This window comes from Theropithecus gelada, chromosome 14 (genome assembly GCF_003255815.1).
Source record: "Theropithecus gelada isolate Dixy chromosome 14, Tgel_1.0, whole genome shotgun sequence".
Lineage (NCBI taxonomy): Eukaryota > Metazoa > Chordata > Mammalia > Primates > Cercopithecidae > Theropithecus > Theropithecus gelada.
The window spans coordinates 117,125,845-117,196,809 of NC_037682.1; the positions used below are offsets into that span (position 1 = coordinate 117,125,845).

General features: G+C 44.3%; 3 protein-coding genes across 7 annotated transcripts; 2 read left to right on the top strand and 1 right to left on the bottom strand.

Moving 5' to 3' along the window:
* The first annotated feature begins 10,117 nt into the window (after positions 1 to 10,117).
* HYLS1 (HYLS1, centriolar and ciliogenesis associated) lies at positions 10,118 to 24,114 on the top strand. 4 transcript variants are annotated; one of them, XM_025358440.1, is made up of 3 exons: positions 10,118 to 10,513; positions 14,857 to 14,907; positions 22,819 to 24,114. In XM_025358440.1, the coding sequence occupies exon 3, from the start codon at positions 22,844 to 22,846 to the stop codon at positions 23,741 to 23,743; it is 900 nt and encodes a 299-aa protein (XP_025214225.1). In that variant the 5' UTR covers positions 10,118 to 10,513; positions 14,857 to 14,907; positions 22,819 to 22,843; the 3' UTR covers positions 23,744 to 24,114. The 4 variants fall into 4 exon arrangements, with proteins under 4 accessions (XP_025214225.1, XP_025214224.1, XP_025214226.1 ...); XM_025358439.1 differs by lacking the exon at positions 10,118 to 10,513 and adding an exon at positions 12,085 to 12,188; XM_025358441.1 differs by lacking the exons at positions 10,118 to 10,513; positions 14,857 to 14,907 and adding an exon at positions 12,085 to 12,188.
* Positions 16,910 to 26,357, bottom strand: PUS3 (pseudouridylate synthase 3). 2 transcript variants are annotated; one of them, XM_025358437.1, is made up of 4 exons: positions 26,306 to 26,357; positions 19,362 to 19,785; positions 18,679 to 19,244; positions 16,910 to 17,730 (listed from the first exon to the last, which is right to left on the bottom strand). In XM_025358437.1, the coding sequence occupies exons 2-4, from the start codon at positions 19,737 to 19,739 to the stop codon at positions 17,229 to 17,231; spliced, it is 1,446 nt and encodes a 481-aa protein (XP_025214222.1). In that variant the 5' UTR covers positions 19,740 to 19,785; positions 26,306 to 26,357; the 3' UTR covers positions 16,910 to 17,228. The 2 variants fall into 2 exon arrangements, with proteins under 2 accessions (XP_025214222.1, XP_025214223.1); XM_025358438.1 differs by lacking the exon at positions 19,362 to 19,785 and having other exon boundaries at positions 26,306 to 26,351.
* Positions 26,358 to 27,482: 1,125 nt separating this feature from the next.
* On the top strand, positions 27,483 to 43,064 carry DDX25 (DEAD-box helicase 25). Its single transcript, XM_025356329.1, has 12 exons — positions 27,483 to 27,684; positions 28,319 to 28,385; positions 28,662 to 28,706; positions 29,183 to 29,318; positions 31,004 to 31,096; positions 31,209 to 31,311; positions 33,179 to 33,293; positions 34,141 to 34,318; positions 36,968 to 37,205; positions 38,573 to 38,735; positions 41,165 to 41,353; positions 42,772 to 43,064. Exons 1-12 carry the CDS (start codon positions 27,622 to 27,624, stop codon positions 42,831 to 42,833), a joined length of 1,452 nt encoding a protein of 483 aa, XP_025212114.1. The 5' UTR covers positions 27,483 to 27,621; the 3' UTR covers positions 42,834 to 43,064.
* The last annotated feature ends 27,901 nt before the right edge of the window (positions 43,065 to 70,965 follow it).

The following is a 70,965-nucleotide window of genomic DNA, read 5'->3' on the forward strand; positions in this document are numbered from 1 at the left end:
ACATAATGGTAAAGGGATCAATTCAACAGGAAGAGCTAACTATCCTAAATATATATGTATCCAACACAGGAGCACCCAGATTCATAAAGCAAGTCCTTAGAGACCCACAAAGAGGCTTAGACTCCCACACAATAATAATGGGAGACTTTAACACCCCACTGTCAACATTAGACAGATCAATGAGATAGAAAGTTAACAAGGATATCCAGGAATTGAACTCATCTCTGCACCAAGCAGACTTAATAGACATCTACTGAACTCTCTACCTTAAATCAACAGAATATACATTCTTCTCAGCACCACATGGCACTTATTCCAAAATTGATCACATAGTTGGAAGTAAAGCACTCCTCAGCAAATGTAAAAGAACAGAAATTATAACAAACTGTCTCTCAGAGAACAGTGCAATCAAACTAGAAGTCGGGATTAAGAAACTCACTCAAAACCACTCAACTATATGGAAACTGAACAACCTGCTCCTGAATGACTACTGGGTACAAATCGAAATGAAGGCAGAAATAAAGATGTTCTTTGAAACCAATGAGAACAAAGACACAACATACCAGAATCTCTGGGACACATTCAAAGCAGTGTGTACAGGGAAATTTATAGCACTAAATGCCCACAAGAGAAAGCAGGAAAGATCTAAAATTGACACCATAACATCACAATTAAAAGAGCTAGAGAAACAAGAGCAAACACATTCAAAAGCTAGCAGAAGGCAAGAAATAACTAAGATCAGAGCAGAACTGAAGGAGATAGAGACACAAAAAACCCTTCAAAAAATCAATGAGTCCAGGAGCTGGTTTTTTGAAATGATCAACAAAATTGATAGACCACTAGCAAGACTAGTAAAGAAGAAAAGAGAGAAGAATCAAATAGATGCAATAAAAAATGATAAAGGGGATATCACCACTGACCCCACAGAAATACAAACTACCATCAGAGAATACTATGAACACCTCTATGCAAATAAACTAGAAAACCTAGAAGAAATGGATAATTTCCTGGACACTTACACTCTCCCAAGACTACACCAGGAAGAAGTTGAATCCCTGAATAGACCAATAACAGGCTCTGAAATTGAGGCAATAATTAATAGCCTACCAACCAAAAAAAGTGCAGGACCTGATGGATTCACAGCCAAATTCTACCAGAGGTACAAAGAGGAGCTGGTACCATTCCTTCTGAAACTATTCCAATCAATAGAAAAAGAGGGAATCCTCCCTAACTCATTTTATGAGGCCAGCATCTTCCTGATACTAAAGCCTGGTAGAGACACAACAAAAAAAGAGAATTTTAGACCAATATCCCTGATGAACATCAATGCAGAATCCTCAATAAAATACTGGCAAACCGAATCCAGCAGCACATCAAAAAGCTTATCCACCACGATCAAGTTGGCTTCATCCCTGGGATGCAAGGCTGGTTCAATATACACAAATCAATAAATGTAATCCATCACATAAACAGCACCAAAGACAAAAACCACATGATTATCTCAATAGATGCAGAAAAGGCCTTTGACAAAATTTTACAGCCCTTCATGCTAAAAACTCTCAATAAACTAGGTATTGATGGGATGTATTTCAAAATAATAAGAGCTATTTGGCCGGGCGCGGTGGCTCAAGCCTGTAATCCCAGCACTTTGGGAGGCCGAGACGGGCGGATCACGAGGTCAGGAGATCGAGACCAACCCGGTGAAACCTCGTCTCTACTAAAAAAAAATACAAAAAACTAGCCGGGCGAGATGGCGGGCGCCTGTAGTCCCAGCTACTCGGGAGGCTGAGGCAGGAGAATGGCGTAAACCCAGGACGCGGAGCTTGCAGTGAGCTGAGATCCGGCCACTGCACTCCAGCCTGGGCCACAGAGCCAGACTCCGTCTCAAAAAAAAAAAAAAAAAAAAAAAAAAGCTATTTATGACAAACCCACAGCCAATACATACTGAATGGGCAAAAACTGGAAGCATTCCCTTTGAAAACAGGGCAGTAGTCCTGTTAGGAAAGATTAGCGAATGCCATAGTAATATATGGGAATATAGCACAAGGGAATGCTGTTTTCTGTCATTTTCTAGGAGCAAAAAGCCTTTCTCAATAATCATTTCTCTACCCTTCCTCTGGGAAACACGTGGTATTTCTAGGTCAATAGCGCCACCTAGTGGAACAGGAAGCCTCTCCATGAGGCACCTTGTCGATCCATTGCTACAACACTCTAGCCTCCCAATTCTCCTCCCTTTTTGCACCCCTATACTAGAGACCAGGCTTTATGCCACTTCTGTGAATGGGAAAACTCCGCCTTCAACAATTAGAAGGAAAATGTCCTCCAAAGCCAAATTTTAGTTCTGATACTGCCCCATCAGTAGGAAAACCGCCATTAGGTCCCTAAGTTGTTTTAAGGCAGCCATTCTGCCCCCAGTTAAAACAGTACTTAATTAGCAAGGAGATTTTAAGTCCAGAAGTTAACCAGAACCATTCTCTAAGGGTAAACCATTCTCTAAATACCTGAGATTGGGTAATTCAGAAAGAAAAGAGGTTTATTTAGCTCAAGGTTCTGCAGGCTTGGAAGTTCAAGGACATGGCCACCCTGGCTTCTGGTGAAGGTGTCATAACATGGCAGAAAAGGTCAAAGGAGAAGAGAACAGGTACAAAGAGAGAAAACCTGAAGAGCGTCCAGGCTTTATAACAACCAACTCTTATGGGAACTAATCCATTCTTGTGAGAACTAATCCAGTGTTGCCAGAGTGAGAATGCAAAGCCATTTCATGAGGGATCCACCCCCAAAACCCAAACACTTCCCACTAGGTCCCACAGTCCAACATCACCACATAGAGGATCAAATTTCAACATGAGTTTTGGTGGAGACAAACAAACCACATCCAAACCATATCCACCTTATACAAAAATTAACTCAGGATGGATCACAGACTTAAATATATAAAATGTAAAACTATATAAAACTTTTAGAAAAAAATGAGAAAATTTTGGGGATTTGCAGCTAAGTAAAGAGTTCTTAGACTTACCACTAAATGTATGATCCATAAAAGGAAAAATTAATTAGTTGGACTTAATAAAATTTAAAAGTTTTGCTTGGTGAAAGGCCCTACTAAGGACATAAAAATACAACCTATAGATCAGGAGAAAGTATTTTCATACCACCTGTTTGGCAAAAGACTAGTATCTAGAACATATAAAGAACTCTCAAAATTCAACACTAAAAACATAAATAAAATTAGAAAATGGGCAAAAGACATGAAACAGTTCACTAAAGAGAATATTCAAATGATGAATGCATGAGATTTTCAACATTATTAGCTACATTTAATTTAATGTAAATTAAAACCACAATGAAATGTTACTACATACCTAGGGGGTGGCTGAAATTAAAAGCTGACAGTATCAAATGCTGGCGAGGATGCACAAAAACTGGATCATTCATACACCACTGATGGGAATGTAAAATGTACATGGAAAATAAATTAGTTTGGCAGTTTCTTTTAAAACTAAACATGCAACTACCATATAGCCAGGCAACTGTACTCTTGGGCATTTATTCGAGAGAGATGAAAACATATTCACACAAAAATCTGTATGTGAATGTTTATAGTGACACTGTTTGCAATTGCAAAAAAAAAAAAGTGGAAATAATCCAGATGTCCCCCAGCGGGTAAATGTTTAAACAAACTGTGATACATCCATGCCATGGAATACTGCTCAACAGTGGAAAAGAACAACCTGGATGAATCTCCAGATAATTTTTTGAGTGAAAAAAAATCCCAAAAGTTCTATACTGTATGATTCCATTTAAATAGGAAGTCAGGGTGGAAAGATACTGGGTGTGGATATAAAATGGCAATATGAGTGAACCTTGTTCTTTATCTTGACCTTATCAATGTTAATATCCTTGTGTGATATTGTAGCATGGTTTTCCAAGATGTTACCAGTGGAGATAATTGGGTAAAGTGTCAGAGGATCTCTTATTTCTAAAAATTTAAGAAGTAAGCCAGATACAAAGAAATAGGATGTAAAGAAAACCTCATTCATGAGTTCATGTCCTTTGCAGAGACATGGATGAGGCTGGAAACCATCATTCTCAGCAAACTAACACAGGGACAGAAAACCAAACACTGCATGTTCTCACTCATAAGTGGTAGTTGAACAATGAGAACACATGGACACAGGGAGGGGAACATCACACACTGGGGCCTGTCAGGGGGCGGGGAGCAAGGGGAAGGAGAGCATTAGGACAAATAACTAATACATGCGGGGCTTAAAACCTAGATGATGGTTGATGGGTTCAGCAAACCACCATGGTACATGTATACCTATGTAACAAACCTGCATGTTCTGCACATGTATCCCAGAACTTAAAGTAAAATTTTAAAAAAAGAAGAAGAAGAAATACAAGAAAACCTCATTCACAGTCTGGCGCATCTAGTCTTCCTTTTATTTAGAATAGTTGATTCTCAATCCTGGATGTTGTTAACTCCCACAGTAGACTTTTGGTGATGTCAGGAGACATTTCCGATGGTCACAATGGAAAGAGTGCTGCTGAATCTAGGGGGTAGAGGCCAGGAATGCTGCCAAACATCCTAAAATGCACAGAACAGCCCCCATAACGAAGAAGTGTCAAGACAAAAATGTCAATAGTGCTGAGGTTGAGAAACCCTGATTTACAACATTAATATCTTTCACTCTGTCCCTCCCAAATGAGGAATCTCATTGATTATTAGTAATTTCAGGACAGGAACTAAGTGAAATAAATTACTAAGTGAAAGGAAGTAACTAAATGTTTTTCTCCTGAGGGATAAAGGCTAAAATTACCAAAAATGAAAATAAATCAAAATTAACTCAACCAAACTTGATTTTCATTGTACATGTAGCAATACTAGATGTTATGAATAACAACAAATATAACACATATGCTGCCCCAAAAAGCTTGATATTCTTGAGAGAATAAGACACATATACTTGGAAAAGTAATAACAGTAAGGCAAAATATAAGTAAAAATGCTTAATATGCAAATAAGAATAATTGAGAATAACAAACTTGAGTTGCCGTTAAACAATAGATTTAAGAAGAAAAGAATTTTAGAATAGAAAGCAATTAACAATATCTCATTTAACTATTGATTTTGTAGGTGAAATAGCTGAAACACAGACTAACTTATCCAAATTATGAAAGCAAATTACTGAGACCAGAACGCTAGTCTCCTGATTCCTGTTCCTTTGTTGCTGCTTCCTGTATAACACACTGCCTTTGTGATTGCTGGAAAGAGACATAAACACAGAAGGCCCTGTATGACTATCAGTGGAAATGTACATCATCTCTTCATCATCATCATCCTGTAGCAATGCTAGACGTTGTGAATACTAGATGTTGATTCTCAATCCTGGATATTGTTGACCCCATGGTGGATTGGACATTTGGTGATGTCTGGAGACAGTTTTGATTGTCCATCATCATCGCAGCTGACATTTGAGTGTTTAGTAAACATACTGGTGAAGGTCTCACATTATGAAATATCAGAAAGTAAGATTGGAAAGGAAAGAGCAGCTCAAGAAGAAAAGACTCAACAGAATAATAACAGTCTCAATCTAAATGTTGTAGGTGTTAAATGACAAAAGCAAGTGCTACAGAAATTTCAACGATGGTCAGATTCCAATGGCTGAAGGGTAGTTAGGCTTGGCAGAAGAGGTGAGTTGGAGCTGAGAATTCAATAGCTCCATGGGATTCGGAAGGAGACAAGAGGACAATCTAGGTAAAGAAGGCAGTATAGGGCACAGAGTTAAATAAGCCAAGTGGCTTTCAGGACAGCGAAGAAACAAAACTAGCTAGAATAGAGGACTTGAGTAGAGGGGAAATAAGACTGAAAAGGCAGGATGGCTCCAGGTTGTGCAGGAACCCAGGGAAACTGAATTTACTCTGGCAAACATAAATCACTGCAAGTGCTTAAGCAAAATAACTTGATTAAAGTTTTAGGAAGATTCATCTGGCAATGATGTAGGATGGATTGAGCCAAAAGAGATATAAGGGAAGGCAGGGAGCTATTCATCTAATAAGAATAAGAATGAAGAATAACACTACTATACAGTATCTATAATGTATTTAGTTATTATTACTTGGCAGACACTGTGCTAACATGCACTTTTTAATTTAATTCTCACCACAACCCCATAAAAGAAATTGAGTTAGTGAAACTTTTTTCCCCTCCACTCTCACATACCACTCAACACAACACTTGCGACACCACATGTATGGGAGTTATTTCCCCACACACCAAGCAATCAACTCTGCAGTGGACATCAGCTGGGTGTCTTCTAGTTCCATTGTGATTCTATCTACTTCGAAATAGGGTCAGAGCTGGAAGAGGTACCTAGGGCAAGCATGTGAGAGGGGGTATGAAGCTTCCATGCCCTCTCTGGGCATGCCACCCTCAAGGAACCTCTATATGTTCAACTATTCGGAAGCTCCCCACAAGCTATCCTTTTAACTTTCTATGGAAACTGTATTGCATAGGCATGATTGATTACATTGGTCATTGGTGATCAACTCAGTCTGTAGCCTGTCTCCCCTCCCTGGTGACCGGGACATAGGGCTGAAAGTTCCAACCAATTCTAATCATGCCTTGGTCTTTCTGGTGACCAGCCCCCATCCTGCAACCAGTCATCTCCCTAGCATTCAAAAGCCACTCTTATCATTTAGGAGATTTCAAAGGTGAGATTTCTAGCCTAGGTGAGATGTCGCCCAGGCTACAGTGCAGTGGTGTGATCATAGCTCACTACAGCCTCTACCTCCCGCGCTCAAGCATATTATCCCCATTTTGTAAGTGAGAAAATTTAGTCAAAGAGAGGCTAAGTAACTTGTCCTTTTCACAAACTAGGGGGTAGAGAAGACAGAATTTGTGCCTAGATAATGTGACACCATAATATGAGCTTATATTCTTAACTATACCATGTAAACAAAGTATGGGAGGCCATTGTTTGGACTAGCCTCCTGCATTAGGTCCCAAGAGACCAAACAAACCAGAATGAAGTCATTCAAATAGGTGCCACATAATCAAACTGACATCTGAAACAGGCCAGTTTTCCAAAAACAGAAGATTCGTAGCAACCAATGAGGAGTACGGTTTACCTAAGCTAGCATGATGAGGATGTTCCCTGTTTTAACACTATAAGGAAAGAAATTTTGAACCGACCAATCTACTTTTTGTTCCATTTCTGCTTTCTTCTACCCTTTTCTGCCTATGAAGCCAAACTCTTCTACTCACTTCATCTGAACACTCATTCTATTTTATAAAATGAGGTGTTGTTTGATTCTGGGATCACAAGTAAGAGCCAATTTGAACTTGAAGCTAAATTTGCTGTAACTGTATCTTTTGATAACCATGTCCTCCCATATTATTAAATGTGTTACTGAAAGAATCCAAGAATGAAATAATTAGGACTGAAATAGTAATCAGTAGCAAAAAGGGAATGGAAAGGAGAGTAATAAAGCTTAATAATGTAATGTTTATTAGAAAAATGAGGATGAGAAAAAGTAAAAAATGATTAAATGTTGGGAGTGATCAATACCACAGATACAAACAGGGGAAATCACACGGTGAATCCAGAGGGGAAAGATTAAGTAATAAAAATTTCAGATATTTGGGAGGCCGAGGCAGGCAGATCATGAGGTCAGGAGATCGAGACCATCCTTGCTAACACAGTGAAACCCTGTCTCTACTAAAAATACAAAAAAATTAGCCAGGCGTGGTGGCAGGCACCTGTAGTACCAGCTACTCAGCAGGCTAAAGCAGGAGAATGGCATGAACCCAGGAGGCGGAGCTTGCAGTGAGCAGAGATCGCGCCACTGCACTCCAGCCTGGGCGACAGAGCGAGACTCTGTCTCAAAAAAAAAAAAAAAAATTCAGACATGTTGCATTCGGGAGGATGAAAAGACATCTATGTAGAGACGCTAGAATACAGCTAAGGTAGATATTAGAAACTCAGGAGAAAGGTAAGGACTAGAAATACAGATTTTGAAATTACTCCATATAAAATGGATAGTGGAAGCAACAAAACCATTAAGCTCTCCAAGATTTAAAAAAACAAAAACAGAAAGGATCAACACTTGGGGTACAGCAATAGTTGAGAGGCAGAAGAGAGCTGGGAGGAGAGCCAGGACAAGGTACCCTGAGTTCCACGAATGAGAGTTTCAGGACAGGGCAGTGAACACACTTGGTACCACACAGGCTGCCTTCTTTCATTCTGTACTTTCTCCCTGGAAGACCTTGTTCTTACCCTTTACTTAAACCACATCCACCTATATGCAAATGAGTCATACACCCACATCACTAGGCCATATGTTTCATCTAAGCTCCAAGCTCAGTCCTCATTCTTTTTTACTTCTTCAAAGTAGGTTAATAACTTGTCCTCATCACAAACAGGGAGTAGAGGAGGCAGATTTTGTGCCTAGATAATATGACACCATAATATGAGCTTATATTCTACCTACTTTTATCTCCACCTGGAGGCCCCCAGGGTATCTCAAATTCTACATGCCCAAAATCTAACTTTGTCTCTCAAAACACGGTTTTCTTCCTGTATTCCCTATCTCAGAAAACAGAATCCAGTTGTGCAAACAGGAATCCTATGAATAATCCATGACCTGCCTCTCTTTCACATCCCAACCCCAGTCAATCCATTTCAAGTCATCATGAGTTTTAGCAACTAACTACCTCTATCGCCTTCTTGAAATCTCTGGCTATTATCCTCCTGGCCTAAGCTACCACAGTCTTCCACCTGGAATAATGTAACTGTCTCCCACTTGGACTTCACATATAATCTTCCCCTCTTCAAATCCATTCTCCTCAGTGCTGCCAACAGATAACTTCAAATGTAAATCTGAATATATAGCCCTTATCTGACTAAGTCAAGCCCCAACCCTGCTTAAAACACTTCAGTTTCTAGAGCTCTTATCAAATCTCTTGCCTTGGCCTGCAGGACCTGCATGATTTGACCCTTGCCTATCTCTCAGTCTCATCTCTACCATTATTTTCTTTGCTGGTCTTTATGTTTCTTGACTCTTCCATTCTCATAGACCTTTGAGTATGCTATTCCCGCTACCTAGCAAACTCCTTTCACCCTCTTCACTTCCCTCCACGTCCTTTCACCTACTTATCCTTCAATTCTTGGTTCAGTGACACTGTGCCAAATCTCCCTATTATTAAATGTTCTCATTGAACCATTTGCCTCTCCTCAGCATTGAACACAACTGTAATTTTGTAATACAGTTGCCCCTTGAACAACACAAGTTTGAACTCACAGGTTCACTTATATGTGAATTTTTTTCAACAAAAGGCAATGGAAAATACAGTATTTGAGAAATGTGAAACCTGGGTATACAGAGGGCCAACTTCTCATATAAGTGGGTCTGTAGGTCTAACTTGAGGACTTAAGTATGCATGGATTTTTGGCATATGCAGGGGCCCTGAAACCAATACCCAGACTATACTGAGGGACAACTGTAATTTGTGATTATTTGATCAGTGTCAATTTCTCCTATCAGACCAAAATCTCCATGAGGGCAGAAATTGTGTCTTTTTATTCACTATCAAATCACCAAGACGTAGCACAGTACTAACCATGGGGGTTCATTAAATACTTGCAGAATTGATTATCAAATACTTTTAAGAAGTAAAAAAGAATGAGGGCTGAGCAAGACAACTGGAGCTGACTATCAAGATCACTGGTGACCTTTGAAAGTACAGTTTGAATATACTGATGAGGGTAGAATCCAGAATGTAGGGACTTAAGGAGCAACTGAGCAAAGAAAATAGGGGAGAGAGGATGGGCAAAAAGGCTGACAGAAGGGAGCAGCAGTGTCAAGGGAAAGCTGGTTATTTTCATGTTGTTATTCTTTATGCCATTATTGTTCTGCCTTCAATACCGAGAAGACTTAAACAGAGAAGAACTGAAAATATTAGAGACAGGATGTAATCAGTCAGATAAGGGAGGACTATAGTTGAAGAAGTTTGTCTGAAAATGTCAACAAAGAGGTGAGGTAAGCAAAGATATCATAAAGGAGTGGTTAACTTGGCCGGGCGCGGTGGCTCACGCCTGTAATCCCCACACTTTGGGAGGCCAAGGCGGGTGGATCACCTGAGGTCAGGAGTCAAGACCAGCCTGGCCAACATGGCAAAACCCCGTCTCTAATAAAAATACCAAAATTAGCTAGGCACGGTGGCACGCGCCTGTAATACCAGCCACTCAGGAGGCTGAGGCAGGAGAATCACTTGAACCCAGGAGGCGGAGGCTGCAGTGGGTCGAGATCGCGCCATTGCACTCTAACCTGGGCGACAAGAACGAGACTCTGTTTCAAAAAAAAAAAAAAAAAATAGGAGCGGTTACCTTAAGCATGATGATATAACCAGTTGAAAGCAATATCTGAGTGCATAAAGAAGTTGATGAGTTGATAAACCAACAACACCTAATTAGGGAAAGCATACGGAAGAGAGCTGTGTTGCAATCAAAAGGTAAGGAAGCCATGTTAAACGACACCGCTTAGATGTAATCAGCAAAATCCAGATTACGGGAGATTGTACAGGACCAATCACCTGGTTCCTTTGACAAATAAATTGCAAGGAAAAAAAAAATGAAGGAGGAATTTAAAGAATAAAAGAAGCTTAAGAACATATGGATTTGACATATCACATGGATTTGACTGGATCCTGACCCAGATAAGCAGACTAAAAAAAAAAAAAGACAAGCAGAAAATTGAACTCTGGATATTTGATGATAGCAAGAAAACATATTAAGTACTTCAGGTGTGATAATAATATTATGGTATGCTTTTAAGACGTCCTTTAATTTTCCAGAGATTATACTGAAATATTTAGATTTCAGATACTTTGTATTTGCTTCAAAACAATACAAGACAAGGTATGTGGTTAGTGATATAGAAGTAACAAGACGGGTCATAAGTTAATCATTGCTGAATCTGATATTGAGTTCACCGGGCTTCATTATGTATGGCTTTTCAAAATTTGTTTGAAATTTTCCATAACAAATTTTTAAGATGAGATTTGGTTTGCAGAGTAAGATTTTCTTCTATATACTGTATTTTAAGTGGTCTTGGTTAAAGTTTCTTGTTTACGGTTTGACCTGGGTTCAGTAGATTTCTGGGAACCACAAGCATTATTAAATCAGATCTAAGAAAAATTGGAGGACTAAATAATCCACAAAAAAACCAGGGTTGGGTAGAACACAAGATACCACTTGAAATATGAAATATGCAGGAGTAGATCCTTCAAGTTGCTATGTATTAAAGGTTTTCAAAGATCAACATTTAATATAAAGGATAACAAGAAACTAATTGGGGCAACGCACGGTGGCTCACGCTGGAAATCCCAGCACTTTGGCAGGTGGAGGCCGGCGGATCGCTTGAGGTCAGGAGTTCAAGACTAGCCTGGCCAATATGGTGAAACCCCGTTCTCTACTAAAAATACAAAAATTAGCTAGCTGTGGTGGCACACACCTGTAGTCCCAGCTATTCAGGAGGAGCTCAGTGCGCCGGGGCTTCATACAGCCGCTCTGTCAGGCCCCAGGGGCACGTCTAGAGCGCCCAGGCAGACGGTTGGAACCGTGCCCTGAGCGCCTTCCCCTCCCGGCACCACTGGCCCCGCAGCAGCCAGCAGTTGAGAAGGGCGGAGGCTGATTCCAATGAGGTGGCAGAACGTTAGGCGGCCTCTCCAAAATCCCAGCTACCTCGCCGTTAGCCAAAGTTTGAGAGTTTTCTCCTTCTCTTCGAGGGCCCAACCTCCCTTCCAGACTTACTACACCGGAGGCATCGCAGCAACAACTGCTGCCTGCACGCCTCAGCTAGGCGGGCTCGGATATCCATTTTTAGGGCAGCATGCGAAACCCCGGGCATGCTCCCGCTTGCGGAGAAGGCCAAGAGAAAATATGCGCCAATCAGGATGCAGACTTGGAGGACGTTTACCCTCAGGACCAATAAGAGGAACGGTGGGCGGGGCTAAGGGTGCCGGTTCGCTCTCGGGATTTAAACCTCAGCGGCCGGCGGTTAACGGCAGGCTCGGCGCGTGGGGGGAAGTGCGCCTGCGCCAGCTACGCGAACGCTAACAGAATCTGCGGTGCTCTGCCGGCGGCTGGCAGGACGCGGTGTAGAGAGAGTGGACTTCGGCGACGCGGGTAAGCCAGGCGAAGGCCGGAAGCGGCGGGACGCGGGGACCTGGTGACTGCCGGCCCACTGCCGCGGGAGCTCTCGCTCCTTTTCCCACCTTCGGGATGGTGCAGAGTGGCAGCTTCCCTCCCTGGTTTCCAGGTCCTGCCTGGCGAGCAGTCCCGAACCTCGGCGTTCCTGAGGAAGGCGGCCCGGGCAGCGTGAGCTACAGGCGCTGTGCGCGGCGGGCCGCGGCCCCTGGAGGTAGCGGTGTGCGCTGGCCGCCGCCGCCGTCTTTGTCCTGGTGGTCTCCCTCAGCTTCTGGGCCGCGCCCCTGGGACCAGGCGGAGGCCGGCCACGGCCCCGGGACTGGAGCTGAGTCCCCGAAGGCCGCTGGCGATCCGGGTCCTAGCCACGCCCGCGGCCAGGCGGGGCGACTGCGAGCTTTGCCATTGAAAGGCGGAGCGTGTCTTGTCGCCTTCTAGCTGCAGCTTTTGTGAATTGCCGCATGGAACCGTCCAAGGTGTTTGCCCACCCCGAAATGGAAGTAAATCTTTTCTATTCTAAACAGTCTACAATCTCACTAAGCATGCAAAGGAAAACATTAAGATATCTTTTTAGATTGGTAAGATTTTTCAGTACCCAATGCTGGTGAGAAAGTGGAGAAATAAAAGCAAGCACTTTTATGCCCTGTGTGTTGGGAATAATCTGTTTTTTCTAGAGGGCAGTTTGGCATTATAAATCAGAATTCAGGACGGCCGCGGTGGCTCACGCCTGTTATCCCAGCACTTTGGGAGGCCGAGGCGGGCGGATCACTTGAGATTGGGAGTTTGAAACCAGCTGGCAAACATGGTGAAACCACGTCTCTACTAAAAATAGAAAAAAAAAAAAATTGGACGGGCGTGGTGGCGGGTGCTTGTGCTCTCAGCTACTTGGGAGGCTGAGGCAGGAGAATCGCTTGAACCTGCGAGACGGAGGTTGCAGTGAGCTGAGATCACTGCCTGGGCGACAGAGACTCGAGTGAAACAATAATAATGCCAAACTGCCTTCTGGATAAAGGGATTATCCCCAACACACAGGGCAGAATAAGGACGCTTGTTTTTATTTCTTCACACACTCGCCAGCACTGGGTATTGAAAAATCTTACCAATCTGAAATGGTGTCTTAATGCTTTTATACACATTGAGATTGAACATGTTTTCTGTTTATTAATTTTTGTTGTTGTTTACAAACAGACTTTGACTTTGTGCCCAGGCTGCAGTGCAGTGGCCAGATCATAGCTCATTGCAGCCTCAAACTCCAGGGTTCAAGCGGTCCTCCTGCTTCAGCCCCCATAGTACTGAGACTACAGGCTTACGCTACCATGCCTAATCTTTTTTTCTTTTTCTTTGAGAGATGGGGGTCTTGCTGTGTTGCACAGGTTGGTCTTTAACTACTTCCCAGCCCCAAGCGATCCTCCCACCTCAGCCTCCAAAGTGCTGGAATTACAGGCATGAACCACTGCGCCCAGCCTGTTTATTAGTTATTATTTCTTTGGTAAAGCATCTGTCTTTTCTCCCTTATCTTACTGATATGTGTACCCTTTAATAGCTTTCTAAGAGGAATTCAAATTACTGATATTTAAACCTGTTACAAGTATTTCTCCCAGTTTGTTGTCTCTTTTGCCTTCATTATGGTATTGTTTGCCTTTGTGGTAGGATGTTTTGTTTTAATACTATGATTCCTTAAGCTGCTTGCTTACCTCCCCAGAGGTAGAGAAATTTGTTATAACTGCAATAGCCTCCCTGTAACAGTCTACTGACCCAGTCCCTTTATCTCAATTTAAAGTCTTCACCCCTTCTCCCCTTGAAATCCTTTTGATTGTAACTAGCTAAACCTAGGATGCTGAGTCACTGAGATTTTTTGAGAGAAGATATCATTAGGTATTTTGGTCAACGTTGTCTGTGTTTACAAAATACAAGTTGCTCTAGCTTTTATGTGAAAGTTTCCCTGTAAAGAGAAAGGATTGTTCTATCTTTTATATTACAAAGAGAAGGAACTGACAGTTACCTATGGACCTTATTAAAGTTTGTATTTTATTTATTGTTTGCAAACACCATCTTCATATGTTCAAGGAAAAAAATAGGATGTGACACAGTTGAAATGCAGAGGAAATAACACATTAATCACTGTATAGTAGGACACATGCCATTAAAACAAAAAAAAAAAACTAGCTCTTGGCTTTACTGCCAAAAGTCTTCCTGGCCCAAACAGAGTCTCACAAATGGTTATTTATGTATAGATATATAAAAAGTGTCATTTAAATTTCACAACCTATTGAAATAATTCCTTTATTCTAACATTTATTTAGTCCCTACCATGGGTCAGAGACTTCGGAATTTGTACAAATGCTGCCTAAGAGAACAAGTAACTTTGCAAAGTTGCATTTGGGGGCTTCCCATTTGTTCCACCTGTGATGACTGTCTTGACTTTTTCTATGGCAACTACCAAAAATGTAGTCACTAAATTCTTACTCTTCTAGATCGGATAGTATAATCTAGCCAAACTTGAAAGGATTTTACTTAAGATCTAAGACCCTGATCTTCTGATTCCTTTGCTTCTACACAGTATCCTAACAATGACTTTTGGTTAGTGCATTTTGTTCCATGTATCACTGCTTCAGAGTTAATTTTTTTAAGCTCTATTCTTCTTTTCTAGGTTTTTTTTTTTAATTGAATGTAAATGCCAATCAAGATACATTGAAATAAGGTAAGAAATTCAGAAAAAAAAAACCAACTTTGGTTTGCACTTACATGTTTTATTCCACCATGATCATTGATTACATGAAAAAGAGGATCTTTAAATCAAAATCAAAGGCCAAATTATATTTTAAGAATACTCAGGGCATGATGAAGTGTTGATAGACTAGGACCCAAAAAGCAGTGATAATGATTCAAATCCAGAAGACTTGGATGATACAATGGGCGATTTTGAATAAATCTTAAGTAATTTTGTACCACTATTTCCCCATCTCTAAAATGGGGATATTTTCTGGTTCCCTCTCTGCTAGGATATAACAGCTATTATAATGTACTTTTCAGTACTACAGGGTCACCCACCGTTTGTATGCTATTTTACTTCCTAAATCTGGAACTCTTTCAGTGAAGTTTTATTTCTGTGGTCCACCCCCTGCTGGGCTTCTGCAGAAATTATGGAGTATTAGTTTATGTTTATATATTAGTATTGTTTTTAATTGTCCCATGTGTTATTTGCACTAGCAGCTGGAGGAATTTGTATACCTGGAGTCTTGAACATGGGTAGGAAATAACTAATTATTGGTTGGTAAGTAAAACTTTGGATCTCATAAACATGGTAGAAGTGTAAATTATAGGATCAGAGTCTTAGATCTTAAGTAAAATCCTTTCAACGTTGACTAGATTGTACTATCCAATCTAGAAGAGTAAGAATTTAGTGACTACATAAGTCAAAACAGTCATCGTAGGTAGAATAAACAAGAAGCCTTCAAATGTAAGTTTGTAAAATTACTCGTTCTCTGAGGTAGCATTTGTAAAAATTCCAAATGTGGATAACACGCTGCAATTATGAAAATTATTTTTGAGGAAGAAGGTCTGAGTTCAAATTTTGATGTTTATTATTTTTATGGCTGCAAAGCATAATGTATTTAAGACAACTTTGAGTTCTTTTGAATAAATACTGGTGTTCACAAGTAATATTTTGAGGGTCACTTATTAACTTTGCTTTGAGAACAAGCAAAGCCCCATCTCATTTTTCCTCTCTCAGTATGCGGTACTACCAGCCACTCATTTTGCTCACATCTGAAACTTAGGAGTTATCTAGAAAGCCTCCCTAGTTTTGAACAGCATATTCACTGAGTTCTGTTGTTTCTACTTTCTTAATCTGAAATTTCTACTTATCTCCCTTCACCTCACTAAAAGTCTCTTCTAGGCCATTTCATCATCCATTGCCTCCATTACTCCAACAGCCCCCTAATTTGTCACAATGCCTCCAATCTTGCCCTCTTCCCATCCACAGAACACTCAGAGCAATATTTTTGCCACACAATTCTGTTGGGCATGTAAATTATTTCAGTGGCCCTGCAAAATCTAAGCTTTTTAAGGAATGCCTTTGCTCTACAAATGTGACCTTTGGTTACCTTTTTAAACTACGTTCTTGTCACTCTCAAGCCATATTAAAGAATTCACAGTTGCCTGAATGCATATCCTGTCATCTCTAACCCTTTATACAACTGTATCTTCTGCCTTCTGACACACTTAAAGTGGTTATCCTCACTTTAACTGGCTCCCACTTGTTCTGTAAGATTTAGCTTTAATATCTCCTCTATAAGAACTTGCGTATAGTCACTAGCCCAAGGCTTGACAAACACCATGGCCCATGAACTATGAGTGCTTTTTACATTTGTAAAGGATTGTAAAAATACGTATGCAATGGACGTCATTTGTGGTTCACAAAGCCTAAAACATTTACTCTTTAATCCTTCACAGAAACATTTACCAACCTTTGCACTAGATTTATATGCTTTGTAAGATAAGGTACTGTGCTTTATTCATTTAGTTAACTTCCAGGTAGGTGCCTGGCATTAAACCAATTTATCCAATCTTTAATTAAATGAATTTAATATTCTTAAATTCTGTCTTAGAAAATAAGACACTCAGGTGAAGCAGTTTATGAAAATTCAGATGAGTAGTGAATAACTTATCTGCTTTGGGGGAGAAAAACACAACAAATTAGATACTTGCAGGATTACGCTTTAATTAATTTGAATACAAGGCACAGGTTTCCAGGTGTACGTAAATACGTCTCCATTTTACGACTGCTTTTTGCTTCTTTAATCTCTTAATCCTTTTGGAACGGGATAAGAGAGTATTTGAAATTTCTTATTAAAGCAATAACTTCCTTAATAGGGCTTCAGTCTTTTTGCTTTTTTTTTTTTTTTTTTTTTTTTTTGAGAGCTGATCATCTGAATTCCTAGTACTTGCAAGTACATTTTTTTTTTCCTTTCTGTCCACCTACCATTAGGTGGTTCCTAGATCCTGGCAAATTGTCTATGGTTAAATGATGCTTTTAATTTCTGTGTCAACACAGACCTTCTTTGTTGGTGTCTCCAAATTAGTATTCTCTTCCTCTGTTATGTCATTACAGTCCCTTTTGGCTTTTGTTTCTTCCTCATGGAATAAATGTGGGTGCTCAATTCGTCCCCTACGTACAAAATGCTGAATCCGGGATTCCAATCCTTGGCATTTAGGACGGTCCATGAGGGGCTTATATGTGCGCATCTTCACTCCTTCTACAAAGGCACTGGTCTGCTTTATGACAGAGGGCTTAACATTTCCCCATTCTGTCATTCTATCCATCTTTGGTCCAATTCCACATGGTACTGCAACAGAGTCCAGTCCTTGTAGCATACTATACAACATGTGAGTTTTGACAGCATGATTAGCCCACAGTTGTTGTAGGTGGGTAATATTGAACTCCTGAGCCTCCTGGTCATAGATCCATTTGACATTTTCAAACTTACAGTCATATAAGACTAGAGGAAATTCTACAGCCATACTAGAGAAAAAGAAAAGAAAGGGTTTGAGAATACATAGCAGCCATCTAACAGTTCTTTAAAATCTAAGGGTTAGTTGCATTAAGGGAGCCGGGTAGGAGGTCACCGTTGATGTTAATATTGACTAATAGCTGAGAAAATATCTCACCATCCCTAACCTTGAACACCTTTATTACAATAATGAAAAATGCAACAAATCATAGACCAACCTGATCTATGTTAGGTAAATGTCAGTGCTAACAAGACATGGCTCCATCATACTGCTATAAAATTTAAAATAGCTGGCATTTTTTCCAAATTTGTTAATAGCATTGCAATTTTGTATAGTATGGGTAAAATTATTTGGTATCTATCTCAGCCTGTTCTCAAAATAAAAATCTTGACTATTCTTTCTTTCCTACCGTTTCAGAAATACGAAATTAGGAAAAATTTAGAAGTACAGTAGGATGACTACTCAGTAATATAAAACAAGCAAGATTTAATATGAATAGTTTGTTCATTTTAATTTTACCACATCCTAACAATAATACCTCAACATAAATTCAGAAACAACAAAGATGTAGAAATTAATGTCCTTTTACTTAAGGAGCCTGGTCAAAACACCTGTCTCTTTACTCATGGGATAGAACAATGAGAGGAAATTAGAATATACTGCTGTCTCTTACATGTTCATAACATTCTACAATTCAGATTAAAGCTTCATGAAGGCAGAATCAGTGACCATTATTTAGATAGTTACGGGGGAGAGGAGGATATGCTATTTTTTGTTTGGTTTTTTGTTTTTGTTTTTGTTTTTGAGACAGTCTCCCTCTGTCACCCAGGCTAGGATGCAGTGGTCCAATCTCAGCTCAGTGCAACCTCCGCCTCCTGGCTTCAAGTTATTCTTTGCCTCAGCCTCCTGAGTAGCTGGGACTACAGCCATGCGCCATTTGTTTTTGTTTTTAACTCACCTATATTGAGGCTTCTGGGGATTTTTCTCTATATTCAGCAGCTCATCAATAATCTCTGGCTTCTCCATTCCTTGGCCAATCAGAAAGAGGATAGCCATCATACATCGGACTTGATGATAAAGGAATGCCTGGCCAGTCACTTCAAACTGACATAACTGGAAAGGTTCTTGCCATCTCCCCTCACCTGGGCTCTGGCCCACTAGCTGTACTTGAGCAGACAGAATAGTCCTCTGAAAATTAATCACACCATTGGCTACATCCATTTTACACAAGTTCCTGAAATCATGGGTGCCAACATACTTCTGAGCTGCATAATCCATGGCTACAATATCTAAATCAGCACGAGGGAAAAAATAGCGGTAAGTCCGCTCAAGACAGCTGAACCTAGCACTGAAGCTTGGTTCTACAGGGGCCCAGGCCAATATACGGATGTCTGGAGGGAGTACCCGATTGAGAATGTGGGTATAACGGATCTCTTCAGCAGTAGCATTTGCTTCTTCTTTTACATTAAAGTCCTCAGAATCCCTGCCCCTTGGAAATTGAGAGCGAAGGTCAAGTGAAATCACCTGTGGAGTTAGACAAAGATACTGGGTTTTAGAGACACAAATAATCTCAGTATTCAGTGTGTATACCTAGAATATCCTAGTATTGCTTGCTTTGAGAAACAGTGTATTGGCCCTTACCTGTCCAAAGGCACTAACTCCTTTGTCTGTTCTCCCACATCGGTGATAATTGGATGTCTGTCTGCTTTCTACTAGTCGAGTCTTAGTTAGAGCCTCAAACAGTTTCTCTTCAATGGTATTATTTGTGTTTTCCTGACTAGCAAAGCCCTGGTATCCCCAGCCCATATAGGCTATTCTTAGGGCTACATGTCTTCGGCCATGAGCACTGAAATCAAATGCACGCTTAGTTTTTCCAGCTCCTGATGAATTTTCTCTAATGTTTGAGTCCTCTTTATTTTTGGCCTGTTCCTTTCTAAGTCTTTGCACCTCTTGCTCCAGTTCTTGTACTCTTTTTAGGAGTTTTTCAGTCTGGTTTCTGTCTGTGTCATTATCAGCCATGATACAACAGCCCCAGGAGTAAAGGAATCATACAGGTCCGCCCTGTCTGAAAAGAGAGCAAAGGGATACAACAGTTTCAGTGCCAGTTCCTTTGATGATGTTCCAATGGTATATAAAATTTAATTTAACGCCCAAAGAATATACTTTTGCTTTTCCAGGGATACAAGCATTAGCTTTATTGTGGGTTGATCATCCATAGATATTCTTTTCAATCCCTTCTGGCCAGTTCACAGAGGGAAAGAACTATTATTCAGCTGTCATTATTAAGGTTTCATTAAAGCAGTCAAAATTTAGGGAGAATGTCTATAGATTTCATTTCTCTATCTTCACTGAATTGATTGAGGACTGATGTTACAAATATTTTTTCTCTAAAACATTTCCATTTGATTTCTCATTGTATTCAATTCTCTAGTCATAAGATTTCTTTATATGGGCTACTTATGTCTGCTCTGGGTTTCTACTGCTTTCCATTATTTCAAATAAATGACTTGTATGTTCCATCATCTAATATTCGTTAGATGAATATTAGGTGGTGCAGTAGAAGCTAGCCTAACTGAAGAAGCTTACTGATGGTTGTATTTCACATTGGAAGTAGAAGCTAGAGACAAGATTTTCTCACTTTAAGCCGTTTTGATGAGAGAAAAAAAGGTAATTAAGCACACTGACCCCTTTTTAAAGCTGAATTAAATGCATATTAGATTTCCGTACCTCTAATAGTTTAAAAAGTCAGTCTGATGTAATGTAGATGTCAGTGTAGAAATTCCTGTTATATTTCAATAATCTGAGGAGAAGTATACTACATCCTTAAAATTGGGATGGTCCTAGACAATCTGTGACTGATGGTTACTTTAGTTAGAGAAGACCATCTCCACATCTGTTCTAAGGCTATATTATCTAAGTGTAGGTAGCTTAGTTTTTTACTCTGAGTTTCTATATCTATAACAGATTAAAAGTTTAAATTGTAAAAAATGAAACTGAAAGTACTAGAAGAAAACATGGAATAACGTTTTTCTTAAATTCTGGAATGGGAAAGGCATTTCTAAGCAAAACAGTCTAGAAACCCAGAAACTGTAGAAAAACAAAAGATGTAACCTAAAAGTAAAAATTTCTCCCAGCAAAAAATAAAGTCAAAAGGCAAAAAACAAACTGAGAAGAAAAAAATAAGTGATGGTGAAGTGCTATCTTCCTTAATATGTAAGTATTTCATGAATATATAAATCAGTTTTAATGAAAAAGAAAAAAAACCAGCAACTTGAGAGATGGACAAAGACCAAGCATTTCAAACAAAAAGAAAAAAGCTTATAAAAATAGTTGTTAAAATTTCTAAATGCTCAATTTTACTCAGCTGAAATAAATGCAAAAGGATATGAACTATTTTTCAAGGAAGTGACTGCAAAGACAAAGTTTGATAGTATACCACTTTGGAGAGGGAACAGAGAAACAAGCTCTGTTAATATATGGTCAGTACAGCTTCTTTGAAGGTAAACATTTTGGCAACAGCTCTCAAAATTGAATATATACATGCCTTTTGGCCCACATCTCCCATGTCTAGAAATTTAACCTATTCATATGCTTGCACAAATAGATAAAAACTTGCAAGATACTCGTTTTAGCATCAGTAAACCTATAAACCTAAATCACAACAGTAAGGGAATGGCTGAATAAATGTATGGTATATTCATACACTGGAATTCCGCACAACATAAAATGAAGAAGGTCGGCCTGTGCTGATATATATAGCTGGATAACCAAGATTATCTTTAAGGTTCAGAAGAGTTGTGTAGTGTTCTCCTTTATGGTATAAAAAAATAAAAGTACATGTGAATATGGAAAATTTCTGGATAATCATAAGAAATTGCCTTTGAGAGTAAAAATTGGTCGGGGAGGGAACGTCCTTGCTTAAAATTATCATGTGCATGTATTAGTTTTTCGGTTTAAAAAGAAAAACAGTGGGGACGCAGGAAATAGTGGACAGTAGATACCTATCTCAGATCCAGTCAGGAAACTAGCATTGGGTATATGGCTGATTGATGTGGGTACTAAGTTATTTCAGACACTAGAATAAACAGATTTAGCTGGCAACTGAAGATGCGTTAAAATTACTAAGACAGCTGGGCGCGGTGGCTCACGCATGTAATCCCAGCACTTTGGGAGGCCAAGGCGGGTGGGGTGCCTGAGGTCAGGCGTTTGAGACCAGCCTGGCTAACATGGTAAAACCCTGTCTCTACTAAAAATTCAAAAATTAGCTGGGCATGGTGGCCCACGCCTGTAATACTCCCAGTTACGCCGGAGTCTTAGGCAGGAAAATCGCTTGAACCCAGGAGTGGAGGTTGCAGTGAGCCAAGATCGTGCCACTGCGCTCCAGCTTAGGCGGCAGCAAGTCTTCATCTCAAAAAAAAATAAAAAATAAAAAAAATTACTAAAGCATAGAAATTATATGTATGCATATATATATATATACACATTATATGTGTGTGTGAGAACACAACACTGCTTTTACGATTTTTTTTTTTTTTTAGATCAAATCACTCTTTTATGGTTAAAAGCGGGAACTCAGTCTGAAGCCAAACTGCTTGAGTTAGAATTTCAGCTCCACTACTTACTAGCTGAGTAACCTTGGGCAAGTTATTTAACTTCTCTGTGCCTCATGTTATTCATCTGTGAAAAGCAGATAATCCCACAGCTGAAAATTACGTGAATTAATAAATGTAAAGCACATAGGACAATGGCAGGCATATAAAATACTCCCTAAGTACCTGTTACACAGTGTACATTAAGCAGTATGCCCCATATCATGTAGTTTCAAGCTTTTCTTATGCCAGAACTATACTGTCCTGTTTTAGGACCTGAAGATGGCAAGACAGTAGAAAGCAGGAGTAAGAGTGGAAATGAAAGCAGGTAATAGATTACCTAGAACTGAGTTAAGGCCCCTCTAAACTGTTCTGATACTACCCTGTATTGAATTTATGATTGCCTTAGCCATTCTTTCTCCACTTGACTGCTATAAAATAGAAGGGAATGAGCAATTTATGAGCTGGGAATTTATTATCAGAAAACTGACCAATGTTATCTCTTGCAGAAGGTCCTACAGTGTAGGGGAAGCAATGGAAGAACTTCTACCTGATAGACAAATATGGGCTACTATGGATCCAGAAGAACGAATGTTGGCAGCTGCTACAGCTTTTACCCACATCTGTGCAGGGCAGGGTGAAGGAGATGTTAGGAGAGAAGCCCAATCTATCCAATATGATCCCTACAGTAAAGCTTCAATAGCCCCAGGAAAGCGACCTACTCTTCCTATGCAACTACAGTACCCACATGTAGAAAGTAATGTCACTTCAGAAACAGTCTCTGAGGCCTCCCAAAGACTCCGAAAGCCAGTGATGAAGAGAAAGGTGCTGCGTAGAAAGCCAGATGGGGAAGTATTAATAACAGATGAGTCGATTATCAGTGAATCAGAATCTGGTACAGAAAACGATCAGGGTCTCTGGGACTTAAGACAAAGGCTGATGAATGTGCAGTTCCAGGAAGACAAGGAATCTTCATTTGATATTTCACAAAAATTTAATCCACCACATGAACACCAAAGAATTTCTCAAGATCAGCTCATTTGCTCTCTACAAAGAGAAGGAATGGGCTCTCCAGCTTACGAACAAGACCTCATTGTTGCCAGCAGACCCAAGTCCTTTATTCTCCCAAAGCTGGACCAGTTAAGCCGAAACCGGGGCAAGACAGACCGGGTAGCCCGGTATTTTGAGTACAAACGGGACTGGGACTCAATACGTTTACCTGGTGAAGATCATAGGAAGGAATTACGCTGGGGTGTCCGAGAGCAGATGCTTTGTCGAGCAGAACCCCAATCCAAACCTCAGCACATATATGTCCCAAACAATTATCTAGTACCAACGGAGAAGAAAAGGTCTGCACTCCGTTGGGGTGTTCGTTGTGACCTTGCAAATGGTGTCATACCCAGGAAGCTTCCCTTCCCTCTTTCTCCTTCTTAAATCTTTTTAAACTTCTTTCACAGGATTGTTTGAGATAACCCAGCTCTTTATATCGTTCCTTTTAAATAGAAACAATTGTCTTGAAAAGCTCTTAGAAACATCTTACGGTAAGGACTTCACCTATCATTGGTCTTTCCTAGCTATATATCACATTGGTATCAGATAATACTTCCAAATTGCCACTCAAATCCAGCAGTTGCAAGATAAATCATCAGAAAGAACAACAGACCTGGTATTTCTATTTTGTCAAATTAGTAAGGGCCCTTTGTGTCCTGTAACCTTTTTTACCTATCATTGTGAGTTGCTGTACTTTAATGTGTGTTTTTTAAGTTGCTGGGCATTACACTTATCAATTAAAGTATTTTGGAAATTCATGAACTTGAACATTATTTAATGAAATACTTGCCTAAGATGATCTTGAACCTGGGCTATGATGAGAGCTCATAAGAAGGAACAAAAACCTGCCTTTTACACAGTCCTCAAGGATGGGAGAGGTTAACAACATAGCCCTCATTACTAAAGGTATACAACAAATCCAAGTAGTTTTATTTAAATAATGCCCCAAAACAGTACCATATAACATACAGGATTCAAACTTGTTTTATTTCAGAATTACTTCAAAAATATTTTGCCTGCCAGCTGTTTTTCTGGAATACCATGCTTTTTATAATTTGCCCGAGATTTTTGTAGGAATTATGCCTCACTTGGAAGACTATTCCTACTCCAGTAGAATTTCAAACTAGTAACATTTGGAATCAGATGCAAAATTAAATACCGGTATGAACCTACTTAGCCTGTGTGGGTGCAGATCAAAATATGAATTCTGTTCACCTTAAATTGTACTTTATCTGTTCCTGATATTTCTAACCCAACGGGGACCATCTAAAATCTAAAAGTTGTCAGTTTTAACACCAGAGGCCAGAAGAATGATGGCACAGTTTGCTTGTTCACAGAGAAAAAGCTCTGACATAAAGGTGAATGACCTTGCCTGTTACTATCTGCGAAAATCACTTTCCCTATAACATTTAAAGCCACATAATTCACATATTCACCCAGTTCTGTCTGTTAGGCATTTGTCAGGAAAAGAAGTAATCAACAACTCAGATGCATGTAGGATATACTCACCGCAAATAAGTAGAAACTGCAAACTGTCCAACAGTGGAATAGTAAATGTTTTTAAAGGTATTAGAATATTCAATAGTCATTGGGAATCTTGGGGAAAGTAATATGGGAAGGTGCAAATTAAGTGAAATATAAACACAGGATGATCTCAGTACACACAGGGAAAGATCAAAACCTAACTCCTGAGTAGTGGGATTAAAGGTAATTTGTATTTACACCTCGGCTTTCTATGAGGTCAAAAATTACATGGTGATTTTAACATGCAAAACACTCCAATTATTTATTTGGATCTCAAAAGTCCATCCAGTATTACCAAAGTCTCCAAAGTTAACTAGTTCATCTCCCCTGCTAATTAAAGAACTAGGCCAGAGAGTGAGTCTAGTTGGTTATAAGGCAGATTTGTGGCAAAAACAGGACTTGGTACACTACAGTGCTTTTTCCAGCACACCTTATCCTTCTTCAGGGTGAAGTGCAGTAGTTCCCAAGCAGATGTTTAAGGTAACACCTTGGCCAGGGCTGCCAAGTGACCACAAAGAGGGAATTCGTGTGTCCCCTAAGTTTTACAAACTAAAACAGCCATCCCCAGATGTTCCATACATTGGGCAGGACGCCGTGGCTCACGCCTGTCATCCTAACATTTTGAGAAGCCAAGACGGAGGATCGCTCGAGGCCGGGAGCTCGAGACCAACCTGGGCAACAGAGCGAGACCATCTCTACAAAAAATTAAAAACTAGCCTGCCAAGATGGCGCGCGCCTGTAGTCCCAGCTAGTCGGAGGCTGAGGTGGAAGGATCGCTTGAGCTCAGGAGGTCGAGGCTGCAGTGAGCAGTGATCACGACACTGCACTCTGCCTGGGGGACAGTCTCAAAAAAAAAAAAAAGAAAGAAAAAAGGTCTAATCTCAGGAACCAGTGGGTTAACACAAATAGCATTCCTCTTGATAAACTTTATATTAATCCAAAGGGAAGAAGAGGGAGTACTGTCCAAAGGATTAGCAGACACGCACTATGATCACTAGAAAGCAATCGTGCTCTGTGTGTAAGGCAATCCCCAAAATAATTTGAAAATTGCTGCCACAGCCTCCCACATAATCCTGGGTTCTCAACTTCTACTGTTTTATGAGCATCCATTTCTAAGTGGGGCAGCAGAGCACTTTTGTACTTCACAGTACAAGGCCCACTGAAGCTCCCGTCACAACGAAATTAAAGACGCCCCGACTGCGGCGAGTTTCCGCCGGGAGCTCCAGAAAGTACCAGGCACAAAAGAAAAATACATGGTCTTAAGCGATGTCTCATTTCCAGACACCAATTCTTTCCTGAAAAGACCAAAGTATGTGAAAGAGGGCAAAAAGAAGACAACAGACAACCGTTCAGCAGTGTGTCCATTTGTCCCTTCCCCTGTGGAACCCAGAAAGTAACCCACCCCAAAAATCCCACACTTACTTTCCGGTAGCCGGCCGCGCAGCGTTTCCCAGACAGGAAGCTGTCGCTGTGCGTCTTCTGCGCAGGCGCCCGAGCCCTCATGGGAAGTGTAGTCCACGTTTGTGGGAAATGTAGTTCTGAGAACCGAGCTTGCTGCTAGAATCTACCTCAAGTTTTCTAGTCCAACTACCGTTTCTCCACCAACAAGGGAGAATCTGGGCCTGTGGCAGGACAGCAATAAAAGGAGGAATTCTAGTGCTACGCTAAACTAATAGAAAAAAAGGTAATTTTTCAAATGTCTGCTATCCTTATACGAAAACTAAAACATTGAAGATGCTGGCTCGATTTTGTACCTAGTTAAATGAGAAGAAAGTTACCATTGAGAGACGAAAACATTTACTATTAGAATTAAAAGCTGAAATGAATATGATAATCTCAAAACAAACGACTAGGTGCCCTGAGAGTGACCGCACAGAGCCGGGAGCGTTGCTTCAGCACCACGGAGAGATCATGACTGCAGTTTCGTGTGTTTTTGTATTTTCGCCCCCGATTCCAGAAATGCTGATCAAAATCTCAAAATTACAATTAGAAAACTGGGGGGCGGGGGGGAGGTGGAATTTGGTTCTTTCTTCCAAATTGAGCAGTCATTAAATCATTAGTACCAGGGATCCAGGGATCTATCCCGTATTATGCAAACGCATGTAGGACGTAGAGATTATACCGAGAGGAAATGTTTTTAACAAGAGACCACATTTCAAATAAAAGGTTTAAAAAGCCTATGTGAAACATCACAGGTATCTAGGGCAAGAACAGCAGTTAGAGCTTGAACAGCTCTGCTTCCTTTCCGCAACTGTGCCCCCGAGGTCATTCGTCATATCAAATTCATCAGATATTGTCTCCACTTTTCTAAGCAATTCGCTAACCTTTCTGACATCTTGTGATGCGAAGGCGGAAATTTCCAGGAAAATGGGCACCGGGCGTAAAGCGCGGCGGGGGGTGCGGAGAGCTCCTGCTTGGAGGGCTGTGTGCGCGGCTGGCCGCCGGGCGGAAGCGGGAACGGAGGCTGCCCCCTCCGCCCCCGGGTCCCTGCCCTCCGTCCCGCTCTCTGCCCTCCGTCCCGCTCTCTGCCCTCCGCCGCGCTCTCTGCCCTCCGCCGCGCTCTCTGCCCTCCGCCCCGCGCCCCACCCCGCCCTCCAGCGCCTGCGCGCCACACCGCGGTGGTCGCGGGCGCGGACGCGTGCCCCCCTGAGCAAGCCCATTGGCCAGCGGATAGAGCCAGCACCGCCTCGCGCCTGTGGTGGAAGCACGTGCTGGGGGCGGGAGCAGCGATCGCAGCCATGGCGTCGTTACTGTGGGGAGGCGACGCAGGGGCGGCGGAGAGCGAGCGGCTGAACAGCCACGTAACCGCCACCGAGTCGGGGGGTGCACAGCCGCGGGGGTGGAGCTCCCACTCGCAGAGGGAGATCGGCCGGGAGGGGAGGGAGAGCCCGCGAGCGTTCGAAGCGGGGCGTCAGATGCTGGAGGGGAGATGCGGGAAGGGTTTGGAAGAGGGCCACAGAGGGAGACCCCGTCCCCACCCCCACGAGAGGCAAGACCTTTGGTTAGAAAGGGCAAAAATGACGACCCCTGGAAATCCAGGGTGGGAACGCAGCTCTGGTAGTCCCAGCTGGACCCCGAGTTTTCTACTCTGCCGGTTTGCTCATTAAGCCTCAGCTTGCTTCCATCCATTTGCCAGCGCACTTTCCTAGCCTTCCTCCCCTTGTTGGTGCCGTGAGCCGCAGGTACTGCCCAACTCTAAACTAGAGGCCTAGGAAAGAGAAACTTCATGTACAGGGAATACAGAAAATCTCCAATTTTAGGATAATTCATACAGGAAACCTAACTTCGAAAGCAATCTGCTGCTACCTAATATTGCAAAGGAAGCAATACCCGGGTGTCCTTCCCTGAATCCCTCCCAGCCCCTGTGGTAGGGAAGCACTGGGCTGCTTGAGGGCTTGCATCTTAATATTGGTTGAAATTTGTGTCTCTCAATAGTTTTCAAACCTCAGCCACCCCCGGAAGAACCTTCGGGGTGTCAAGAGTACTACAGTCCGAAACATAGGTGAGTGCTGTTAGGGCAAAGCAGAGCAACCTTAGTGATTAAAAAGCATTGTTTTGCTTTCATCCCGTGCCTGCCAAGTGAGATACGGCGAGTTCTTCAGTGTGACATTCAACACTCTCCATTACCTTCCCAATCATTTCGTCCACTCCTCCATGAAATGACTCTTCTTGCCAGTAGACAAACTGAAGAGTCAGGAAGAAACAGTTGAATAGTCTGCTTTACATTTCTGCTCAGCATTTGTCTTTACTTGTATTGTTTCTCCTCCATCCTTTCCAGATGGTTCTATTAATAACATCAGAGAAGATGATGAAGATGATGTAGGTAGGAGATGAATTCATTTGCATGTATCTACTAGCATTCTGTTTCCATTTATAACTTTAATAGTGTGAGTGAATAATATAATCTCAATTGGAAAATGCCTGTCTTTGCTCCTGTTTTCTTATAGTGACTATCAGGAGACACACTAAATTAGGAAGAAGGTATATTTATTTATAGGAAGTTGAAATGGAATATGCAGGGATTGGGTTCAGAATTTCCAACTGTCAAGGATTTGGTCTCATGGAGATGGCCATGGGCTACTTTGAAGTTAGAGGATAGTGAAGTAACAGAGCATAAGAAACTGAATCCTCATAAAGAATGGATTCTCAGTGCTATATCATTCTTTCTGGAACCTTCTTTTAGAGGAAAAATGAGCATAGGTGCAATTGCTTGGTATGCAACCACTGAAAGAGAAAGAACAACTTATTTGTTGTCATTCAGGAAGCTTGATGTCCTCTTTTTTATTTTTGCTTTTCTAGTGGATTTGGCAGCTAATTCACTCTTAAACAAGTTAATCCGTCAGTCCTTAGTAGAATCCAGTCACCGTGTGGAAGTTTTACAGAAGGATCCCAGCTCTCCACTTTACTCAGTAAAGACATTTGAAGAGCTGCGGCTGTGAGTATTTTTACTCTTTTAATATGGCAAAAATGCTGAAAAGCACAGAACAAACGAATCTGCTTATAATAAAAACCATCAGGATCTCCTCTTTGTTTTCTGATACTGAATATTTTGTTTTTGTTTTTTGAGACAGAGTCTCACTCTGTCGCCCAGGCTGGAGTGCAGTGACATGATCTCGGCTCACTGCACCTCCGCCTGACAGGTTCAAACGATTCTCCTGCCTCACCCTCCCGAGTAGCTGGGACTCCAGGCATGCACCACCATGCCTGGTTAATTTTTGTTTTAATATTCAGTATTAAAGTGAGATTTGCACATTTCCATGCAATCAAAATATAACTCAGACCGGGTGCAGTGGCTTATGCCTAAAATCCCAACACTTGGGAGGCTGAGGAGGGCGGATCACCCGAGGGTCAGGAGCTTGAGACCAGCCTGGCTGACATGGAGAAACCCCGTGTCTACTAAAAATACAAAAATTAGCCGATCATGGTGGCACGCACCTGTAGTCCCAGCTACTCAGGAAGCTGAGGCAGGAGAATCGCTTGAACCCAGGAGGCTGAGGTTGCAGCAAGCCGAGATCACACCACTGCACTCCAGCCTGGGTAACAGAGCAAGACATTGTCTCAAAAAAAAAAAAAAAAGAAGAAGAAAGGATGTTCTAAAGAAGAACATTAGGATACCCAAGTTGCCTGGCAAATTGAGAACATTTTTGATAGTTAAGATATTTTCATCCTGGGATAGAGAGCTAAGCTAAGCACTGCCAGATTGCCCCTCTCCGTATCAGAACCCAGATTCTAATGACCCAGACATCCTACTTCACCCACTGTAGATAAGTTATAAGCTTTTACTTTCCTGATTATATTTTGTTTCAAATGGTATTAAACTGAATAACTTTCACAAACGGGTTTGCATTCCTTAGGGATTTATCATTTGACGCTAAAAAATGTATTTTAACAGAAAGAAAAGCGCTGAAACCTACTTATGTAAAGGGTAAAAATCCAAAATCCTAGTTCTTAGACGTTTTCTAAGTGGTAGAAAGCCTACCCATGATTTAAGATGGGCTGCCAGCCCTCTACCAATTAAGCACACACAAATGTGCATGTCATTAAAAGTTGAAGTGTTCTAGTTCATTTGATTTATCCTCGTTTTGTCATTTTTCTTAAGACCCTCAGGAAAGCGGCATTTTGAAACATTGCCTCAGAAGGATAAAGTAATATTGTGTTTTCTACTCCTAGAAAGAACTAATCTAAGAATCACCTAAATAAAAATTTATTTTTTCTGAAAATTACTGTCAAAAATGTCAATATCATTCGTGAAAAGGAACTAAACAGTAAATGTCACTTCGTTTTCTGTTTAGGCAGAAAATATAACTCTCTCAGCAAATGGATATATTCTTTTTATCCGATGAGTTTTTCCTTTTTTGCTTCGTTCAAGAGAAGGTTTGGCTTAGGATCTTTACCACTGTCCTTCGCCTAGACTTATGGCATAGCTTATTGTTTTAGTGGTCCAGCTCTACAGGTGTGATTGTTGATGTTTGGAAGTTGAGGTATGAATGATCTATCTCCAAATACTAGTTTTAAAGCTCAGCGGCAAGTGACTTAATTTAGAAATGCACCTTTCAGGTATGTATTTCTGATGCTACTGACCAACTATAAGCTGTGTTTGATATTTTTTTTTTTTCACAGAAAGGAAGAGTTACTAAAAGGAATCTATGCAATGGGATTTAATAGGCCATCCAAAATCCAAGAGATGGCTCTCCCTATGATGCTGGCACATCCGTGAGTTTCCAGGGTAGTGGTATTCTAACTTGGTTATGTTTACTTTCTTATTTTCAGTTTATGTCCACTCTCTTGTGTTCAGTTTAGCCCAGTGGTCTTCTCTTTTCTGCAGACCCCAGAACCTCATAGCACAGAGCCAGTCGGGAACAGGAAAGACAGCGGCATTCGTGTTGGCAATGTTAAGCAGGGTTAATGCCTTGGAATTGTTCCCACAGGTAAGGCAAGGCTGAGAGAACCCTGGGAATGCTTGCACTACCAGTGCTAATTTAGTAATAGGTGATATTCCTGTGCAATAATATGGTTACTACGGTGATAAAATATTTAGAAAAGACATGTTTTTCATAAAATCATAGAGCATTGGGCAGCAGTATGGGACAGTGATGGAGAGGACAGGCTTTAGAGTCTTGAGTAGTTTGAAATCGAACCTCGCACTTACTAACTGAATGTCTTAGGCAAGTTAGTACATCTCAGTCTGTTAATCCTTGTCTGTAAAGATAGCATCTGTAAAGGAATGTATCATAGTTGATCTGTTCAGCCTTAAATCCTAATACCTAGCACAGTGCCTGGCTTGTAGAAACCACTCATTAAACATTGAATAAAGTCATCATGTGGATTTAATGAAGTAATTTACATTTTTAGCACAGTGCCTGGCATAAGTTAAGCATGCAGTAATTACAGCCATCTAGCTGCAGGACCAGAAGGTCATGTAGTCCACCTCACTTTAGCAGAGGAGGACGCTGATGCTTGGAGAGGGAAGTGTCTTTTTTGAGGTCCCCAGAGAGTGGCTGAGTCAAGACTGGCACTGGTACCTGGTTTACCATTTTCCTAGTGTAGTTTCCACTCGTGAAAAGTATCTGGTCGTCTCCCCCTATTTGCTTGACAAGCCGAGTACCCATATGCATTAAGTGCTGTGGGGAACACCAAGGCACTCTCAGTTAGCTTCCACTCTGATCAGCCAGGTCAGCTATAGGTAAGGCAGAGGAAATCTTACGCATTTTAGACAAATTCAGTGAAATTTATGATTAGGGTTTGATATTATCAATAAAAATTATGTAGGGTAAGTTATGCCTGAGCACATTTTGAAAAATGTGTATGAAAGGTGTTTTTAGCACTTTGGCTATGTTTCCCTATCACAGATTCCTAATTGACACATGTAAGTACATTAGATATCACCAGTTTTTTCCATCAGCATCTTTATTCATCAGCAACCATCATTTTTATGGAGTATGGAGTAACAGAGTTTGGGGGACTATTCTGCCCATTATATATTATATTATATTATATATATCATATTATGTGTTATAAAGATATAGATAATATAAACAGATTGGATCAAGCAAGGAGTGTTCCCAAAATAGGCAGTCTTTTTTGTTTTTTTCTTTTTGTTTGTTTTTGACATGGAGTCTCACTCTGTTACCCAAGCTGGAGTGCAGTGGTACAATCTTGGCTCACTGCAACCTCTGCCTCCTGGGTTCAAGTGATTCTCCTGCCTCAGCCTCCCAAGTAGCTGGGATTACAGGCACCCACCATCATGCCTGGCTAATTTTGTTGTATTTTCAGTAGAGATGGGGTTTTGCCATTTTGGCCAGGCTAGTCTCGAACTCCTGACTTCAGGTGATCCACCCACCTCAGCCTCCCAAAGTGCTGGGATTACAGGTGTGAGCCACTGTGCTCAGCCTCAAAAATAGACTTTTAATAGCAAATGAGAGCTATGGGATAGAGCTCAAACTGTAATTTGCCTTGCATTCATTGATTCCCAGCTTCCCTACATCTCATTCTTCCCCCTCCTATGCCTCCCCCACCCCAAAAAGGGTGACTAGTAACTTGTGTTTCTAAATAACCCTTTAGAGAGGAATATGTAAAAGGTAGCTGTTTCTCCATTCCTCAGTCCCTTCCTCTTCTCATACTCAACATTCACCTCAAATCTGTCAACTATTAAACTGTATCCAATTAAAAATATTTCATTCAACGAAAACCTTCAATTTCCTTTCTGTGTCTCTCCCTATACAAATTTTTCTTGTAGTTAACATTTGAAAGATGCTTTTAAGAACCTTTCTCCTCCCTTCTCTCTCTATCCCACAGTGCCTCTGCCTAGCTCCTACTTATGAATTGGCTCTGCAAACTGGCCGTGTGGTTGAGCAGATGGGAAAATTCTGTGTGGATGTTCAAGTGATGTATGCCATTCGAGGGAATCGAAGTATGTACCAGTAAGCCAGTCCTGGCTGATTTTTCAAATCCTGGCTTCACCGCTAATAAGCATTTTATATAACTTCTTGGCATTCTCATCTCTAAATAGGGGAAATAATAGCACTCATGTCGTAGAGTTGTTATCAGAATTGAGATAACGTTGGTAAAGCATTGTACACAATGCCTGGCATGTAGTAAGGACCCACTAAATGTTAGCCACATCATTTCCACATCCTGCAAGGGGATGCCTTTGTATAGTCCTGACTTCAAGACTTGGTTGTTTTGTGCAGGACGGCTTTTATTTTTGGATTTTTCATTAAACTATTATAAGCTTATCATGGGGGAAAAAACTTTAAAAGACAAAAAGATGAAAAGATAGAAGTGAAAATTGTTCTTCATTGCCCTCTGAAAACGTAATCCCACATCACATAGTAAACAGGCAAGCCTTTGTTTTTTGCTTTTTTTTTTTGAGCTCATACAAGCACGTACAAATGCCCATATTTATATTTGTTTTCATTGAGTGTTTACAAAAATGGGAGCACTTTTTTTCATACTGTTTGTTCCTTTGACTAGCTGCCCAATATTTCATGATTTATTTAATGTAACCTATTGATGGACATTTTGGTTGTTTTTTGTTTGGGGAAGTGCCATTTTTCACAGTTAAAGTTAAGATAAAGTCAGAAATTTATCCTAAAAATTCTGCAGAATAAAAAACCACAGTGACCCTCAGGGTTTCCACTTGGAAAATTATTGCAAACTGTGTTTTTGCTTATGAGCTTTATGTTGCACTGCCCTGAACTGTGACCTGTTAGAGTTGTTTGCATCTGAAGGAGTGCTTAAAACCCTTTTCTCCCTAGTTCCCAGAGGCACCGACATCACTAAACAGATTATAATTGGCACTCCTGGGACTGTCCTAGATTGGTGTTTTAAACTAAAATTGATTGATTTGACTAAGATTCGTGTGTTTGTCCTGGATGAAGCAGATGTGATGATTGACACTCAAGGATTCTCAGATCATAGTATTCGTATTCAAAGGTAATCTTCAGAGTCCTCCTCTCTTCCTCAGCCTTCTCTCCAGATGGGGAATTTCATTTGCTTACTCCTCCACATTATCTCTTTATTGCTTAACTCCTCACCACCTTCACCTCTAAAATAAATTTGGGTTTTTACATTATTTTCACCAGTTCAAGAGTCCCTCGGACTGCTATAGTTTTCCAGCTTCTTCAGTTTGCAATCTTGCCTGAGTGCTTTACTTTTGCAACACAGCTTACAGATGGACTCTATTAATATATAGTGCATCTGCACCAAATTAGCCAATATGTTCTATATTTTGGCCAGAATTCTGCAGAGGATCTGTTAAAGCCTGGTGAGAATACAATGGATAATTGAGATAGAGTAGAGGACACAGTAATGTGGGATCAGGAGGCTGGTAATCTAGTCCTGACTTTCCCTCTTAATTTGTAAAAAGCCGTGTCGTTTTCCTAGGCCTCTCTATCAGGATCACCTGAGAGATTTAAAACTACAGATTACCGGACCCAGCCTCAGACTTACTGAATGAGAGTTTCTGTAAGTGGGATTTAGGAATCTGTATCGCATATTTTTTAATGAAGTATTACATACTCAATGTTAAATTCAATTAGTATTGAAAGACTTGTAATGAAAAACAGTAACCCCTTGCTCCAACCTGAAGAGAATACTTCTTTTCTGATATTAACCTTCATACCTTTAAATAATATTTTCATACTGCTGTTTCCTGATGTGTAGTCGTCGTCAACTTATTTCCCATTATAGGAAGTGGGAATTGAGTTCTTTGAAAACACCACCCATTCTACCTTTCCTATCCCCCCATCACCTCTCTGTAATTATGCCATGAATTAGGTCACATTAACTGTCAGTATTGATATCATGTGACAGTGTAAGTATTATTCACTGCTGAACCAAACAGCATATTATTATAATTACGGTTGCCCCTCTGTATCCACAAGGGATTGGTTCCTGGACCCCCTGCACATACCAAAATCTGTGGATGTTCAAGTCCCTGACGTAAAATGTTATAGTATTTACATATAACTTATACACATCTTCTTGTGTACTTTAAATCATTTCTAGATTATTTGTAATGACAAGAAAAAAGTCCGTATACATTCAGTACAAGCACAATTTTTTTCCGAATATTTTTGATCCACAGTTGTTTGAATCCACAGACGTGGAGCCCACAGATACAGATACCACTAATATAAAGGGCTGCTTTTCTTGTAAAGCTTTTTCTTCTAGAAGTAATCATTGCTTTTGCTTTTTTTTGTTCATTTAGTTAGTATCACTGTGTAAGGATCTTTAATTTTCCCATAGCTATTCTGCCGTATGTGTCATATGTCTGGTATCTCCAAATAGTAAAATAAAATTTAAAAATCCATCCATTTCTCGGCTGGGCACGGTGGCTCACACCTGTAATCCCAACACTTTGGGAGGCCGAGGCAGGTGGATCATAAGGCTAGGAGATCGAGACCATCCTGGCTAACACGGTGAAACCCTGTCTCTACTAAAAATACAAAACAATTAGCCGGGCGTGGTGGTGGGCGCCTGTAGTCCCAGCTACTCGGGAGCCTGAGGCAGGAGAATGGCGTGAACCCGGGAGGCGGAGCTTGCACTGAACGGAGATCGCGCCACTGCACTCCAGCCTGGGTGATGGAGTGAGACTCCATCTCAAAAAAAAAAAAAAAAAAAAAAATCCATCTATTTCTCTTTTTTCCTGCCGATATTCCAAGCTCCCTCTGTCCAGCTTCAGTCTGGTGAATCTGCTGTACAGCTGTCATCATGGGGTCTTTCCTTTGCTCACTTAAGTTTTAAATCTCCTATATCTTGGGTCGTTTCTCTTGGAGTACTTCCTCAGTATGCTGCAGTATATTTTCTAATGTCTTCCTGAAAAATAATATAAAAGAGATTTATTTTTCAGCCCTTACATGTCTGAAAATGTCCTTATTATACCGGTAAATTTGATCTTTTGGCTAATAGTTTGCCTGGATAGGAATCCTATGTCATTCTCTCTCTAAATTCAGAGAAATGTTGAAAACAGAAAAGTTTTTAAAAATAATTATATTATATAATTAATATCCTCAGCTTCCGCTGTTGTTACTGAAAAGTTTAATGTCACCCTGATCTCCAAGCTTTTATTTATGACCTTTTTTTTTTTAGTCACTGTATTTTCCCCTGTTGCTCCCCTTTAATTTGTATCTAGTTCTTCCCATTCTGAATCAAGTTAGTTGTGGCTGTTCTTTCCCTCCCAAGATATATAATGCCTGCTGTCAAATGACTGGCTCTGTTTCCTTCGTCTCCATTGACCTTTGTGTGAGATGATAACTATAAAGAGCATCTAGTCTACCCCTCTTGTGACTGTGTGAGTCTGCCTCTCCTAAAGAGGAAATTGGCATGAGAAACCTCAGACCCTCCAGAATATATATCTAAACTTTGCCCTAAGCTCCACATTCTGTTTATATACTTTTCTAAATTCTTGGTGGCAAGGAGGGGCAGGACCTTGGCTATCTGCCTGGAGATACAGCTGGTCGTTGCAGGCAGCACCTCACGTGGAACAGGGGTGCGTGCAGCGGCTGATGGCAGTGGCGTGAAGTGCTTGAAGAAGAGTGACAGGGTGGCAGCTGGGTGACAGCCTTCTCTCCTCTGTCACAGAGCTCTACCCTCCGAATGCCAAATGCTCCTCTTTTCAGCAACCTTTGAGGACTCTGTGTGGCACTTTGCTGAACGAATCATCCCTGACCCTAATGTTATCAAGTTACGCAAAGAGGAGCTTACCCTGAACAACATCCGGCAATATTACGTGTTGTGTGAGCACAGGAAAGACAAATACCAGGCTCTGTGCAACATTTATGGCAGCATCACCATTGGCCAGGCCATCATCTTCTGCCAGGTACACTCTGTGGGTGTGTCTTCATCGTGCCAGATATGTCTACAGGCAGAGGTGGGGGACGATAACAAGTGCCCTATAGCCAGGCACCACGTTCAGCACTTCTTGCGTGTCTCCAGTTTAATCTTCAGAACAGCTCTAAATAGAAATTACCTGTATTTTATGGGTGAAACGTAAAAAGGTTAATGGAATAGGATCTTCAAAGTGATGTTAAACACGGGGCCTTCTTTCAGAGGGACTGCTTCTAACACTTCCCCATTTCAGTTTATGTTTATTGTACCTTGTACAGACACCCTTTATCCGGTGAAGGATGTTATTCATTATTAATAGCACCCCATTTTTATGTTTGCTTTTTGCCTTCTGACATTCTCATGTTCATGTGTTTTATTTTCTCACTACCCTGTAAACACTCTAAGCTTCATGAGAGCAGGGTCTCCTCTCTCTCATTCACTCCCATATCCACTGCACTAGACCAGCACCTGTCTGGCGCGTGGACAGCACCAAAAACATATTTGTAGAATAAAAGAAAGCTCTGCCACTGGCTAACCATGCAACCTTAGGCAAGTTACATAACATTTTTAAGCTTTGAGAGTTTTGTCTGTTTTCATTTTATTTATTTATTTATTTTTTATTTTTTTTGTGATGGAGTCTCACTCTGCTGCCCAGGCTGGAGTGCAATGGCGTGATCTCAGCTCACTGCAGTCTCCGCCCCCTGGGTTCAAACGATTCTCCTGCCTCAACTTCCCGAGTAGCTGAGCTTACAGGTGCCTGCCACCACACCCAGCTAGTTTTTGTATTTTTTTTAGTGTAGACGGGGTTTCACCATGCTGGCCAGGCTGGTCTCGAACTTCCGACCTCAGGTAATCCACCCGCCTCAGCCTCCCAAAGTGCTGAGATTACAGGTGTGAGCCACCGTACCTGGCCTGTTTTTAATTTTTTAAATGAAACTAGGTTGCTACTTCATTAATTTGTTGTGAAAACACATGACCCTCACAGTAATGCACGTAAAGATTTCAGCCAGCTGTCTGGCACATGGGAAACAAGCACTCTTAGAGTGTCTGTTGTTGCCATTGTTACATGATATCATTTTGTCATCATAGCACATGTGAGGTAGATGTAGCACATTTATCTCCGTTTCATGGGTGAGAAAGCCAGAGGTCTGACTGGTGGAGAGGATGTGGCCTTAGAAGCACAGACGGAGGGAGGATGCCATGCCACATTTTAAGGCCCTTGAGGACTGAGGGAGAGGTGAAATTAAACTCCTCTGCAGCCCTCTCCTACCCCCGCCCTGCATGCACGGTGTCACAAGCACAGCTAGGCTGCTCTGCTTAATCTTGGGGTGCTGTGGTGGGTTTTGCTTTTTTACATAGACTCGTCGAAACGCTAAGTGGTTGACCGTGGAGATGATACAGGATGGCCACCAGGTGTCTTTGTTGAGCGGGGAACTGACCGTGGAGCAGCGAGCTTCCATCATTCAGAGGTTTCGGGATGGGAAAGAGAAGGTTCTCATAACAACTAATGTTTGCGCTCGAGGTGTGTGTTTAAAGTCAGGTCTTGAGTTCTAATGTGCATATGATAAAATGCATTCTTTTTAAGTGTACAGTTTTGTGAGTTTTGACAAACATGCAATCATGCAGCTATCACTGTCATCAAAAAATAGAGCATCTCCATCTCCCCAGTTTCCTGACACTCCTTTTCAGCCAGTCTCCCTTCCCATCCCATGGCCCCTGGCAACTACTGATCAGATTTCTGTCTCCATATTTTTGGAGACACAGAATCAAATCATACTGTATATAGCCTTTGTGTAACTTCTTCCACCTGACATAATGCTCATAATAATACTAATGAATTTCATTAGTATTATTACATGCACCAGCAGTTCATTTCCTTTTAATTACTGATAGTATTATATTGATAGTTCATCTGTTCACCAGTTGGTGGACATTTGGATTGCTTTCAGTTTGGGGCTATACTTAACAAGGCAGTAATAAAAATTCATGTGTAGGTCTTTATTTAGAGATATACTTTCATTTCTCTTGGGTAAATATCTAGGAGTGGGATTGTTGGGTCCTGTGATAAGTATACATTTAGCTTTATAAGAAGCTGTAAAACTCTTCCAGTTGCCAGCAATTGCTAACGTCACTCTTAATTTTAACCATTCTAGGAGATGTATACTGGGATCTTATTGTGGTTTTAAGTTGCATTTCTCTGATAACTAATGATGTTGAGCATCTCTGTGGAGTTTCTAATTTTAAAAGTGTTGACTACTGGTGGAAAAAAAATCCTTAGTTTTTTCAAGAGAAGGGTCTTCCTACATTCTTCATCCCTCTTAAATCATTGCTTGGACTCCATACTCAAACCACATTTCCTGGTTAATTCTTAGTTCAGCACACGGAACTGACAACCTGCCGTGCTAGGAGTAGATGCTGAGCTCTGCTCTTGGGAAGAGTATCCTGAAAAAAGGATGAGGTTCCTATCCCTTAGGAGCTCACAGCCGAGGCTCTCACCTCTCTACACTGGTGCTATTCAATAGAGCTTTCTGCGGTGATGGAGATGTTCTATTCTGTGCTCTTCAGTTGGTAGCCACTAGCCATATTGGCTCTTGAGCACTTGAAATGTGGTTTGTGTGATTGAGGAACTGAATTTTTCCACTAACCATATTGGCTCTTGAGCACTTGAAATGTGGCTAGTGTGACTGACAAACGGAATTTTAAATTTTATTTAATTTAAATATAGCCACATGGTGCTAACGTTTACCATATTGGACAGTATAACTCTAGACCCCAGAGGAAGGAAGGCACAGAGAGCTCCAGGCCAAGGCACAGTGCAAGGAGCGCGAGGATCCTGACCTGGACAGCTTGTTAATGTGGAGAAGGCTTCCGAGGCAGCCTTCAATCTGAAAGGTTTTGCAGGACGGGCGCGGTGGCTCACGCCTGTGATCCCAACACTTTGGGAGGCCAAGGCGGGTGGATTGCTTAAGGTCAGGAGTTCAAGACCAGCCTGACCAACATGGTGAAACTGCGTCTCTACTAAAAATACAAAAATTAGCCAGACATAGTGATGGGCACCTGTAATCCCAGCTACTCAGGAGGCTGAGACGGGAGAATCGCTTGAACCTGGGAGGCAGAGGTAGCAGTGAACCAAGATCGTACCACCGCACTCCAACCTGGGTTACAGAAAGAGACTCCATCTCAAAAAGAAAGGAGAAGAGAAAAAGAAAAGTTTTGCAGGAAGGGTAGCAGTTCAGTTGAATGAGAATTTACGTTTGTTCAGGAAATGGCCAGACCTTGACTGGAGTGTTGTATTTGTGAGTCAGGAGAGAAAGAGATGAGACTTTACATGGTTTGAGGTCTTGAATTGCTTGTACTTTTCCTGTACAATTTGGGCAGTGGGTTTTGAACACAGGTGTGCTGGACATTGCTCTGGTGACCATCATAGGAGAGATGAGAGGAGTAGGGGAAGAGAGTGGTGAGAAATCAGTCTGGAAGTTGTTGTAACCACTGAGGTAAGGGCTTGAAAAGACCTGACCAGAACAGTAGCCATGAAATGGAGCAGAGCCAGAGCCCCATGATGGGTAAGCGGGTGTGAGACTACGGGGCCTGCTGGGGACTTGGTACAGCAGGAGTAGAGATGAGAGGGTGGCTCTGTGGGCTTGGCAAGGGCACCTCTCCACCACACACACACACACACACACACACACACACACACACACACACACACACACATGCTTTGTGTATATTTACATTTCTGTAGCATTCTCTATGGACACTCTTATGTAGCATCAAGACATCACAGCATGCAAGCAAACTTCCTAACCAAAGTACTTGTCTCCATTACATAAACCCAGGTTGGATTTCTAAATTTTCTCTATAAATACGAATTCCCTTGGCAAACATGGTACTTGAATGGCCCGTGTCCTGAGGAAAGCCTTGCAGGACCCTGTGGTGTTTTTCCTCTTCTAGGGATTGATGTGAAGCAGGTCACGATTGTTGTGAACTTTGATCTCCCTGTAAAACAAGGAGAGGAGCCAGACTATGAGACCTACCTCCACCGCATAGGGCGGACAGGGCGCTTTGGGAAGAAGGGCCTTGCCTTCAACATGATTGAAGTGGATAAGCTGCCCTCGCTCATGAAAATCCAGGACCACTTTAGTAAGTAGCACCACCCTCACAATATGACCTGTAGACCTGCCGGTCTGACAGCCATGATGTGTGCTGGAGAGCTCATAAGAGTAGTGGCAGCAGAATGCATGAACTGGAAGGCCTCTACTTCACAGGACCAGGGTTCTAATATGAGACAGATGATTAAATAGTGCTTATATGGTAATTAAAAATTATTTTGATCAAGTAGAATTAATATGAGCTCAGGCTGGGTGTGGTGGCTTACACCTGTAATCCCAGCACTTTGGGAGGTCAAGGTGGTCAGATCACGAGGTCAGGAAATCCGGACCATCCTGGCCAACATGGTGAAACCCCATGTCTACTAAAAATACAAAAATTAGCTGGGTGTGGTGGTGGGCACCTGTGGTCCTAGCTGCTGGGGAGGCTGAGGCAGGAGAATCACTTGAACCCGGGAGGCAGAGGTTGTAGTGAGCTGAGGTCGCACAACTGCACTCCATCCTGGCAAAAGACCTAGACTGCATCTCAGAAAAAAAAAAAAAATAGAGCTCAGATTTACATGTTATAACTCATTCTGCAGTCAGAATTTCACATCTTGTGAAGGCAGAGCAGATTGTGGAGCAGATTTTCACATCTTATAAAGAAATCCCCTAAGCAAGTAGTAACATCCTTTAAGATTCTCTTCAGTTCTCTTTTACTTATGCTTTTTCCCTCCTCTTGCCCACCCTCCCAAACGGGAAAGTCCTAAATTCTGAAGTCTGTGACTTCAGCCCCCCATCTAAACAAGGCAGGCTCTGATGACGGCCTGCTGGAACTCTGGACTGGCGGATTTCTCTGATGGAAACTCCAAAGGTCCCATGGCTCAAATTGTCGCATGCCCCAAAGCCCATGGATCTGGCTGGGGAGCAGGGGAGGAGGAACACCTGCCAGGACAGTGGTACTTAACCTTTGTAGAAAGCAATAAGCGCTCTCCCCAGGGAAGTGCACACAGGCACACACATGCCATTTGGAATATAATTTTCATAGGTTGGTAGACTGACTGTGGCACATCCACCGACCTTTCAGGGAAGTAGGTTAAGTGCCCCTGTGTTAGGATAACTGGGGAGGACAGGGTGAGGAAGATGCGTTAAGGCCACTGTTGCTATGGTGAGCTCCTAAGGCCCTGGTCTCAGGAAGTGACTGCAGTAGAAGAGCCTCAGTCCCTCCCAGGCTTTCCTCACTTCCACTCTGGCCTTCTTTGCCCCAGTGTATCTAGATACATACATTCCACGGTCTGTGGCATTTGATGCTGTTTGAGTTAGTATTGGTCAGTGACTTTGACACCCTTCCTTCCTCATGTTCCTAGATCAGGGCTTTCTATACAAGGTATCACTGTCTTCGGAAATCTGGATGGAATGAAGTTCCAGTTAGACCCTGATGTAAGACTGGTTCTGTTCTCTTTGTTCTTTTAGACAGCAGTATTAAACAACTCAACGCTGAAGACATGGATGAAATTGAAAAGATTGACTATTGAAGAAAGAACTTTATTGTTTGTGCAGTATCCTAGTTTATGTGAGAACATCTCAGTGGGTTTTGAAGGTAGTTTTTTTATGTTGAGGCTTTTTCGACATGAAACTGTCACAGATGGCAAAATAAATGTCACTGTACTTAGTGTTAAGACATGAGGTCTTTTTGAAACCAAATTGATGTGAAGCTTGTGATCCTTTTGAATAAAAAAAAAAAGCAAGATTATTTCTTATTCTAATCTTTGTACGGTAATATCTCAATGTGGGCTTCTGTGTGTTTTTGGATTTGGTTTTTACAATCTGAGCAGATCGTGCCTCTTGGGAGCATCTTCCTGTGTCACGAGAGGGCGGTAGAGCTTCGCTGATTTTGGAAGCTGAGCGGGTAGGAAAAAGCCCGGTGTCCTCAGACCTCATTCACAGGCGCCCTTTCCAGCCATTTATGCCTTTCTGCGCTCCTCACCTTAAACTCCCCCATGCATGCACGTGCGTGTTCTTAAGTGAAAGTACAGATTAAAACTTTTTAAAAAGTGAAACCATTAGGAAGAAAGACTATTTTGCTTCTTTAATGTTTCAAGGGACATACAGAATTTCAGAATATTTTTCTATTTTGCTTCTTACTGTCTTCAAATTAGAGAAGATTTCTCCCTCATCATTTATTTCATGGTCTCTAAAAGTGTGGCTTTAATATGGGCATTTCTTTTTTTTTTTCTTTGAGACGGAGTCTCGCTCTGTCGCCCAGTCTGGAGTGCAGTGGCCGGATCTCAGTTCACTGCAAGCTCCGCCTCCCGGGTTTACGCCATTCTCCTGCCTCAGCCTCCCGAGTAGCTGGGACTACAGGCGATGGGCATTTCTTAAAAGCAGTTGGTGGAGGGTAAAAAAAACCCACATACCCTACTAAAGAAGTAACATTTCAGAGAGCAAAATTTTTTTTTGTTTTTAAGCATTTAAAGGTATATCTGAGAATCCTGGACATTTTCCCACAAGTCCCATTGAGATACGTTTTAATTTTTCGTATTTCCTACTCAAAAGTAAAGTGTAGTGAGCTTGAGAAAATGGGGTAAATAGAGAGTCTCCCAGAAAGCTGAAGCAGATCTTGCAGCCAGAGCGCCGATACCAGCTCTGTCACGGCACCAGACTGCACCAGTGGCTGCAGTGAGCGCCCCTGTCACCGGTGGGATGGTGGTTCCTGGCATATCTATTTTGATATTCCTCTTCCATGTTACCCTGCCCGTGTTTTCTCCCAGAAAGCAGGGCTCAGAAATACATAAAAATCATCACGTGGCTGGGTGCAGTGGCTCGCACCTGTAATCCTAGCACTTTGGGAGGTCAAGGCGGGCGGATCACGAGGTCAGGAGTTCAAGACCAGCCTTACCAACATGGTAAAACCCCTTCTCTACTAAAAATACAAAAATTAGCCAGGGGCGGTGGTGCGTGCCTGTAATCCCAGCTACTCAGGAGGCTGAGGCAGGAGAATCACTTGAACCTGGGAGGCCGAGGTTACAGTGAGCTGAGATCATGCCACTGCACTCCAGCTTGGGCGACAGAGTAAGACTCTGTCTCAAAAAAAGAAAAAAGCGCCTGTAGTCCCAGCTACTCGGGAGCCTGAGGCAGGAGAATGGTGGGAACCCGGGAGGCGGAGCTTGCAGTGAGCTGAGATCCGGCCACAGCACTGCAGCCTGGGCGACAGAGCGAGACTCCGTCTCAAAAAAAAAAAAAAAAGAAAGAAAAAAAACGCTGCCTCATTTAGCAACAGATATTTATTGTGTACCCTTTATGCTAAACACCAGGGGAAAGGAGGTGAGTGAGATACAACAGCCATGTTGGAATTCAGAGCCTAATGGCAGAGACCTAGAAGAAGCCAGCATGATAACAGACTGTGCAAAAGCAAGCGGGCCCAGGTCACTAGTGTAGCACAGAGGAGGGACCCTAATACCATCTAGGCCAGCTTCGAGAGGAGAGGACACTCGGGATCTACTACAGGAGAGCAGAGTGTATTCAACTGTGCCTTCTCAGCGTGGACTTCCCAGCAACTTTCTAACCTGAGTCTATGAGAGGAAGTGTTCCAGACACAGCTCATCATAATTACCTGGAGAGCCTGGGGAACAAAATACAGATTTCCTTCCCCATGCAGATGAAACCAGACTCTCCGAGGGCAGAGCTCAGAAGTACCCACTTCCATAAGGGAGCCGCAAGCACAGGTAGAGCAGTGGTACTGATGACGGCCATCTCAGGGGGAGACCCTCAGGCAGAAAGGCCCTCGGGGACAAAACTGGTAAGATGTGGAACGCCTGCTGCTCGGTGTCCATCCTGGTTCTCCTTATCCTACATCTGCCCTCCTCTCTGGACTGGAAGCTGGTGATCACTCTTGTCCACTCAATACCCCTAACACAGTGCCCAGTGCATCCTAGGCGCCCAAGGAACTTTTGTCTTTGTTGAGTAAATTTTTTTTCTTTTGCCACTTCCTCATTCACTAATAATTTTTTTTGAGGTTTTCCATCGTAGTTTTGAACCCCAATTATATGGCACAGGATGAATGAGCATGGTAAGTGTATCCAGATACTTTGTTCTCTTACTATTCGAGAATCGATTTGGACTTTCCACCATGCTCAGCTCAGCCTTGGGGTGTCCTAAATAAAACTTCACCATTTCCCTTTCCAGTTCAAACTCTGGTAAGATCTCCGCCATTTACCCTCACGAGTGTCCTCAGTAATTTCTGTTTGGCAGCTGTTCCCACGGGTCTGCATGCATTGGGCATTTTCCTGCGTTCCCCTTTGCGCCCTCCTCGCATCCCTTTGTCTCGCCACCTAGGAGGCAGCAAAGCCATCCTGTATCACAGCTGCATTAACACGAACTGGCTAGTTTGGTGAGTCAACAATCCAAAGGCTGTTTTCTGCAGGGTGCAGTTCCTTGTCAGAGCTGTAAGCAATTTTCCCGTCTTCCTGCATGGCTTGGCCAAGGTCATCTCTCTCAATGCCTGCCTGAGGACAAAGTAGATAAAGAGGCAAGGAAATACCAGGTGATTTCAGTGCAACTGTGAGCTGGGTTAATCAGCTGTATATTTCTTGGCACCAAAGACTAAACCAAATCCATTAAGTTGATCTTGGCCAGCTTAATACTGTTAGCATAGTGAAATTCATGATTACGTAGAGCAGGACTGTGATTTCCAGTGGGTGAGTGAACACCTCGCCTGGAACACGGCTACTATGATGTTAGGTGCTGGATCTAAGGCAACCATTAATAATAGGAAAGGCAAATGAGTTGGTCATAGTCTGGTAGGATGTGTGACAGCTGCTTCTCAAGAGACATTATTGCTTTTGGTCATGAGAAAGTGTTGATCCTCCTCAGCAAAGCTCGGTCACCATGAAAGCTGCTGGCAGTCTCTGCACATATGACCAACAGTGGAAAATCTTAGAGGAGTGATGGGGGCGGTGGATGATGAGCAGTACCTTTCCAGACACCAGAGAGACAGGCTGGTTTTGTCAAGCCTTGGCTTGGTTCCTGGTCCTCTGAGAGGCTCAGTCTCCATCCCTTTGATTCAAGTCAGGACCTAGATTAGAAAGAGAACCCATGCAGAGCAGTCCAGCTGTTGGGATGGCCCTGCACTTTGCTCTCTGAACCAGGGGGCATTACTCTGTTCTCACCCACATTGTACAGACAGCCCATCATGCTCAGCCTTGCAGGAGGGTCTTCAGGAGCCCAGCCGTCTGGCACATACTGCTTTTCCCAAGGGAGTAACAGAAAGGTCAGATCTGCTTCAATCCTAACCCTCTCACTTCAACTCTCCATTACTTCTGGGGAATAATGATGTATATCCAAGACCCTCATATCATATTAACCCACAAACTATGAAATCATCAGTCTTGTTCTATGCTACAGGGAATCCAACTTTTTGCTCTAGAAAGAATCCAAGAGGCACTCAACCCCAACATTTTCTATACTTTCACTAATCCGTGGCTGAGAGAATTTGACGTTTTTCCCTTCTCTCTCCCTCTTTTTTTTTTTTTTTTTTTTTTTTGAGATGGAGTCTCACTGTGTTGCCCAGGCTGGAGTGTGGTGGCATGATCTCGGCACCGCAACCTCTGCCTCCCCGATTCAAGCAATTCTCCTGTCTCAGCCTCCAGAGTAGCTGGGGCTACAGGCACATGCCACTACGCCTGGCTTATTTTTGTATGTTTTTTAGTAGAGATGGGGTTTCACCGTATTGGTCAGGCTGGTCTCAAACTCCTGACCTCAGGTGATCCACACGCCTTGGCTTCCCAAAGTGCTGAGATTACAGGCGTACGTCACTGCGCCCAGCCTCTCCTCATTTCTGTCTGCTGACTCCTCTTCCTGTTCTGCTGCTCACATCCCCAGGTTGATGTTTTCACTCTTGGCGTTCTGCCTTATCCCTTGCCACCTTCCTGTGCCACCTGGGTCCCTCAGAAGGATGGGCCTGGACTTCCCACACCCTCCTTCGCTGCCCCTCACTGTGTTGCCTGGTGTCTGCCAGGAGAGATGCTGTTTGAGCCATTGGCTGATTTCTCTTACTGCTTTGAAACTATCAGTTTTAAATGTGGGTGGGGCTGAAGCACCATTCTCCATTTTTAATGTGGATTTTCCATCTCCCTTTAAACATTAAACTTTTAGATTCTTCTAGCGAAATACAGAAAACACACCTGAACTGGGATGATTCTTGCCTAAGAGATGTCCCACTGTGTTTGGCAAACCCACAGCGGGTCCCACGAGCCCATGTCTGGAACTGCCTGGCCCTCCTTTACCAGTTTATCAGACTTCCACTTCTGCTGAGGTTAGAAAGAGCCAGAGGCTCTGATACAATAAAAATGAGCTCTGAAGAGGGGCTCTCTCCCTCTTGTATTCAGAAGAACTGAAAGTTTTAATAAGTCTCTAGAGAAGCATGACAACTATCTGTAGCGTTTTTCTTTGGGAATTAACCTTTGCCCGTAATTATTTATATTCAGTAGAAAAACCATGGGTTTCTCTATTCCAGTTTCTAGAATGTAATTTTCATAAATGAGGGTGGTCTCCTATTTTGAGCTTAATATTTTTCTGTTGCTAGAAAGAATGGTACTGCCTCACTCCAGTTCCTTAGTTTGTGATCATGGCTTGAAATCTCTGCTTTCGGTTACATTCCTCTGAATATAGTCATGTATAATGGCCTCAGGCATGATTTAGAAGGCACAGACTGAGCAGGCCGCTTTGTGAGGTGGTGAACTCCCCATTCCTGAAGGCATTCAATCAATCAAGATGAATAGTTACTTGTAACAGATGCTGTAGTTCTGGTTCTTGAATTACCAGGAGTTGGAATAAAATGATCTCAGAGACTCTGTCCATTCTAAGATACCATGTTTCCATGACCCTACACAGAATAGCTACACAGGTGGAGGAACATGAGTCAGAGAAGCTTTGCACAAAAGAAGATTGTTTTCCACAAATGAAAATGGGGTGATTAACTTCTAATTGCACCCTGTCTTAGTTTTCAGATGCATTGGTTCCTTCCCCATGTGACCATCTCTTTATATCAAGCTTATGCTGAATGTGGATTATTTTTAATGTAATGTTCACATGGTAAAAGCAATGAAACAGCAAACAAAGTAGAGCAAAATATCAAAAATCTAATGACTTTATCATAAAAATTATCAGCTTGATACAGTCCTGTTCACTTTAATATAAACATTTGTGGTTAATTATAGTGTTATATCTTTTTAGTTGAAACATTCAAGTGTTTTTTTTCATGTTGCCACACAGTCTTTGGGATTAATATGCATGTAGCTGTCTTTGTCGAACATTTATGGGATGTCCATTTTTCCAAAGCTTAAATTATAAATCATACTGCAGCAAATACCTTCTCGCCCAATATTCCGAATTATTTCTTAAGATTGGAGACATTAAGTGCAAGTACCAGGTCAAAAACTAGAAGCATTTTAACAGATTCTGTTAGGGCTACATTGCATTCAATAGACTGTGGCTGTACTAATATATAGTTTCACACCAAATTCACCTCACCTTGACCAGCAAGGGATATTTTCATTTTAAAATTGCTTGGTAACTTTTTTGGTTTATGTTTCTCTTCAAACAAACAAGATTGTATTTTTTAAAGTGGTTCATCATTTGAAAAGAATCTGTAGTGTTCTTTGCCCTTTTATCTTGTGAGATGTTAATGTTTTCTTTGTCCAGTTGTGTGAAATATATGTGTAAATTTATTTTTCCAAATAAAATAAAGACATTAACCTTCTATTTTACTGACAACATATTGTCTGTCTCAGTCTGACTGCATTTTAAAATGTGTTATAGTTGTTTCACACAAAATTATTTAATTTTTTGTAATGAAATATATTAATAATTGATTCTCTACTGGTTCTAGAATATTAGCACTGCTCTAGAAAATATGTTTAATTTTATTTTTAGTTATTGTGATTTTTATCTTTAAAAAGATACTCAGCTTTAGTCCATCTGTAATTTGTTCTGGTGTGAGGTATATCACTGAGAAACCTCTATTTCCTATTCTTATATCTCCCTTATCATATTAAATTTCTACATACCTCAAAACACATAAAACAAGATTCTGGGTATCTACTTAATTCCAGTTTATTCTTGGGCCAACACCACAGTTTTGTGTATTATTGTTACACAATGTGTTTTGTTTTAAGGACTTGCTCCCCCTCCTGGCTGTTTTCATTATCTCTCATATTTGAAAAAATGTCATTACCAGTTTATTCCTCAAGATTAGTTTTAGATCCATTTAACCAATTTCCAAAAGTTCCTCTGATATTTTATTTGATGGCATCCATTTGGCAGGAGTAATGTATTCAGTGCATACATTACTTTGTGGAGAACAGATTTATTTACAGTTTTGAATCACATGCTGGATCTTCCTTGTCTCAAAAAGGTCAGGAGATATGCTAGGAGCAAAGCCCCTTAGATGCCTGAGCAAGAGGCTGTGCTAGCCGAGGGGAGAGGCAGGGAGGGTGGGCGCTGAGGCGGTCTCCAGGCTGTGCTAGCCGAGGGGAGAGGCAGGGAGGGTGGGCGCTGAGGTGGTCTCCAGGCTGTGCTAGCCGAGGGGAGAGGCAGGGAGGCTGGGTGCTGAGGCGGTCTCCAGGCTGTGCTAGCCGAGGGGAGAGGCAGGGAGGCTGGGTGCTGAGGTGGTCTCCAGGGGCTTGCCTGATGGAGGAGGACCTGGCAGCAACCTCGGGCATTTCATTTCTGTGCATCCCCACATGCCAACTTCTCTGCCAAGGGTCCGAATTCTGCCAGCCAAGAGCGAGTGCACTTGACAGGAGGAAGCTTAGCCTCGAGTCCTGCCTGCCCATGAACCTGCTCTGTGGCCATGGACAAAGCCACATCGCCTGCCCTGGCCCCACCTCCCCAGGATTCTTCCAGCTGTTCAGTCCTATTCCTCCCTGACACCACAGTGCTATCATGCTTCAGCCTCTGACAGGCTTAAATGGCTTGAAGGTAGAGACCATTTGTAATGGACCTGGCTCTCTGTCAGGCCCAGCACCCAACCCAGTTCCTAGCACTCCCCAGATGTTCCACAACTATGGGAAGAGGGAGGGAAGGAGGACATTGTGTAACCCCAATTTGTGGTAGAGTTTTGTCTTAGCTAATGTGTTTTACAGCAGGGGTTCCCAACCCCCGGGTCACTGACCGGTACTGGGCTGCCCAGCAGGAGGTTTGTGGCAGGTGAGCGAGCGAAGCTTCGTCTGTATTTACAGCCGCTCCCCATCACTCACATTACCACTTGAGCTCTGCCTCCTGTCAGATCAGCAGCGCCATTCGATTCCTATAGGAGCACAAAACCCTATCGTGAACTGCGCGTGCAAGGGATCTGAGTTGCGTGCTCCTTATGAGAATCTAATGCTGATGATCTGTTGCTGTCTCCCATCACCAAGATAGGACCATCTAGTTGCTCAGGGCTCCCACTGAGTCTACATTATGATGAGCTGTATAATTATTTCATTCTATATTACAATGTAATAATAGAAATTAAAGTGCACAATAAATGTAATGCACCTGAATCATCCCAAACCCATTCCCCCCACACCCCTGTCCATGGAAAAATTGTCTCCCACAAAACCAGTCCCTGGTGCCAGAAAGGTTGGGGATCTCTGTTTTAGAGCACTCTATCTCAAACTTTAACAGAAATATGCTCCACTGGGGATCTCGTTCCCCTGCAGATTTCTGGCTTAGTAGGTCTGGGGTGGTGCTGCCACTAGTTTCCAGACCACACTTTGAGTAGCAAAGTTTTAGATCATGGATCTAGGTGAGGATTCTTGGCTGAAAAAAAGGAGAGTGGGGTTAGGCGGTGCTAGAATCCTGGTCACAGTTATGCTTTAAAGCTATGTGTACAGGCCAGGTGCAGTGGCTCATGCCTGTAACCCCAGCACTTTGGGAGGCCGAGTCAGGTGGATCACCAGAGGTCAGGAGTTCAAGACCACCCTGGCCAACATGATGCAAACCCTTGTCTGCTAAAAATACAAAAATTAGCTGGGCGTGGTGGTCCCATCTACTCGGGAGGCTGAGGCACGAGAATTGCTTGATCCAGGGAGACGGAAGTTGCAGTGAGCCAAGATCACGCCACTGCACTCCAACTTGGGCAACAGAGTGAGACTCAGTCTCAGAAAATAAAAAAATAAAAATAAAAGGTATGTGTATAGGCAAGAAACTTAGAAACACAAAAGCCATCTGACAAATTATAGGGCTGATAAGAGTGTGGGTGACTTTCTTTCACGTGTTTGTTGCTATAAAGTGTTTACAAAGAATAAAAACTGCAAAGAAAATCAGCAAATGGGAAAAAAGGAGTTCATTTCAAGCCACACAGAGGCCATGTGGGGCACACCACTCACTGCCTCTTCCTTGAGCTGCTCTGTACTGCTAGAACAAGGTTTCCTTCTGGCTGGGAGGTTTTCAAAATGCTTGCTTGAGTTTGCTCCAGTTGAGAAGCATCTGAGGCTATGATCACAGCCGAGGGTGATATGTAACAAGCTGTCCCACCTCTGATGCAAATGCAACCTGCAGAGATATAAGAAAAGCCTTCATTCCCCAGCCAGGGCCAACACACAGGCAGACCAGGTGACCAGTGACACCCTCAGCACCCACTAAGAGCAGTAAGAAAAATCAATTTAAAAGTTTGCCTTTCTTACTAAAAGAATTTTTATGAGGCCAAAGCGTTGACAAGTTTGTCATTCCCAGAATCTGCTAACACCCTCCCCCTAGCCCCTTAGATTTTTTAGTACTTTTCCTCTCCTCATTTTTAGAGGGGAGGAAAAACCATCTTGAACAAGCAGAAAGTTTTCTCCAAGCTGTTTGGCCGTGACTCTGGGCTCTAGGAAAGATTTATGGCTTCGTCCTCTGGCACTGCCTAGCGTTAGCTCACTTAAAACAACCGAATATATGAGTTCACTTTATCCTGTCAAAGTAGAACCTAGGGCGGCATGGTACCCAGCTGGGGTCCACGGGGACCCTGAGGCAATGTTCATGTCTCAGTCACTTATGCTGAGCTCAGCCGTTTTTATGTCTGTCTGAGATCATTAAAATGAGGAGGGCAGGGAGCAGAAAGCCCTGTGGAATGAAGGGTGTGATGGAAACACCACTAGAGTTTACAGGGCTCCACCAAAATCATGGATTTTGGGGTTCACTTAAAACACTGCCTGTCTCCCATCGTCACCCCTCCCATTAGTAGTCCTTTGGACTGGAGCAAGACCAGTTGCTTGGAGTTTGAGCTTTCTGGAGGGCGCCTCCAGAGAAGTTTCTCCATGCTGATGATCCCAAGAATATTTTAATTTTCCTTGTTAAGTCATTTGTTTTCTTTGCTGCTGTCCCACTACCATTGAGACTAGGGCCTGTGACGGGGCCTACTGCCCCTGAAAAAGGAACATGGATTCAGTCCTGGATGGATTCTCTAGGCCAGACCCAAGTCCACCCACCTCACACGGGCACGGGCTCAGGATTCGCCAAGCAGCTTTGATATTAACCTAAGGCAGCAAGATTAGAAAAGGCACTGCTGCCCCACAGGACTGCACTGTGCAGCCTGAGCCCGGGGAGGTAGACAAGCTGGGGGCCCAGGGTCTGTGCCTGCCCATCCCGGGGACGGTTGCGGGACCCTCTGCTCCCCAGCCCAAGCCTTCTTCCCCTCCCAGAATCCTCAGGCTTCAGCCAGAGGGAGGGGTGGTTTCTGTTTTAAGGGTGGGGACCTGGGATTCCCATAGCCCCTCACAATTTCTTGGCATTTAAAGGTGACAGAGCCTGTTGCCTAGAATGAGAATAGTCCAAGGGAAGGGACTGTGCCTTCCTCCTGGGGAAGGATGGAAAGGAAGGAGCTAGTCAGTTGTTAGTTAGTTGATCCTCACACATCCTGAAAAACATTCATGGAAATGTAGTAATGCCATTTTATAAACAGGAAAGCTGCGAAGCTGGATCTGCCATCACACAGTGGAAGTAGAATTTGACTGGGGCCTGTCTGAATCCCATTCTTGGCCCTTTCCTGCATCAGTACTGCCCAAACCTCAATCATTCCCGTAGCACCATCACCATCTTTGCCAATCTTCATACTACATACCACTACATGTATATGTAAATATATTCTTAAATCTACTCATTGTTTAAAAACATAAAAAATATGTTTATATAAAAATATAAATATATTCTTAAATCTACTCATTGTTTAAAATATAGTTTGATGTGCTAGTTGCATTTTTCCAATATGCATTAAAACAAATAAAAGAATCGTCCATCCACGCGTCACTAGCATGCTGCCCAAAGTGCATCTCTCACACTAGAGCAGCAGTTCCCACGATGTGGTCCCCAGATCAGCGGCAGCAACGCAGCAGCACCTGTGAACGTCTTAGAAATGCAGATTCTCAGGCCCCACCACAGACCTGTGAATTGGAAGCTCTCGGGGTGGGGCTCAGCAATCTCTCCCTCAAACTCTTCTGTGACCCTGATGCCTGTTAAGGTTGGGAGCCGCTTGCTAGAGTGACCACTTAAGAGTGTCCTGGTCATTTCACCTGTGCGCCTCCCAGACCCTCCAGCCACACCCTGCTCACCCCACCTCTGGCCTTTGCCAGAACCATTTGCCCCTCCTGGATTACTCTGACCTCCTCTTCTCACAGTGTCATTATGAGGACAGAGCACATGAAATCAGACTCAGCCTTTCATGGCTGAGTTCGGAAAGACAGTGATTATAATGTGATGAACATCTGCGTCAAGGAAAACACCTTGAAATTTACACATGAGCATGCAAAGCTGTCAGAGGTGTTTGAACCACAGCAACTCTGCCTCAAATAGGAGCTGGGTAAAATGAGGCTGAGACCTACGGGGCTTCATTCCCAGATGGTTAACGCATTCTAAGTCACAGGATGAGATAGGAGGTCGCCACAAGATACAGGTCATAAAGACCTGATAAAACAGGTTGCAGTAAAGAAGTTGGCCAAAACACACCAACACCAAGATGGCCACAAGAGTGACCTCTGGTCGTCCTCACTGCTACACTCCCATCAGCACCATGACAGTTTACAAATGCCATGGCAACGTCAGGAAGTTACCCTATATGATCTAAAAAGGGGAGGCATGAAAAATCCACCCCTTGTTTAGCATATTATCAAGAAATAATCATAAAAATGGGCAACCAGCAGCCCTCAGGCTGCTCTGTCTGTGGAGTAGTCATTCTTTTACTTCTTGCTTTTTAAATAAACTTGCTTTTGCTTTGCACTTTGCTTTTCTTTCTTGCGTGAGATCCAAGAACCCTCTCTTGGGGTCTGGATCAAGACCTCTTTCCCGTAACAAAGTGGCAGTGCTTGCTTATTTTGCTGTAACTACTCAGGCCAGGATTCAGAAATGGTGGAAAGGACCTAGCAAATAAGTGAGTTCCACATTCCCTAGAGCACTGCTGTCCGGCAGAACTTTCTGCAATGATGGCAATGTTTCATATCCACACTGTGTTGGGAGACAATTCCCCATGGGTCTCGTGCATTTCTACACATTTTTTATATTTTTTTAGGCAGAGTCTCACTCTGTCGCATAGGCTGGAGTGCAGTGGCACAATCTTGGCTCACTGCAACCTTCACTTCCTGGGTTCAAGCAATTCTCCTGCCTCAGCTTTCCGAATAGCTGGGATTACAGGCCCAGGCCACCATGCCCAGCTGATTTTTGTATTTTTGGTAGAGACGAGGTTTCACCATGTTGGTCAGGCTGGTCTTGAACTCCTGACCTCAAATGATCTGCCCTCTTCGGCCTCCCAAAGTGCTGGCACTACAAGCGTGAGCCACCACGCCCGGCCGCATTTTTACACATTTTGTAAGCAGAGGCACTGCCTTTGTTCTGGACACCTTTCAAGGATTTTTGTGCTAGTATGTAACCAGCAGTCTTGGAAGACAATGTCTTCCTCCAGCACAAAGGGCAGATGCTCACTGCACATTGCAAAAGAACCAGGTTTCCTAAACTCAGGGTTCCTTTCTTGTATGGCAACCCACTGTATGTGTAGGTAGCATTTGGCCTCATTCATGTTGCCCTGTGGGAATTGGAGCTCAGGAAACTAGAGCAAGAAAATGCTAATACTCTGGTTACTGATATTGCTATAAATAATAAAGTTCTTTGTCTCTGACCCAGGAGTCTCACGTCTTCTGCCAGCATCCATGAAATGGTCAGACTAACTTGTTAGTTTGCAACTGTGGTAAAATATGTGACCCTTCATATTTCTTGATACATCATCTAACACATGCATTGAGCACTTTAAAGGTGGCTAGTGTGACCAAAAAAATGAAATTTTAATTTGATTTTAAATAGCCACATGTGGCTAGAGGCTACCATATTGGACAGCACAGTTTAGAATGCTCAGGCATAGACTGGAAGAGCCATTGATCAGGGCTGCTGTAGAGGGAGCTGTAGGATTGACACTTAGGTGATTTCTAGGTTGTTTTCAGTATTTGAGTTTTGATTCTGTAGCTCTAGGAAGAGTAGCATTGTGGAGAGGCCTAGGCTAGAGAGGTGCCCTTTCTTTTTATTACATCCAGAGAGGTTTCCTGGTATTGTTGAGAGATGAAAGTAAAGCAAAACGGGGGCTGAGTTTGGAGACTGGAGATGGGGAGATGTTTCTGGTATAGAATTTAAGCCTTTTAAAGGAGGCTCAGAGGCCAGAGAGAATATACGGCCACAGAAGATGAGCAAACCAGGGCTCCTTGAAGAATTTACTCAGCTCTGCCCTCCCTTCCTTCCCCCAGCTTGAGAATCTCCCCCATCTCCTCCTGGCTGGCCCAAGTCTCCTTGGACCCCGCTTGGCTTCCCAGGCCTCTGCCCCTCTCACCTCCTGGCTCAGAACAATCTCCTCTTTGATTGCTGGCTCAGGCCCCACTGACTGTCAGGTCATCTGTACCTAATCAGGAGGAGCAGGGGCCTGAAGGATGATAAACGGGGCTTCTCATTTCAGTAAAGTTTGTGCAGAATATTAGAAACAGCTGTGGGACTTGGCTGGCTGTGCCAGAACCTGTGGGGGCCTAGTGTTTGGGGGAAGAGAGTCGAGATGGAGAACACCAGGGCAGAAGTTTGTTTAAAGGGTGCTTTGCTACCTAGGGCTGGCAAAGCCAGTAAGCTTAGTTCAACACCAGCCCCTGCCCGGAGCCCTAGGCCTGGACCAGCCTGGAGAGTGCTCTGGAGTTGGAAGACTCAGGGCGCGGCCAGGCAGGTCTGGATTACCCAGCAGGCGTTTATTTACCTTTATCATCATTTATTTTACAAATACCACATAGATTTCTCTGCAGATTGCTTTTCTCACCTAACAAAACATTGTGCAAATCCCTCTTAATTTATTCTTTTTAAAAAAATCATGGTAAAATGCACATAACATAAAATGTACAATCTTACCCATTTTCAGGTGTACAGTTCGGTCGTGTTAAGTATATTCACATTGTTGTGGACCCCATCTCCAGCACTTTTTCTCTTCCAAAACTGCAATTCTATATCCATGAAACAACTCCCCCTTTTCCCTCCCTCTCTAGCCCCTGGTAACCACCCTTCCACTTTCTGTCTCTGTGGTTTTGACTGCTCTAGGTATCTCATCTAAGTGGAATCCTAGAACATTTGTCTTTCTGTAATGTATTGTTTTAAAAGTTGTATAACATTACATTATATGGGTATATATATGTATATCATTCAATCAATACTAATGGTTTTGCCACTACAAAAAAAAAATGCTATATTTTTGTATGCATATCCTCAAATACTAAGGCTTGCTTTTTTTTCCCTATAGTATAAGTTCTAAAAATTACATAGCTCAGTCAAAGAGATGTATATTTTTAGTTTTCGTATATTTTACCAGGTCCCTTTCTCAAAAGTCTGGGGTAATTCACATATCCACCAGCTGTGATTAAAGCTGGTTTCTCCCTCATCTTCTCCAGCTCTCGGTATGATCATTCTTATTAAGTTTTGCTATTCTGATAAATGAAAAGCAGTATCCCATCTCTAAAATTTGCATTTCCTTGACTCTTAGTGAGGTTCAGCATCTTTCCATAAATGTATTGTCCATTTGGATTTTTCTCTTCCATGAATCACCTTTTTCTATCTTTTGCCTATTTTTCTACTAGTTATTTTTCTTTCTTATTGACAGACAGGATTTTTGTGTACCAGAAATTAACTCGTTATTGGTGGTACATATTGAAATATTTTCTCCAGTCTATAGTTTGTCTTTTGACTTTACATATGGTATCTTTTATCTTTCTGGGGTGTGTGTGTGTGTGTGTGTGTGTGTGTGTTGAGACAAAGTCTCACTCTGTTTCCCAGGCTGGAGTGCAGTGGTGCGATCACAGCTCACTGCAGCCTTGATCTCCTGGGTTCAAGCCATCCTCCTACCTCAGCCTCCCGAGTAGCTGGGACTACAGGCATGCGCCACCACACCTGGCTAATTTTTGAATTTTTTGTAGAGGCAAGGTTTTGCTGTGTTCCCCACGCTGGTCTCGAACTCATGAGCTCAAGCGATCTGCCCACCTTGGTCTCCCAAAGTGCTGGGATTACAGGTGTGAGCCACAGCCACTGCACCCAGCAATATCTTTTTTTTTTTTTTATAATATAAAGTCTCACTCTATTGGCCAAGCTGGAGTGTAGTGGCGAAATCTCGGCTCACTGCAACCTCCACCTCCTGGGTTCAAGCAATTCTCCTGCCTCAGCCTCCCGAGTAGCTGGGACTATAGGCATGTGGCACCATGCCTGGCTAATTTTTGTATTTTTAGTAGAGATGGGGTTTCACTATGTTGGCCAGGCTGGTCTTGAACTCCCGACTTCATGATCCCAGTGGTATATTTTATCTTTCTAAAATGTAAGCATCTTATGTCTCTCTTTTCCTGTGTAGCTTCTGGATTTTCTATTTTATTTAGAAAAATCTTCAAACTCTAGATCATATAGTCTCCTAATATTTTTGCTCATGAAACTGTTTTAAATGTTACATTTAAAACTTTCAGCTCTCTGAAATTTCGTTTTAATAATTTAATGAGGAAGAGATCTTAACCTTTTTTTTTTCATTCAGACATAGAGCCAACTGTGCCTATACAATTTATTAAAGAAACCATAGTTGAATCCACTGGTTTGAAATACCACCTTTATTGTACCCTATAATCCATATGCACAGGGATAAATTTCTGAACTTTGTTCTATTTCTGCCCCACGGGGCTATTTATCTTGTCGTGTACTTTTAATGTACGATTTGATGCCAGTAATTTTATAGTTTTCCTTAGGCCACTTGTAAGATTTCTTTGCTGCTGTTGTTTTCATCGTTACCATTATAAAAATTTTTCCAGCTGTCAGAGCCTGGGAATGTCAGTAACTTCAAAACAGGCCAGAATAAAGCCAAGAAGGGGAGGGATGGGCCCGTTCCTTACCTGCCCAGGTGCCTTTCCAGGAATCAGCAGAGGCAGTGACCAGACAACGATATTAGGTGAGCACCCACTATGCATTCAGCATTGCTCTTACCACTGACGACAAGGCTGAAAGACCAGAACTTCCAGCACTGCGGTAACAAGGTTCTTATTTCTCAGCTCGGGACCTGTATCTTCTATAGTCAGTTTTGCAATGTTGGGCTTGGACCCTGCCAACTCCATTTCTGCTTTGCCCATCACTAGAGGGAGGCTGCAGGCGGGACAGGAAGTGTGGACAGGCTCCTTCCTGTTTGCATCTGTGTGTTCCCTTTTAGGGCACCCCAGCAACACATCTTCACCCCAGGAACAGCAGGCCCTTCCTGGAGCAGCACCTGGTCCAGTTTGCAGTGTTCCAACACTTGCAGCTTCATCATCCCCCCCACCCCAGCCCTGCACCCCTACCTGAGAGACCCCAGCACCAGCTGGCAGGTGCCCCTTCCACAGAGGTCTGGGTGCAGGAGTCCTTCCTTCACACCCAGAGACCCCAGCTCCCACTGAGTTGCACCCCCTCTTCAGATGTCTGGGTCACAGGCTCTGGAACCCTCCTTTAAAACTCTTCCTTAGGGTTCTCCAGCCCTGGAGTGGTAGCTGCTCCTGCAGTTGCAACCCCCAGGAAGCCTTACTCTTCTCTCCTTACCTAATTAACAACTTCATACCTCATTACCAGTTCCTTATGCTGAATTCTCTTTTCAAACTAACTGGTGTGTGGTTTCTGTCTCCTGACTGAACCCCAGTTGACACAGGTAGTGAGGAATTGAACTTTTCTGGGAAGTGAGGGCTGCCTCTCTTGGCCGCCCTGCTGAGAGCTCCCTTCCCTCTTCCATTCCCAGAATTATTTGGCTGATGGTCGCCAAGGAGACGGCTGACAATTTCCAGTTGCCAAGCCTCACCCTGGAGCTCTACAGAGACATTATGGAAACTCCCCACTCCTTCCTGCTCCCCAGCCAGGGAACTTGGAGCATCTAGCCAGGTTGGGTGGAGGGCACTGGGAGGGGGTAGAGGGGAGGTGACAAGCCTGAAGATGGAGACAGCAACTAGAAGTTTCCCTGGGCCCTGGCTTCCCCCACAGACCTCAAAAGTCTGGCCCACCCTTGAAGGCTACAGCCGGCGTGGTGGGCATCCCCTGTACTGGGTCCAGACAGACTCCTACCAGAGCCCTCCAACCAGACCTTCAACTACAGAGAACTCTCCCTATATTGTCATTCCCAGCCTGGTAGCAGCACCATTGCCAGATGGGGCAGAACCCAGGAAGAGCCTGGGAACTGAAGTGCTAGGAGTCTTTCCTGGGGGAAGGAGCTGCAGCTGTCCTGAGCACTCTGCTCATATCAGATGGCATTCAAATGCACTGAGAACTAGTGTCACAGCCCAGGAAACAGCAATAACAACAACAATGCTAACAACAATAATAGTAGTGGTGCAGAAGGTGTGACTCTTACTGTACAAACTTAGGTGCACAAAAATATCCATTTCTCTATTTCACTAAAATTAAGTAGAGTTGAGTTCATTCCTGGGGCTCCTGCCTTTTCTCCAGTGTCCCACCAGAACCTGGGGGCTTTTTGCTATGTTTTTAATGTGTCCCCAAAATTCAGGTGTTGCCAATGTGGTAGTATTAAGAGATGGGGTCTCCAAGAGGTGGTTAGGCCATGAGGGCTCCTCCCCTGTGAATGAGAGTAGCTGCCCTTATAAAAGGGCTTGACAGAGGGAGTTTATCCCTTTTTGCCCTGCTGCCTTCCACTATGTGGGGACATGGCCTTCGTCTCCTCTGGAGGCACCATCTTGGAAGACAGCAGCCCTCAGCAGACACCGAACCTGCTGGAGCCCTGGTCTTGGACTTCCCAGCCTCCAGAACTGTGAGAAAATAAATTTCTGTTCTTTATAAATTACCCAGTCTCAGGTATTCTAGTATAGTGTCACAAATTGACTAAGAAATTTAGGAGGAACGAAACCAAGGGAAGGCCTCTAACTGCTGGTCCATCGTGGTGGTTGTTGGCGTGCTCGTTGTCCAAGCCTTCTGTGGGCCTGTGCAGTCAGCAATAGCTCTCCAGTCCTGTACGTTCTGGGGTCCTGGCCTGCTGTCTCCAGACTGTTCTTCTCCCAGGTACCTAGTGACCTCTGACCTATCCCCAAACTCAGGAAAATCTCTTCCTCTCTGTTCCAACTGCCCCCAAAGGCACTCTCCTTTCTCCTTCTCACCCCTTCCACCACCCAGCACACCTCATACAACTTTTATGAAATTAGGAAGATGTTAACGTCTGTGTCGAGCAGGTACAGCTTCTTCCCTCCAAGAATCCCCGTGGCAATGCAGGGCTAGAGGCCTGGTGAAAGCAGCATCTGGTCTATTTTTGTGAGGTAGTTTAAGATAATCCAAAGACATTGGGACATCTCATTGCTGAATGTTTTAGTATTCATTAAAAAATAGAAACATTGTCTTACACAATCAAAAAAACTATTCTCATATAAAACAAAATTAATTTTCTTTTTTTTTTTTTTTTTTTTTGAGACTGAGTCTTTCTCTGTTGCCCAGGCTGGAGTACAGTGGCACGATCTCGGCTCACTACAACCCCCACCATCCGGGTACAAGTGGTTTTCATGGCTCAGCCTCCTGAGTAGCTGGGACTACAGGAACAGGCCACCACACCCAGCTAATTTTTGTATTTTTAGTAGAGAGAGAGTTTCACCATATTGGCTAGCCTGGTCTCGAACTTCTGACTTCAAGTGATCTGCCTGCCTCAGCCTCCCAAAGTGCTGGGATTACAGGTGACAGCCACCATGCCTGGCTTCTAATATTGTCTAATAAACAATTAGTCCCATTTCATGGAGGAAAAACTAAGACTTGAAGTGGGTGAGCAACTTGTTCATCATCACTCAGCTAGTGGGCAACAGAGCCAAGATCTGAACCCTGATGTGATTCCAGCTCTCCTCTTTCTTCACATCTCTGAACAGCGGCTTATACGCTCTTACTAATCCACCATGTGGCTCTCACAACAGCCCTGAGCAGTGTCAGGATGGGCATTGCAATCACATTTTTAACCAGTCAGGAAACAGAAGCCATGAGTGTTTGCTCCATGTGCCCAGATAGGGTTGGTTGAGAAAGGGCCCCGGGAATGGAAAGCAGATGGAAGGAGGGTTAGTTCCCAGGCAAAGCTGGTGCCAGAAACTAGGCCTCCTTCCCCACGGCCCCAACAGGTGCTCTCCCAGCACTGTCACTGCCTGAGCCTCGGCCTGCGTCTGCCTCCCCTTCCTTCCTCTCCTGATCCATTCACCTCCTGTTCCCAACCCTTCCATCCAGGGCCTCCTTCATTTCCTCTCTGGTCTCTAAGGATCAGTTTATAAAGTGACTAGGCAGTGACCCCTGCCTGTCCTCTGTCCCTGTTGTCCTCCTTCCTTTCCTCAGCCGTGAGCACAGCCGGGGACACGTTGCCTGTGGAGCCTCTAACCCATTTCCTCTGCAGCCCTCAACTGGTCTCCTGCTGGGGTACCGGAGGGCTGGGCTGGCCCGACAGCACACGCGGAGAAGCCATTTGCTCCAGAAGCGTCTGCTTCCCTCCCCAGCCCAGCTGTCCCTGTCCTTTCGCATGCCGCTGCGCCAAAGCCCTGTGATTTTAGAATCAGGGTTCAAAATGGTCACAAGGCCGGAAAGCTGGCTTAAAACCCACAGCACAAAAGGAGGGGCCTGTAGGTTGGCACAGAGGCACAGGGATGTGGTGCGAGACAAACGTCATCTGTCCCTGAGTTTACCAAGTACCCATAGTCTGGTGTAGCTGCTGCCCGTGCACAGCGGAGGGTCCTGGAGAGGAGGCAGCTGCAGGCACCTGGCACTTATTCCAGCCGCACCACTGCCTCGTCCAAAGACACAGGGAGACTCAGGGAACCACTGCTTCCTCTCAGAAGAGCCAGGTGTGCCCAGTCGTCCTCAGGAGCCAGGGGAGACCCCAAGGGAGCGGTGTAGCAAACATGCCCTGATACAGGATAAATGTTAGCTGGGGGGGATTCGTGAAGCTCAGTAAATAACTGAGCAAGACTTCGAGCATTCTGGTCAGAAAAGAGGGGACTTAGCAGTTCTACAGGCCCCTGAGTGAGCCACAGTCTCAGAGTGGATGGGGACAAACCAGAGAATGTCCAAAGATGGGGAGCAACCTGGGGCACAGAAAATCAAGTCACGGGAAGAAAATGGAGAATTTGAGCCCATTCATAAAATATGAATAGCAATGCTTTCTCATGGGGTTGTGGGGAACCCCAAACACATGCCTGGTGTATATAAGTGTACCACAAACGGTAACTAGTATTCTTTATTTAGGTGGAGAAGAGAAGCTGCACACGCAGTTTCAAATAGTGAATGACTTTCATCTGAAAGTGGGATTTGAGTAATTTTACAAAACTTCCATGAAAGAATTTCCCAAGGATAAAAGTGTCAGGGAAGCAGATTTTCATTCATCTTAAGGAGGAGGGCAAGAGCTAACATTGATTCAATGTATCTATGTGCCATGCTGAGTGCTTGCGAGGGGCTTCATACTGGTGGTTGTATGTCGTTTGTCCAATAACTTGAACAGGGAGTTATTATTATTATCTTCCTTTCACAGCTGATGGCCACAAGATCAGACAGAGCGGGTTGCTTACCCAAGGTCCTGCAGCGCCCACCTGACGTCCCCCAGGAGGAGCTGCAGGGCCTTCTCTCTAGGAGGTGGCAGAGGGGCTTCCTGTGTGCAAAGGAAGGTCCCACCATCCCTTTTGGAACCTCAGCCTGGTCCTGCAAAATTTCACCTCACACTACTGGAGTCTAGGTCCCGAGTCCCTCCTTACAACCCCCTCATTTCTGAGTTCAGCTGCGAGGCCACTCCGGGGACGCCAGGTTACCCCTTCGTCCACACAGTTGCCTGTCCTTCCCTCCAGGCTGTTGTGGGCCCTGGGGAGCCAGGCAGGCTGGGGATGGAGGCCGCGCAGCGAGGGTGGAGAGCACAGGCCCTGAGCAGCAGGAGACGATGAGAAGCAGGCACCAGAACCCAGGAATCCACAGCTTTACCTGCCCCAGGGCCCAGCTGCTGGGCTTGCACAGTGCAGACCACAGCACCAGGTGACATCAGCTTGGCTAAAGCTCCTTTGGAAGTGAGGAAGGAGGGAAAGAGAGGATCTCTTGTCAGGCCTCCAACCCTGCCACCAGAAGATGGAAAAATCTGACCCCATCCCTGTGCCTTAAACTTAGACGCTCAAGAAACATTTATTCAATTCATTGTTTACGTTCTTTGGTTAAGGGGTATAAGTAAGTTTAACAGGCAGGAGCTATACATGCATAATCCTCTGCGTTCCTCTCAGGAAAACCATTAAATAAAGGAAGAAATTGAAGCTCAGAGAAGTTCTGTAAGATGCCGAGGTCACACAGTAATAGAGATCAGGTGTGTTCTCACTACTGAGCTTTCTTGTCTCTCAAAACAAGGAACCAGCTCACCTTGTCTCTCCCAGCAACTCAGCTCCCGAGGCAGCAGGGACAAGAGCCCTGGGCCTGTTTTCCCATTCCAGACACATCTCTTCTCTTCCAGACATGGGCTGTGGCTCTGCTGTGGGGTTCCTGGTCTGGCAGAGCCAGGGCACAGGGTGGGGGGCAGGCTTCACCTCTGTGATGGTCTATTTTGTGTGTCAACTTGGCTAGGTCACGGGGTACCCAGACATTTCAAACACCACTCTGGGTGTTTCGGGAGGGTGTTCTGGGGTGAGATGAACATTTGAATTGATAGAATCAGTAAAGAACATTGCCCTTGCCAGTGTGGGTGGGCCTCGTCCAATCAGGTGAGGGCCCGAATAGAACAAGAAGGCTGAGTAAGACGGAACTCTGCCTGCCTGACTGCCTGAACCGGAACCGCGGTCTTTTCCTGCCTTCAGACTCAAACCGAAACCTCAGCTCTCCCTGGATCTCAGGCCTGTGGATAGCAGATCTTGGGATTTGTCAGCCTCCATAATCACATGACCGGATTCCCTATGATAAATCCCTTTCTGTATATAATACAGGCTCTTGGTTCTTTTTCTCCGGAGACCCCTGACTAATATACCCTCCCTCCCTGACTCTCCCTTCGAGGGTCCCCTTCCTAAGGGGAAAGGGCAGGCTGAGGAGCCCCACCTGAGTTCTGTGTTCCTGATGCCCCAGCTGAGAAAAGGCTGGGGGGCTGATAACGCAGGCGGTGTAGACTAACTCTGCATCAGCGCAAGCTCTTGCCGCCGCCAGAGGATCCTTGAAAGCTCCCCTGATTCACACGGCTGGAACTCTCCTGTTCTCTCCAGAGACAGGGGCCAGCCACCCTGAGCTGGACAGTGCTGCCGGATCCCCACACTGTATTTCCATAGGAGCCTCTAAGGGACTTCTGAGGAGATTCCCAGTTTGGGGAGTGGGGGAATTAAAATGAGTGGCCCATATGGACTGGTCACCAGGGGCAGTCAAACCTGACTCTCAGGGACCACCTGCCATTCTGCCCCATAGCTGAGTTAGGAGGGAACGGGGACTCGAGACCCTGAGGAAGGCATGGAAGGGCCGAGTGAGGGTGGGATACGGGTCTGTCCATACAGCCTCCATCCATGCAGCCACTGTCCCAGGCAAGTGAGAAGCCAGAGTGCCACAGTGACATCTCTGGGTCCTGGAGGAGTCACCTGGAATTCAAGTCTGACAGCTCCTGTCTTGGCTGAGCCTTGGAGAACTTGAAACCAGACATCAGATCCCCCTTCTCACTGGGGTTCAGGAATCTCATCCTCCATCTAATCCTGCCACCAGAGGATGGAAAAATCTGACCCCTTCTCGGGCTGTCATTCAGAGACAGCTAGACAACAGGATATGCTCGGAGAGCTAGAGAGAGGGAGAATTCAGAGAGTCCTGGACAGCAGGAATGCTGGGCTCCAGTCCAGCTCCGGGGTCCAGACTTGATATTTCAAATCTAGCCAGGAGCATGAATGGTGCACCTACTGCATGCTGTTCACCCGTGTGTGTGCATGAGCGCATACGTGGACAGGCACGAATGATATCAAACACATCCGGGTGCATGAATTATACCAAAGATTTGTAAAGTACATAAAAAATACATGTACAACTTGAGGAACTGTAACTGTCACTCAACTCAACGAACAGCACATTTCAGCACCCCAAAAGCCCCCGTGTGCTAATTTAAGTCTTGTCGTTTGACATTCATAACATACTCTTTACAGCAAACAAGGTGTTATTATCTCAATCCCTGTGTTCGGGAGTCCTGTGTTGGGCAGGTGACTGGACCAGAAGAGTTTGGGGTCTTTCTCAACTCTGTTCAGTGACTCTAATTTTACAATACCCTTCCAGTGAAAATGCAGGGAGCTGGTGGTCCTCTCCCCTGGGTCCGCCCCAGCCACGTCCTGCCCTCCCCAACTCTGCATATGGATGGAGTGAATCATCTCGTAAATAATTCACGAGTCATCGAGGCACTGAGGGTAACAGGAGAGCAGGGGTGGAGGCATGGGCAGGGCTGAAGTTGGCAACCTGAGCCAGACCACCATCCTCCCAGGGCTGGGCTCTGCTCTGGGTAGAAGGGGCCTACAAGTCAGGCAGGAGCCTCAGGTGGGTGGCCACCAGGGAGATGGGGCCATGGGGGGTCAGAGGGCCCAGCACGACCCGGTCAGCCTCCTGCTGCTGATACGCCTCTGCCTTCTGCACCTGAGGGCCTCAGGTGAGTGATACTCAGATCCCCCCGGGGGTTCATTTCCCACTCCCATCCCACTATTCCTGCCTCTTTCTGAGGGATCCTCCTTTTGCACTTGTGTAGCCATTGCATGAAGTCCATTCAGTCATTCATCTGCTAGACATTTAACTAGCGTTCACTGAGTGACTACTATGTGCCATGTAGGTGATAGCACTCTGCTTTACCTTGAGAAGCTGGAGTCATCCTGAGAGCCACTGTGAGGTGGTAAGCTTAGGAGTGGCATGGTCAGATCTAGGTTTCAGAAAGTTCCCGGTTTTTGAGGGGGATTAGGGCAATCAGGAGATCATGGCCGTAATCCAGGTGAGAGATGCTGGCATCTCAGGCCAAAGCAATGTCCATGGGGTTGGAAGAAATTGGTTTCCGGGTTACGTATTTTTATTCTTTTTTTTTTTTTTTGAGACGGAATCTTGCTCTGTCACCTAGGCTGGAGTGCAGTGGTGTGATCTCGGCTCACTGCAACCTCTGCCTCCTGGGTTAAGCGATTCTCCAGCCTCAGCCTCCCAAGCAGCTGGGATTACAGGTGTGTGCCACCGTGCCCAGCTAATTTTTGTATTTTTAGTAGAGCCGGGGTTTTGCTATGTTGGCCAGGCTGGTCTCAAACTCCTGACTTCAGGTGATCCGCCCACCTCAGCCTCCCAGAGTGCTGGGATTACAGGTGTGAGCCACTGAGCGCGGCCCCAGGCACTTATTTTCATGCAAATTTGCTGAGGCCCTCAGCACTTTATGGCATGAGGCCCACCCTGACCGCATGTGAGGGGACAGCGGGGAACATGGTACTTGGGCTGAGGCTGCGGTTGAGGGCTGGGCCCTGAGCCAAGAATACCTGTTGAGTGACTTACTCCACAGGAACTACTTAATGGCTGGTCCCTGACGGACTGGGAGCTCCATGAGAGCAGGGATGGGGGGTTCACTTGTCCTTGTGACCCCAGCACTCCATACTTAGCTGAATGAATGCTGGATGGGCTGATGCGGGCTGTGTCCTCTCCCCCTTGCTGCAATGCGACTGGAACAGGGTGGGATGAGCCCAGGGATCCTCCTGGAATCCTTACACAGGGAACTCCAGACCCAAGCTGCCAGCGGCCATGCGGATCTCCTTATCTCCAGGGTCACCGTCGTCACAGGACTGATCATCAGCCTCATCTTGGGGTGCTTGTTACAAATGTGGATTCCTGGGCCCCGGCCCCTCCCCACCGCGGCGGGTGTCCGACCCCATAGTCTGGGGTGACGCCCACGAATCTGCCTTTTGAATGGTCTAGTGGCCCATGAGGAGTGGGGATCTCTGCTCCAGTCCATTCTCTGACTTCAGTCAACCCCTCCTTCAGTGCCTCCAAGCAGGACACCCAGAGGCTCCCGCAGAAACTGTCTCTTGCCCACCAACTCCAGAAAAGCTTTTATGTGGTCTTCCTGAACCCTGCCTGGGCCACTTGGGACTGCAGAACCAAACAGAGAGGCTCCAGGCAAGGCAGGGTGTGCAGGAGAGCCCAGAGCAGCCCAGAAGTCCTGCTATGCCCCTTCTCTCCCCAGGCCAGCCCCACGCGACTCCCGAGGCCCCTGCAGAGGAGGTGGTGTCTGTCCAGGGAGTGCGAGGTGGCTCCGTGGAGCTGGCCTGTGGCTCTGGGCCTGCCCCACTGCTGGTCCTCTGGAGCTTCACTCCGCTGGGCTCCCTGGTTCCCTGGCCTGTGGCCGTCACCGATGGAGCCATGTCCAAGGTGGAAGCCATCGCCTCGGCTCTGGGAGTCGTGAGTCTGAGGAACGGCAGCCTGGTGCTGGGGGAACTTCGAGAGGGTGCCCGCGGCCACTTCCTATGCCAGGTTCTGCACGTGGCTGGCGGCCAGCTCCACACTGCCTACTCCCACGTCACGCTGGCCGTGCTGGGTGAGGCCTGGCCCCGGCTGCAGCCAGTCCTCGGGCTGCTTTGGATGTCTCTGCATGTGTGCTGCCCATTCCCTGTGTGTGGGGGGGGGTCCAGGTTCTAAAGGGCGCCCCACTCCAGGGACTGAGGAAAGCCGGGGTGATGAGGACGGGATGGTCAGGGTGGGTGGGCCGGTGAGTCCCCAGCCAGCAGGGGTGGGGGTGCCGGACACAGCTGGGCGTGTCCTGGGTCTGTAATAACACAGCGGGCCTCTCCCTCCTCTGGCCAGTGCCGGTGTCTAAGCCTCAAGTGCGACTGAGTAACCCGTCCCCTGTGGAGGGAGCCTCCGTGGTGGCCACGTGTGCAGTGCGGGAGGGCACAGAGCCTGTGACCTTTGCCTGGCAGCATCAGGCATCCCAAGGCCTTGGAGAGGCCCTGGTGGGGGTCACTGAGCCACTATTCCGGCTGGACCCGGTCAACCGGACGCACCTAGGCTGGTACATGTGCAGTGCTCGCAACTCCGTGAACAGGCTGAGCAGTGACGGGGCCTTCCTGGACGTCATTTGTGAGTCAGACTGTGGTGGGGGGGCTGTCAGGGCTCACACTCACCTCCCCATCCACACTCAGGTTCCACACCTCAGAACCCTCCAAATCCCTCCTCTGCGGGGGTGCTCCGCCCTCTAAAAGTCTTCAGCAGGCAAGAGTCACGGGGTGCTGTGCCCCTGGTGTCCAGTGCAGCTCTAGTCCCAGGCTGTTAGCCTTTTTAAGGTCACGGACACCCTTTTCCAGGAAAACGTGCATATATTCATGCTTACAATCTCACTCGCGATTTCACTGGCGGCCTGGAAAGTCTGCCTTTAGGTTGAGCCTGGAGGGCTCTCAGAAACCAGCGGGACCCCGAGGAGACAGGAGGTGGGGCCACAGTGGGAGGAGAGGGCAGCAAGCCTGAAGTTAGAAATCAGAAGCCCTGGGGGAAAGATGAAGGCCAGGATGGCCTAGAGCTCGCTGTCCCACACGGCAGCCACGCATGTGTATCTTCGGTCACTTGAAATGGAGCCAATCCAAACTGAGCTGTGCTGTATGCATGGAAGGCACACTTGATTTTGAAGATTTATTCCAAAAGAAAGAATGTAAAATACCTCATCCGTAACTTTTATATTGATTATATATTGAAATAACATTCTGGATATATTTGGTTAAATAGTAAAACACCTGTTGGTGGTTTTTGTTTTTTGCTTGATTGGGTTTGGTCACTTTTACTTAAGATTTGGCTACTAGAAAATGTTAAAAAAAAAATTCTGTGGCTGGCATCCCCCTATTGGACAGTGCTGGTCTTAGACGTTTTAAGGAGCAAGGACCAATAGCGTCCTATTGATCGGTCTTCACGGTGGCGGTTTGTGGAAATTGTGAACTGAGGACTGTTGAGGAGGCAGGTGAGCAGGAGAGTTCTTGAGAAAGAGGCAGGAGCAGACTAGAAGCAGGCAGATAATTCACAACTCCTTGGGAGTCAGGGAGAGCTTCGAAGATGGTGACCCCGAGCTTGGAACACAGGAGAGAGGGGAAGGTGGAGTCCAAGGAAGTGAAAGGAGGCAGCTGCTGGGATCGGGCTCAGGGCATCATCCCACTGTGGTATCTGACTCCTGCAGTCTACAGTGGCTGCCTGTCTGCTTTCAAGAGCCCCTCAGTCTCAGGTGCATGGGGAGCACTGGTCTCCTTCCTCTCTTCTGCCCCACCTTGGCCCAACCCAGGAGTCCCTCGAGGAAGCGCCCACAGCCCAGGGCGCTCACCTCCACACATAAACCCTGAGCAGCCTGGACTTGCCCACGGTCCCTGGACTCTGAGCTCCAGGAGGGCCTAGCCTCAGGGTGGACACAGGCCGGAGCATACTACATGCCCCCAGGATTGATGCATACATTCAGAGATGAGCATGTGCGTGAATGAAGGAATGACGTTGGGGAGGTGTAACCGGCCTTCCTTGCTCTCCAGATGGTCCTGACAAGCCTGTGATCACCGTGGAGCCACCAGGACTCGCTGAGGAGGGCTTCTGGGCCAGTGAGAGGGAAGAGGTGACCCTGAGTTGCCTGGCCGCCTCCAACCCGCCTAGTCACTACGTGTGGCTCCGTGACCACATGCAAGTCCACACGGGGCCTACCTACATCATCGCCAGAGCAGGCCGTGTCCACACGGGTCTGTACACCTGCCTGGCCCACAACAGCTACCTGGACTCCCGCACCCAGACTACTGTCCAGCTCACCATCTACTGTGAGTGTGGGGTCGGGTGACGCCCAGACCTGGCCTGGGGACAACTCACGCTGGAGCCTTTGTGGGCCTGTTCTCAGGCAGACCCAGCTGCCCCGTGGAGAGGCGTGCCGAAGTTGCTCTTGTTGGAGGGATGTCTCTGACCAAGTGGGGTTGGAGGGCAGGGAAAGAGGATAAGAAAACTATGGGGAGGGGAAGGGAAGCGGGGAAGCTACCGACACTACTAGCCTCCCGCCACTAAGTGATTATTCCCGTGGCCCTGCGGACCGAACTGAGGCACAGAGAAGGGCGATGGCAGTGAGGCAAGGTGTGCTGGCTCCTGGGTGCCCAGGGGCAAAGATGAGAATGGGAGATGGGGTCTTCCATGGGGCCCCTGGGATTCCTTGGGGACTCTAAACTCCTGTACACTTGGTAACCTCCCGCCCCT

Coding starts and splice junctions, on each gene's coding strand:
- PUS3 (XM_025358437.1), bottom strand. CDS start 19,739: ATGGCTGATAATGACACAGACAGAAACCAGACTGAAAAACTCCTAAAA. Junction 19,245..19,361: donor GAGTTAGTGCCTTTGGACAG/GTAAGGGCCAAT, acceptor CTAACTCCACAG/GTGATTTCACTTGACCTTCG. Junction 17,731..18,678: donor CCCCAGAAGCCTCAATATAG/GTGAGTTAAAAA, acceptor CTTTTTCTCTAG/TATGGCTGTAGAATTTCCTC.
- HYLS1 (XM_025358440.1), top strand. CDS start 22,844: ATGGAAGAACTTCTACCTGATAGACAAATATGGGCTACTATGGATCCA.
- DDX25 (XM_025356329.1), top strand. CDS start 27,622: ATGGCGTCGTTACTGTGGGGAGGCGACGCAGGGGCGGCGGAGAGCGAG. Junction 27,685..28,318: donor GCGAGCGGCTGAACAGCCAC/GTAACCGCCACC, acceptor GTCTCTCAATAG/TTTTCAAACCTCAGCCACCC. Junction 38,736..41,164: donor AACTAATGTTTGCGCTCGAG/GTGTGTGTTTAA, acceptor TTCCTCTTCTAG/GGATTGATGTGAAGCAGGTC.